This window comes from Populus alba, chromosome 1 (genome assembly GCF_005239225.2).
Source record: "Populus alba chromosome 1, ASM523922v2, whole genome shotgun sequence".
NCBI classification, from domain to species: Eukaryota; Viridiplantae; Streptophyta; class Magnoliopsida; order Malpighiales; family Salicaceae; genus Populus; species Populus alba.
The window spans coordinates 45351657-45423745 of NC_133284.1; the positions used below are offsets into that span (position 1 = coordinate 45351657).

The 72089-nt window shown below is 31.6% G+C and overlaps 3 protein-coding genes across 10 annotated transcripts; 1 reads left to right on the forward strand and 2 right to left on the reverse strand.

Moving 5' to 3' along the window:
* Window positions 1-14840: 14840 nt before the first annotated feature.
* On the forward strand, window positions 14841-20428 carry LOC118038160 (proton pump-interactor 1). The gene is made up of 8 exons (XM_035044469.2): window positions 14841-15047; window positions 15603-16014; window positions 17600-17785; window positions 17901-18080; window positions 18208-18402; window positions 19098-19196; window positions 19290-19805; window positions 19899-20428. The coding sequence occupies exons 2-8, from the start codon at window positions 15640-15642 to the stop codon at window positions 20196-20198; spliced, it is 1851 nt and encodes a 616-aa protein (XP_034900360.1). The 5' UTR covers window positions 14841-15047; window positions 15603-15639; the 3' UTR covers window positions 20199-20428.
* Window positions 20429-30203: 9775 nt separating this feature from the next.
* LOC118038163 (protein SPA1-RELATED 3) lies at window positions 30204-37465 on the reverse strand. 7 transcript variants are annotated; one of them, XM_073403735.1, is made up of 9 exons: window positions 37370-37465; window positions 36590-36622; window positions 35211-36318; window positions 34851-35008; window positions 33663-34638; window positions 33436-33582; window positions 32992-33303; window positions 32056-32115; window positions 30204-30765 (listed from the first exon to the last, which is right to left on the reverse strand). In XM_073403735.1, the coding sequence occupies exons 3-9, from the start codon at window positions 36078-36080 to the stop codon at window positions 30577-30579; spliced, it is 2712 nt and encodes a 903-aa protein (XP_073259836.1). In that variant the 5' UTR covers window positions 36081-36318; window positions 36590-36622; window positions 37370-37465; the 3' UTR covers window positions 30204-30576. The 7 variants fall into 7 exon arrangements, with proteins under 7 accessions (XP_073259836.1, XP_073259837.1, XP_034900365.1 ...); XM_073403736.1 differs by lacking the exon at window positions 37370-37465 and adding an exon at window positions 36791-37351; XM_035044474.2 differs by lacking the exon at window positions 37370-37465 and having other exon boundaries at window positions 35211-36298; window positions 36590-37351.
* A 4996-nt stretch (window positions 37466-42461) lies between these two features.
* Window positions 42462-51916, reverse strand: LOC118038157 (probable serine/threonine-protein kinase At1g54610). Of its 2 annotated transcripts, XM_035044467.2 has the most exons (9): window positions 51786-51916; window positions 50746-51683; window positions 48347-48631; window positions 47781-48098; window positions 46713-46940; window positions 44902-45002; window positions 44377-44491; window positions 43177-43653; window positions 42462-42914 (listed from the first exon to the last, which is right to left on the reverse strand). In XM_035044467.2, the coding sequence occupies exons 2-9, from the start codon at window positions 51154-51156 to the stop codon at window positions 42708-42710; spliced, it is 2142 nt and encodes a 713-aa protein (XP_034900358.1). In that variant the 5' UTR covers window positions 51157-51683; window positions 51786-51916; the 3' UTR covers window positions 42462-42707. The 2 variants fall into 2 exon arrangements, with proteins under 2 accessions (XP_034900358.1, XP_073268914.1); XM_073412813.1 differs by having other exon boundaries at window positions 50746-51913.
* Between the last annotated feature and the right edge of the window lie 20173 nt (window positions 51917-72089).

Below are 72089 nucleotides of genomic sequence, written 5' to 3' on the forward strand. Positions count from 1 at the left end.
AAATAATCTTAAATTTCTTTGGAAAAAAATTATATTGTCTACACAATTTACTTAAGGTTACATAATCTATTTATATCTATATCTATATCCGGTACTAGAAACTTCATATTTGAGGATGAATAAGAAAATAATTGATTCTTAGGGTGAAAGCATGTAAAATTGAAAGGTATTATCTTTCAAAATGTGAAGTCTAAAACATAAAATCTTCTAAAGCTCGGGGTGTCATGGTACCCTTAATCAACATAATTATATCTTGTTGCATATACTATGAAAACTAAAGATATAACAATAGGATGTCAATAATTTTAAACAAGTAAGATTACTAAAATTATATATTTGTGTGGTTGGACTTAATATCATCATGGTGGTTAAACATAGATGATTTTTTTAGATGTTCTTAAATTAATGCATGATATTTACTTTTTTATGATTAACTTGATATTTATTTACCTTACTAAAATTATAAATAGACTTTTTTTTTTTTTGGTTCTATAGCATGCCATCACAATGTCAAATTTTTCCTCTATATTTGTATAAACTCTCCCATTTCTTTCGACTACTTGATCTAATTTTTTTTTTATTGAATTATAAATTAGTCAAATCACTTCGTGCAAAAAAATAATCTTAGTTAAAATTAGTTTTAACTTCTTAATTCATACTAATTAAGAAGATGCATATTTATTATAGTTGAGATATTTTTCACCAAAACAATAGGATAAATGCTATTTTTAAAGTCAACTAAACAAATGAATGAAGCCTCATGATCAATCTTAATCCTTGTTTATGATTCTCATTACAATGGTCATGTCATTACCTGTTGGATGTTATAATTGATACAAAATACAATGAGAATTCAAAATTTATTTTGTTAAAATAGTTTAATAAAGACATCATAGCTAATTATTTTTCAAAGTAAATAAAAAAATATAGTACTATTTTTAAGTAAAATGAGTGAATAAAGAAGTTATCACACAAATTAGTAAAGAATTTGTTTTTTTTTACACCTATTCATAATTAAAGATTGAAGAGACTCCAGCACATACATTAAGACCAAAAGATTATATACAATAAGGAAATGTATGAATACCAACTTCCTAAAAACTTAGACAAAATTAACTTTTTTTACCATAACAAATCCTTTGAGGTAAAATAAAACTATTTTTTTTTTCACATATCTACATACTTTTGAAAAAAAAATATAATAAAATTTACAATCTTTTTATTTTTCATATGAACCAAACACCATACATAAATGATACCACTAATAGGTTTTTTTTTAAGATACTTATTAGAAAATGTACCTCAAATCTATTCTAAGACAATGTCTTGTCCAAAAGCTTCTTTTTTGGAACGAGACAATCAATAGTAAAATCAAATCCATTATGAATAATCATATATGTAAACTAGTGAATTTTCCTCCCAAAGTAAGCTATTAGGCCATAAGTAGATCTTTAAAAGAAAAATGAAAGCTTATGGCACTATTGATCTTTAGGCATATATTCATTTATGTCAAGAATAACTTTCATATGAACGTTAATAGTCATTGCATTTATTAATAAACTTGAAATACATCAAATGGATGTAAAAACAGCTTTCTTAAATGGTGACCTTGAAGAGGAGGTTTATATTAAACAACCTGAGGGGTTTATTGTCAATGGACAAGAAAAAAAAAAAGTCTATAAGTTTGTCAAATCATTATATGGTTTGAAACAAACACCTAAATAATGGTATAAAAATCTTGACAAGGTTATGTTTCCAAATTAATCCAAAATCAAAGAAGATGATAAAATGTGTTTATATGAAAAACATAGATAAAGACTATGTCATTGTATATCTCTATATGGACGATATGTTAATTCTAAGCAGTATTGTATTAATCACACGATCAAGTCTACTAAGAAAATATTTATTAATAAGTTGGACATAAAAGACTTAGGTGTTGCAAATATCATATTAGGAATACAAACTTTTAAGATATCTAATGTATTGATATTGTTTCAATCTTATTATGTTGAGAAAGTTCTCGAGAAAAATTATAATGATGACAATAACATTATCAAAACACCAATTGATATAAATATACACCTGTTCAAGAATACAAGTAAGAGAATAACCAATTGGAATATTCTCAAATAATTGGAAGCCTAATGTATGTTACGAACTGTACAAGGTCTGATATTGCTTACTCACTTAGTAAACTAAATAGATTTATATAAAAAAAATCCAAGTATGAATCATTGGAAGATAATATAAAGGGTACTAAAGTTTTGAGATACACCTTGGACCATGAGCTATACTATATTGATCACCTAGTAGTGCTAGAAAGGCATAATGATGCTAATTGAATATCTGACACTAAAGATTTGAAATCCACAAGTTGATGTATCTTTATACTTTGTGGAGTAGCTATGTCATGAAAATATTTCAAACAAACATGTATCGCTCGATCCATGATGGAATTAAAGTTTATTGCTCTTGATAAAGTTGAGAAGAAGCTAAATGGATTTGGAATTTCTTTATCTCTTCTATTATTCCCAATTAACTATTCAATGTTTTCGAAAGTTGTCACTACTTTGCCTTGAAGAATAAATTCTTACCCAATCCTAGCAATATGTTAAATGGGAAAGAAAGTGTCAAAGTTGATTGTTCATCTCCTATATGAATAACCATAAAAGATGACTTTATAACATAGTTTTATATACATTTGAAATTGTCTCCTAGTCCATGCAATCTAATCATCCATGGAGAAAGTAATTCTATGAATTGGAAAATATTTTGGTACCCCTAATTGCAAGATGAATTTCCTTAAATTTAGAACTAGGAATGGTCGTTGAGATGATGCTGGGCATGAAAATTAGGCTTTTAAGCATCTTATAATTTCTCATGTTCTTTCAATGTTTCACTTCAAAGATTTTAAAAACAAATATGAGATATAGTATTGTTTTTTTTTTTAAAGAAAATAAATTCATCTCATAATTGTTTTTAAGTTAGAAAATTGTCAATATTACATATTCATATTGATATTTATTTCAATATTTTGAGTATTATTATTCATGTTCTTAACCTTATATCTACATATATAAGTATTAGATAATTTATATTTATAGAAAACTTGTATTATGTTTTATCATAAATATATTCATAATTAAGAATATTTTTTTATAAATAATAATGAATGTTTTACCTTGTTATATATTAAATATAAAAATAAGTACAAGCACACAAATTATGTTAAATTAGATAATATGGTTGATTTTTTTATTAATGTAGTTACAAAAAGTATTATAATAAATTTATTTGCTTTATGATCATTTTAATTCAAATAGTATAACAACATGTTTATTAACAATGCTGTCATAACCCAATTCTGGGTTATTCTCCAAAAATTATTTACTTTTTTCAAAATAAAATAAAATAAAGGCTGGTAACGTGAAGAAAGTAGGCCAGGAAATCAAGCTGTAATTTTTAAAAACAATTCAAGGTCTATCTGTACCCCAATATGCGCATAAATGGAGAAAAAAAATACAAATTCAAGGTCAAATTAAATGATTATTGGATGAATTTGTATAAAAATTAAGTCCAAGGACATAATTAAATTTTCAATAGACCAATTTGATTTAATCATGAACCGAATTGAATTTTAATTATGTTTAAGAATTAATTTGGGTCCAATTAAAGAATTTAATTAAGTGCAATGACTTAATTATACTTTAAATGGGTCAAATTAGTTTTCTTTGGGGCTTAATTGGTGAAAATTTAAGTTTAGGAGCCTAATTTGGGTTTAATTAAGAAGATTGGAATTTTAAGAGACCAAATTTAACCAAGTTAATTGACTGAAATTATGGGCCAAATTACAAGAAAATTAAAGTGTTGGGGTTAATTAGAGGTTAAATTGACAAAATTCGCAACCAAGGACCAATCTGCAAAAGGCACTAAACTATAGGAGCTCAATTGACAAAAACCGGGTGTGAAATTAAAGAAATTAAAAGTTTAATGGTCAATTAGGGGTTAAATTGATAAAATACGAGACCAAGGATCAAATTGTAAATGGCATGTAACTTTGGGGTTCCAATTGAAGTTCAGTGGGGGCTTAATTGCATTAAATCAAAAGTTTAGGGTTAATTAGGAGTTCAATTGAAAGATAAAGGACTAAATTGAAAATCAGTTTAAATCCCTAATTAAACCTAAAATGGCGCTGTTTTGAGTATATATAAAAAAAAAAGAAAAAAAATGAGAGAAGAAGCAGACGACACATCGTCTGGTCACTGTTCATTATCTTTTTCTCTTACTCGAAAGAAACTGCCCAGATACCTACTTTGCAGGTGCATTTAATGCACCTAACGTCTACCAAATTTAATCAAACTTGCATGAAAATGATCCTTTGCATTTTCTCTATAGTCTCATGTGAATATTTTAGTATGAATGACAACCCATCAGCGCCAGCGCCAGCCTAAATATGCCAACTCAGGCAGTCTTTTCATGCAGATTTGATAACTTAGGGAGGCTACTTTGAACCAACAGTTGGGATCCTTCACAAGCAAATCAAGGCCTGAATTTTACCTCGACGTAGACGAGATTACTCTCTTCCACCGCCTGTAAATAACAGCTCTTTTTATAACATGAGGGAGGAGAAAATCAGGTCCAAAGTCGGGAAAAAACCAGCCCCCACTGCCCCGTTTCTGCAGTTTTTCTCTCCCTCTCTCTCTTTGTCGTTCCAGCCACCAGCTTCTCCACCACTAGCTATCCAAACGACAAGCCGACCACCCCCGCGCCTGAAACAACAACCATTTCTTCCTCTCTCTCTCATTGCTGCAAAAGTCTTCCTTTTCTCCCTGTGAACGACTCCGGCCACCATCCTTAACAGAAATGCTGCCAGAACAACCAACTAATCATCTTGATCACGGCCGATACTCCTGCATTAAGTAAGCCACTCCTTTGTCAACCTCTAGTTTTTGCAATCATTTCAGTTGCATGCAGAACATGAACCACTATTTACGTTTTGCAAATAATTAACATTGTCTTTGGGTCGGGCCAGTGTTGGCCCAACTTGGCCCTAAATTTTTTTTTTTTTTTTAAAAAGAAAACAAAAATATTCTGGGCTGAGATTGGCCCAACCGTTTTGGACCAATATCGGCCCACTGTGTTCTGGGTTTATGACTGGCCCAGTTATCTAGGCTGGCCCGGCCCACATGTTTTAATAATATTTAATTAATATATAATATTATATCATATATTTCTTTTAAAAAAACGAAAAATTCCAAAACATTTTCAAAAATCCTTTGAAAAACAATTGTGATTTTCTCACATATTTTTCTACGAATTTTGCATAATATCGGGTTGTATATTTACACTGTAAAATACAAATCCAGTATTAAAATATCCGGTTTTCTCTAAAATATGTTTTTTTAAGAAATTCAAAACATTTTGAAAAAAATCTTAAAAACTTTTAAATCAATTTCCCTTTTCAAAAACAAAAAAAAAAAATATTTTTTTTATGCATACGGCCAAATTCTAAAATTTTTCCAAGCATATTTTTCATAAAAAAAAAAATTGCATCTTTTTCAAGTTTTAAAAAAATCCGAAAATGGATATCGTAACCAGTTTATGATTATCCATTAGGATTTGGCTAACATGTCAAAAATGTTTTTCTAATTTGTATTTTTTAGGATCTAGATGTGGACTTTAGTATTTGTGGGGTGTAAAATTACACGATAAAGTACTCCCTCAGGTATTAAAGTATAAGATGTAAATAAATGCAATGCTAAAATTCAGACTTTAGAACAGTTTGGATTTAACCTGATAAGGCAGAGTCTCTCTCATGAAGAGAGATCTGCCTTGAACCTTAGAAAAGACTAACGAATAGAAACCCAACTTAGAAAAAAACAATCAAACAATAATGCAACTTACCTTAAGTAAGGTGCACTTGGGGTGATGCGTCTTCCCTTGCACAACCAGTCCCTTACTCAGACTCTCGCAGACCATATGTTCCTAGCGACCATAATACTAGGTGGCGACTCTTAAACATTAATCATAATTTTATGATTAAATCAAAAAACCCTTCCCAACGCACAACACCTCACAAAGGAGGCACAACACAAGCCTCCGTTGTCGCCAGACGAAGTCACCCCGCGACAAATGCAATACTATAATTTATTACTATTTAACTATCTTAACATAATCCAATATAATAAGTACTGTCATAACCCATTTCTAGGTTATTTCCAGAAATCATATTTTTTTTCTTTCCAAAATAAAAATAAAATAATAATAGCAAGAAGACTGACATTTTAGCAAAAGTAAGTTGAGGGAATTTCAAATTTAGAAAAAAAAAAATTAGCTATAATTTTAGAAGAAATCAAGAGCTTAATTATATCCCATTCTTACCTAAAACTGAAGAGACAATGCAGATTCAATGTCAAATTAAATCATTATTAGATGAATTTGTATAAAAATTAAGCTTTGTGACATAATTAGATTTTTAATAGGCCAATTTGATTTAATCATGAATCAAATTAAAGCTTAATTATGTTTAAGAATTGATTTGGGTCCAATTGAAGGATTTAATAAGGTGCAAGGACTTAATTATACTTTAAAATAGGTCAAATAAATTTTATTAGAGGCTTAATTGGTGAAAAATTAAATTTAGAAGCCTAATATGGGTTTAATTAAGAAGACTGGAATTTTAGGAGACCAAACTTAATTTTTACAAAGTCAATTGGTTCAAATCAGGAGTAAAATCACAAGAAAATCAAAGTTTTTGGACCAATTAAGGGTTAAATTGAAGAAATTTACAGTTAAAGATCATTTTGCAAAAGACATTGAACTATAGGGACTCAATTAATTGAAATCAGGGGTGAAATTAAAAATAATTAAAAGTTTAATGGTCAATTAGGTGCTAAATTGAAGAAATTCATGACCAAAATGAAAAAGATGCTGCAATCCGGGGCTGAAATTGAAGTTTGTTTGGAACTGTTCATCTTCTTTATCATTGGTTTGGCTCGAAAGTTGTTCGAGTGGCCGTCTTTTTAAGGCATGTAATGCTTCGTCTCTCCATCAAATTTGACAAAACTTTCACGCAAACAATGACCTGATGACACGACTAAAAGATTGATATTTTCTCCCAAGTGCAGGAGTGTCAAAGTAATAAATAACCCGGCAAGACCGGGGTTGAACCACAGAGAGGTTAATTGTATAAATTATAAATAACAACAACAACAACAACAATAATAGTAATAGTGATAGTAATAATAATAATAATAATAATAATAATAATAATAATAATAATAATACTCAGTACGTGGCGTTCTTATACCTGAGAATGATCTAAAAGATCAGGTCATAGGTTTCCAGCTTATATACTGAGTTTATGAAATGATCAAAGAGATATATTATATAATATAAACAGATTTCTGATGCGAATGAACAAGGCAAGACCAACAATGTCAGGATCCTTGATCAAACACATAGCATACTTAACGTACATAAAATATAACAAGAATGTAAATAGTAGTAGTAGTAAAGAAAAAAAAGAAGAAGAAGAAGAAATTAATGAGAACTTTGAGATGGAAGATTACTGTAAGGATTAAACAATGATAAAAACAAATGTCAAGGTTAGAAGATCCACTAATGGTATTTTAAACAAGTGTAGTATAAACTCTTATTACTCAATTTGAAAACCACACACGAAGGAGGTTCCAATCGGATGATTTGTCATTAATAGCTCATTATAAATTGTTAACATGATCATATTAATTATCTTATTTACGTAACACCAAACTTTTAAATATTGTCAGGAATTCTTGATGTTAACTTATATTAACAATAAATCAATTTCCTTTCATAGCACAGGTGTAGATAATACCATACGGTTGGGCTATGAGAGTGCCAAGCATTTATTGTACCAAGTATTATATAACACAAATCTAGATTAACCATTTAACAACCAAGGTATTAAGAATTAGTAAGATAAAAAGATAAGACATGTTAATATTAAACATTAAGGTCCATGTTGAGTTTACACTATACTTATTCTTATACCATTAGTGTAACCTTTTTCACTTTGACATAATAAACTTAGCTAAACATAATGAAGAAGAGAAACATAAATAAACAAAACAAGAACATAAATAAGATACAAGTTAACTAAGGAAAGGAAAGGAAATGAAAAACATAAACAAGATATTAATGAAAGCAAAACTTAAGAATTACAAAAAAAAAAAATATAAAGAGAGAAATAAAGAGCATGATCTTGATCTGAACAACCAAGCCCCCAAATTCATGGGAAATGCCTCCTTTTATAGGCCAAAATTCAGAATTATTGATTTGATTACTAATTGTTGAGTGGGTGGCCAACTCTTGACTTGGTGAAAATCCTTATCTTCTTGTCTGAATAAAACGAAATTGCTAGCATTAGAACTAGGACCATTTGAAAACATGAAAGTTGTAGGAAATTGTCTCAGCTCTCCAGGAAAAAAAAATAGAGTTCATTTGGACTTCTAAAACTCCAGCTATGGGTTAAACACTGAACAGTGTTCGGGCTGCAGAACATATTCGGACTTCTCCGTTGTTGCTATAATATGGACTTGCAAACGGCCTTCTTAGATCTTGGTGTACACATGAAAGTTATAGGTCTATGTCTTATTGAATCTGTGTAAAAATTTGAGATCATTTTGACATCTAGAACTCGATATATGACCCAATTACCGAACAGTGTTCCAGTTTGGACTGCACCAACATTTCTTTTCTAAGTTTGGCCATCTCTTTGTCCTTTCAATTTCCATACTTGAACTCATCAATCAATCCTTGAATTTATGTGATAGACCTGCATTTAAGATGAATATTTACCATATATTAAGGCATTTTATAGTATTAGACTTGTTATTATAAAACATGCTTTAGTTAATGAGTTATTGATACTTTAAGTGCAAAATGATGATATAAAACCTTGATAAATATGTACTTTTAAGTACTAATCACCTGACATCTTACTACACCCTAGTATGGTCCTTTATGATCGATAAACACCACAACAGCTTCGGCATTGCCCCAAAGTTGCTAACCCAACCAACCCTTCTACAACACTTTTTTCAGGCCATGATGGCAACTTTAAACCAACGGTTGGGATCTTTCCAGGTCGAATCAAGAGCCAAGATTTGACACAATTAAAGATAAAATATCCCTCTACCATCCTTTATAAATAATGGTGGATTTCATAGCTAGAAGAGGGAGATATCAGTGAGCAAAATTGGCAAAAAAATTATCTCTTCCCAGTTTGTTTTTACAATTTTACTCTCTCTCTCTCTCTCTCTTCTTTATGATCTCAACCATTTCCCTTTCTTCTTTGCTATGTCTTTAGCCTTTACAATCCCAGCACCACTGTGAGGTATCGACACGACCACCAATTGTCCACCCTTACATCAAGAGTGGCCACTACAAACTCCTTCCTCTCTGCCACAAACTTTCTTCCAGCAACTAGCTCTATCACTAATTGCCAGCATCTCTACCCATAATTCTACCACTAGTCGACAACAGGACCAACCAACCTCCTTTTCCATGCCAAGTAATCCCCTTTTCTCTTCTTCTTTTTCATTTTCTTTACCCCGCAAGCAACATTTATGCATGCAGAATGGGAATTCTTCCTCCATACAGGAGACAAATTAATTAACTCATAAGCTACGATGGACCCATTTTGGCCCACCCTAGATGGCTGGGCCAGGTCTAGCCTAGCCTATAAAAAAACCATGTTTTTTGGGTTGTTGTCGGCCCAACCCAACCAATTGGGTCTGGCCTAGATGGTTGGGCCAGCCCAGCACGTAAAAAAAAAAAGGTTAGCATGTTGGGTTGTTGTCGACCCAACCAAACCTAGTTAAGTCTTGCCCGGATGGTTGGGCCAGCCCATCCTATAAAAAGGGGGAGCAAGTTTATTGGGCCGCTATCGGCCTGACTCGACCCAATAAATTTAATAACATAATAATATTAAAAAAAAACCTTAAAATTTTTAAAAGGCATTTATGGATCCCTCGCATGTTTTTCCCAACAATTTTATATAATATCAAACTATAGACTTACACTATAGGATACAAATCTAGTATTAAAAACATGTTAAAAAAACAAAAAAACTTTTAAAAAATTTCATTTCCAAAAATGTTTTGTTTTCGTATATGGCCAAATCTTAAAGGTTTTCCAAATATATTTCCTAAAAGATAAAAATCACAATATTTTTATCATGTTTTGTTTTTTTTTTTTTTAAGATATCATAACCAATTTATGATTATCCATTAGGGTTTGGCTAAAATACAAAAAACCCACAACAATTATTTTGTTTGTAATGTTAGGAATAGTTATATTTAAGAAATAAATGTGATGCTATATTTTGGACTTTAAAACGGTTAAGATTTCACCAAATAATGTAAAGAGTCTCACGAGTGAAGATTTAGCTTGGACCTAAGAAAAAAACCAATGGATAGAAATACATCCAAGAAAAACAATTAATAACAATACAACTTACCTTAGGTAGGGTGTACTGAGGGTTATGCATTTCCCATTGCATAACTAATCTCTTACCCAGACTCTCGCAGACCATAGGTTTTATAGTAACTATAATATTAGGTGACGATTCCTGAACTTTATAATTATAACCTTATGATTATACCCAAAATCATTTTCTTTCCCAATACCTCTCAGGAGGTCAGCCCACCATTCAACATTGCCTAGCGACAAGTACATCACATTTAAAAATCAAAATATATAATAACACCTCACAATATAATATGTACCAAACAAACTCTAATTTGTAGTAATTGACTTGATAAATTAGGATTGTACTTATGTTTTGCCCATTAATTTGTGGTGTTTAAATTTTAGGTATAATAATGAGAAATAAAGTTATCATAAATATTGAGATTATAAATATGAAATTTTTTTTTATATAATTTTTCAAATCCTATGGTTTTTTATTTTATTTATTAACTAAGTTCTCATAAACTTAGTAAAATTGCACTAGAAAAAGAAACATGGTATTTTTTTATTTGTATTAAAAAAAGTTCTTTTTTTTTTTGAAGAGGAATTAACTCAATTAAGTCCACTTTATTCATCTAATAAATTGTCCAGTGTTTTATTACTATTTCAAGACAAAAATAGTATAAACATTGGAAACAAAAAATATATTTAGTTAAAGAGACATAGATAAAAACATAAACAATAAATGTCTCTGAGATAATTTTGAGTTGAATTTTTGTAATTTCAAAATAGAAGGTACAAATGAGACATATTTTTAGAGACAATATTTATTATTTTTGTATTCCTAAAATATTATTGTAAAAAACTTTAGTTTCAAAATTATTCAATTAAGACATGTAATGGTAAAAGTGGTTATTATTATAATTTTAAAACTCGATCTAATATTCAATCTGGGTAAGCTCTAAATCGCGAGTCGAAAGAGTCAACCCAAGTTAATCCTATTTTTTTTTAGAAAAGGATCAAAACAAAGTTGTTTTGACAAAAAAAAACCTCCATAAAAAGTCAATGGGTTTTTAAATAGATTTTACCACGAGTCGACTGGATCGTGGATCAAACTAGGTTTTTTATTGAGTTCGGCTGAGTTAATCCTTCTTTATTTTTTTTAAACCTGAACTAGTTCAAGTTCCAAGTTGACCTGCTGAGTTGGGTCGGTCCAAGTCTTACAACTATGACTAGTATACTATTATTAATTTTAACACTCAATATAAATTAAAGTAAAAAAATATATCTAATTATTTTTTTAAATAAGTAAGTTTTACAGTAAAATTATCATATTAAATGTAAAATTAAGTTTATTTATATTTTATTTATCATAAACCAACATGATAAATATATTGTTACTCTATCTTATTCAACTACATTCAGATATAATTTTATCTTATTTTCTTTATATTCACTATTTATGTATTATCTATCTTTGAATAATATCTATTTATATTTTATTTATCTCGGGATACTAATCAAATCTTGCCTAAATAATACACATTGTTTACATTTATCCTTTTTTTCTTCCCAAATCTCAACCAAACACAATCTATCTTTCGAGATTCCAAGCCCTAATTCTCATGACGAATCGGATATTAGCAAAAGAGGATAAACCTTTTGACCAAGCAAGAAAGGAATGGGAAATCTACCATAGAAGGAATGGGAACCTCCATTTTGGGGCCGATTCTTTACTTCCCACATCCCATCATAGCAAAATATCTAGTACTGCCAAAACATTAATTGCGTCAGACTTGACCTTGCACGTGTAAAAAACGTTAAAGTTAGTGGGGTAATTTGTCGTAAGTGTCAGGGGTACTGATGTACTTATCCAAATCTTAGAAGCAGCTCTTGTAATCATCGGCCAAGCGTGTGTAAGGTAAGGAAAATCCATGGAGGCATGCGCGTTCCTACCAGAAACATTGATACTTCCAGAGTGAGTTTTACTATTGACAGGTTAAACAAGGGCATTGAGGCAGGAAAATTGATGGAGGCAGGAAATTCGCTTTTACTCGACGGATTTTAAATTGCCTTTTTGCATCAGTTGTGGTTTAGCAGTAGTAAATGTCTCGGCATAATTAATAAAAATTCATAACAGTAATACTTTTTTTTTCCTTCAAAAACCCGAGTCATAAAAATAAAAACTAAAAAAAAAAATACATTTTAGAGGTTATATTTAAATAATATTATATTTAATAATAAATAAAACAAATATAATATATTCTTATTTAAGAAACTAGAAAGTATTACTGTTATGCATTTTTAGTTTTTTTTTTTTAATTTATACTAAGTTTAAAAAATACATTTTAGAGGTTTTTCATAATTTCTTTACAAGTTTTTTTCTTTCAAATAAAAAAATCATTAAAAAAATAAATTTTCTTATATATAATTATGTAAAGCCATTATAGCTGTCTAAATTGACTTTAACAACGATACAATCTTTGGTGATGTGAGTATGCAACACACTGTGACAAAATAAAGACTCTTTCACCTTGTGATGATGACGCGTAAGAGTTGGGGTTGGGGTTGGTGTAGTCTCGCGCACATTAAGCCTAAATTTTTTGTTATGGGGAGTTTGTGAACAAGAAGACTAAGTCTCAGAAGAAAATTGATGGAGATAGCCATGTTTATAGCTTAGGATACATTGATAGCTTGGATACGTTGTTGAGTGTTGGCTCATTTAGAGAGTTAGAGTATGATACCTAGTTGACATGTTGTTTTATGTAATTTCTTTCCAAATTAGAAATTATCTTTGTATATCTAGCAATGTGGATTGACTTTGTTTTTAGTTGTACTAAAAAGAGCAAAGTTGTTCATGTATAGTTAGAACAACATCGTTGAATAATTGTACTTATTGAGAGAGTTGTTGGATACCCAGGGAAGCTAGAGTCCATATAGTAAGGAGATTAATCACTCTTTTGTGCATTGGAGTCTTCTTAACCATAAAAAAAAAAAAAAAAGTTTTTGTAGAAATTGAAAAGGAATAAACAAGTTTAGGTCTTAACAAAGAATGCCACTGATGAAGACATGAAAAACTTCAAAGAAAAATATTAAATTTCCCTAGTTGATTAGTTATGGACTTAGGTTATACCTGTAAAATAAATCTCCTATGGAATAAGAGATACTCCGATGCTTAAGTTAGTTTTTAAACTTTTTTTTTTAAGTGATAAGCAGGTAAAAACTCAAGAAAATAAAAATAATAATTTTTGTGTATAGAGAAAAAATATATGTTCTTTGTCTTGTCAAATGTGTTCTCTATGTAAGGTAGTAATGTTAAGTGTAAGGTAGTGTGATTTAGATTAATCCTCTTTCTCTCTCTCTAAACCTTATAATATATAACTTACAAAAAATATGAAAATATCTAAAAACAATATCCGGTAAACTATAAGTGAAAAGTACTATTCATTAATAGCATTACACATATTAATATTCATGAATATTGCCATGCATATTACTATTTAAAACAGTAAAATAAGGAAATAACTCGGTTATATTAGAGCTCTAGCTCCGTTGAGCCTCAATCTAATTAAATTTTATAAAGCTTTGTTAAGTTTGGTAGGAGATAAGAGAAAAGAGAAAGAGAGAGATACGAGGATAATTCGGTGGGGTTGTGGTCCAATTGAACTTGAGGTGAAACTTGGTTGGGCTACTCAACCAATTTATTTGTTTGATTATAATAAAAGATATAAATTTTTGAAATTTTGTTTTAAGATGGGTTGTAGATGTTAGTTGTAAACAAAAATAAACCTGAATAAGATGAAAAAAAAAAAGAAGATAAAAACTATAATTAGTAAATATTAAAACATATATAACTTTGTGGTTCTATTTATTCAGAGCAAAAATATTGGTGCGAAGATCCTCAGGTCCTCTTCAATCCTTGCAGGCTTTCAAATCTTTCTCAGAAAGCGAGAAGGAGTGAAAAAAAGATGGAGCACGAATGAAATCTTTCTTTATTATATATATATATAACTCTTTGGAATGTAAAATAGATATGGCTGCTATTATTATAATTCATGCCAAATTTCAAAAAAAAATAAAAAATTATGGCAATTTATAAGGAAAAAAAGAAAGGGCGGTTTCTTTTTTTGTTTTTACACTGTTTGAAAGTGTTGAAATTGTTTTTTTTAAGTATTATTTATTTAAAAATATATTAAAATAATATTTTCTTTATTTATTTTTAATATCCACATATTAAAATAATTTAATTTTTTTTTAGAAAATTCATGAAAAATCAGTAATAGAACTTTTAAAAAATAAAATTATAGAAAGTAGAAATTAAAGATAACCGAGATATCCTTCACCTTTCTAAGTAATGCGTGTCTATTTAGCAGGGTGCCAGAGTCCCTTTTTAACTCTGCCTCTCTCTTGCTTAAGAAAGAGAATTGACTCCTGCTTTGTCTCAGAGACAGGGAGAAGGGGAGAAGGAGAAGAGAATTCGAGATCTAAGTCACGACCCACCCTGTTCGTTTAGTAAAAACTCGAAACTTGAGGGCCCTTTACTTGTCAAGAGGGTCGTCCTTTTCTGCTTCCATTTCTTTCTACTTCTGGTAACAATTCCCATTCTTGTTTTTTATTATCATATCCCAAGGTTCTTCTCCTTTTATTTTTTATTGGTTGATATGTATTGATCTCATTTCTTGCTTCTGTTGGGATTTCTTTTCTTTATTGCATGATTGGAATGGTGTGTTAAAGTTGAAAAAGATTTGATCTTTGTGAAGGACATGTTTTGTTTTTTAATGATTTGATGTGTTGTTTTTTATGATGGTTTTATCTATCGGATTTACTTGTTTATTCATATAGAAATGTGTGATTTTGATATCTTTATTTCATCCAAGTGTTCTTTAATTGTTGTTACTGTTGTGTTATGGATTTTGCGTTGTTTATGAGTGGTGATTTGATCTGGGTTTGCTTTGGTTTTTACTTGAATGATAAGTTTTTGGTTTTTACTTGAATGATAAGTTCGATATGATTCATATATTTAATTAATTTTGATCTTGTTTTTTAGTAAAACAAATGGATTTGGACTTGCTTGACGCCTTGATCTTGTTGTAAAATGGGTTTTCTTGATTCATATTCTCAACATGTGCTTGTTTGTACATCAGGATTGTTCATTTGTAAGGTTGATCTTTGTTAAGAGCAATGGGTGTTGAGGTTGTGGCACCTGAGAAGGTTCAGGCCCCTATTGATAGTGTAAGTGAAGTAGATGAAACAATTATGCATGAAAAGGAAAACTTGAAACTGGATGAGGTATCAGGGCTTGCCGAGCCCATACAATTTGGTTCACACGGGGAGGAGCCAGTTAGAGCAGAAGGAAATGATGTTACAGATGCCAACTTGCCAAAGGATGCCATTGACGAGTGGCCTGCTCCTAAGCAGATCCATTCCTTTTACTTTGTAACGTACCGGCAATATGATGATCCGAAAATAAAATCCAAAATTGATCAGGCTGATAAGGAGATTCAGAAGAGGAATCTGTCCCGGTTTGAGATTACAGAAAAATTAAAAGCTAAAAGGGTATGTTGGAAGCTTATTGTTTTTACTAGATATGCTATTTGTCACATCTCAGCTGTTCTAGAAATTATGAATTACTAGAAAGTTATGGGTTTTAAGAATGTTTGTGAATTATCATGATTGGTCCAAATAATTCCATAGCAGCATGCAGAAATAATGCAGGTAATCAGCTCTTTTTGTTCATTTTCATCACATTTATTATGGTCAACAGGGTATTTAAAATAATCCAACTGGAACTTTCTTTTAAAAGGAAAGAAATTGCAAGTTACTTATGAGCCCAAGACAAATATGATAAATCTTTTGTTGTGAAACTGGGGAAATCCTGATCTGAACATGTGTTTGGTGAGGGCAGTTTCTTCTTAGGATGAAAGACCCGTGCAGAACTTCCTTTTCATAGTGAACATTTGATTTTGGAAATAGCTTGATTTTGAAGAGAATTTCTTTATGAAAAGCAGGAATGATAGGTACAAGGCAAAATAAAAGTATAAGCAGGGATGATAGGTCTAGGGCAAAATAAAAGTATAAGAAGAAATAAATCTCCTGTCTTCCTTTTGAATTAGTCTCTCTTTGTGTTCCCGTTTAAATGAACTTAACAGAACATTTATATGTTTCTTTTCTAAAGAGAGGAAAGCTCATTTCTATCATAAGTTGTCTTAGTTTTTACTATTATTCACCTTTGAATGATGAAGTTTAGAAATGAGGATCTTAATACTACTGATTGGCCTTATTAGTGTTTCAGTTTTAAACCATGTATGTCAATGGATGGAACCAGGCACGTGTCTGATAAATGTGCATAGCAAAATTTTATGGTACATTGCAAATATTAGAATTATGTATTGATGTCTGTGAAAATACCATTGCAATAATGTTAATGACAAAGAAAGTCTTTCCTTTTACACCTGCTATGCCAATTCAATGGCACAGTATGTAAAACCTTTCTTTAAGTTTTTCACTAGTAATTACAAAACAGTTTTGGAATGGTGTTTGATAACTCTTTACAAAGATTTTTAGTTTTGAAATCACTAAATTTTGAGGGTCCCTATATTTAATATTTATATTTCTGCTTTCAGATTTATAATATATTCTTTTTCTCTCTCCTGATATTTTAACTATGAGCTTGGTTGTTATGCTGTAGCTATTGACCTTACTGGAAGCAATTACTCTCACTTTTATTCTCTTACTTTGTTTTCATTCTAGTTGCACACAAACTCCATTAACATAATCTCATGGTACTCTTTGAAACTAAGATTTCTGGTTATGAAGAACATTATCATATGATACAATTAGCTAGCAACCATTGTGATGAAAACTGAAGCATGGAGGTGTCCTAGCTCAAGTTCCAGAAATGACTATCTTCTATTGAGTTAAAGAAAGAAAAAAACTTTAGAATTATTTGCTCTAAAAATGTAGATTCCAAAGAGTCCATTATTTACAAAGCATGCTGTTTCCATTATATACTACCATATGCTTAGCACATTTCAGAGTTCACATTTTTCGAAAAACATTGCACCAATCTAGTCCCAATGAAATTCTACTTGTTTTTCACCTCCAATGAAATTCTAATTATTTTTTACTTGTTCTTCTGCAGGCGAAACGGGCAGAGTTGGTGAACCAGGTAAGGACCCTGAAGAATGAGGGTCGTCAGTATAAATCGATGTTTGATGAGAAAAAAAAGAAAATGGAGCCTCTGCAGCATGCACTGGGCAAGCTGCGTGACACAAATAGTGCTGGTCGTGGTGGTTTATGCTCATCCGAGGAAGAGCTTAATGATCTTGTATGTTCTTAGCTGCTAGCTTTGCATGCACATTGGGACTTGCCAGTTTCTTTTGGTACATTAGCAAGTGTGATATTGCATTTTTTAAGTTTTTGTATTGGTATGGTGATTTCAGATCTACAGTTTGCAATACCGCATACAACATGAGAGCATCCCATTGACAGAGGAGAAGCAAATACTTAGAGAAATCAAACAGTTTGAGGGGACAAGGGAAAAAGTAATTGCTAATGCTGCTATGAGAGCAAAGATTCAGGATTCAATGGGTCAGAAAGAAGCCATTCAAGACCAGGTCAAAGTAAGAGAACTGTTTCTGAAATATCATGTGTTGGAAGTTTGTAGTTTCACCAACTTTACTTTCTGTGCCTGTATGGTTGTTATTTTCATGTATGTAACAGTAATTTACTCTATTTTGATTATTGTAGCTTATAGGCGTTGACTTGGATGGTGTAAGGAAGGAACAACAAGTACTTTGGGGAAAAGTTGACGGCCTAGATGGGAAAGTGAAGGCACTGGATGCTGAAATTAAGACTTTACAGGATGAGTTGACAGCTGTGACCCTGAAGAGGGACAAAGCATATGAAACTATTCAGGAACTTCGGAAACAGCGTGATGAGGCAGTATGTTTATTAATTCCAATAATTATTTTTTTAAAAAGGAGCTGTCCGTGTGAGTGTGTAGGCATGCGCTAATCAAAAGCTTTGTACCACTTTTAGTCAATTTTTAACCCCAACAGATTCTACTTCCATCTACTACTTCAAGGTTAGTTTTGCCAGAAATCTGTTGTCTGAAAAAGCAAACTACAAAGAAAGCATGCTCTGATATGCTGTGAAAATGTTGAGGTCCGAAAGGATGGTGTTTCAGAGGTGTGGCTGGAGTCTAACTTGAAAAGCATTTTTTGACACCATAATTTAGTGAAATTGTTGGTTGCATGGGAGCCTGTATTGACAATCAATTCATAACCAAATTGATGTGGTAGACTTGACGGTTTTACTTTTGCACTGTGAGGCTGTTTTTGAATTTCATATTATTCCTTTGTGCATACCTTGCAGTGCCTCCTGGAGGACTGTATTTCTTACAAACCTCTCTTGAATCTTTGCTTTGGAGTGAGTAGTTTTAGAAAAGCTTAATCTAACAAGCTGTATCCTTCCCCTCTCCTTTCCTTTTGACATTGTTGAATTTGGCTTCTTTTTTTTATTATTGGCTGTAGAATAGTTATTCAATCATTTTACTAGCCTTTTCTATTACATTTTCGATTAAGCTTGTGAGTTGTTTTCTTGGACATAACTTTAATAATCTTTAATGACTTCATCAGAATGCCAACTTTTACCAATGCCGTAAGCTCTTGACCAAAGCCAAAGAACTTGCTGCTAGGAAAGATGTACCGGCTCTTGAAGAACTTGCACATGCTGAGGTTTGTTAGACAAATACTATCTGGTAATAGGAACAGCAATATTTTAATTATTGCTGCTACATTCTAATATTTTTCTTTAATATCCATAATTAGGTTGAAAATTTTATGTCCCTCTGGAGCCATAACAAGGCCTTTAGGGATGATTACGAGAAAAGAATTTTGCCCTCCCTTGACCGCCGACAAATGAGCAAGGATGGACGAATTAGGAACCCTGATGAGAAGCCATTGGTGATATTGGAGACGCCGATACTTTCTGAACCAGAGCCGGTGGTAAAAGCTATTGCAAAGCGACCGAAAGAAGATCCAAAACCCACTTCTCAAAAAGATGCTCTACCCCCCCAAAAGGTCCAGAAGGAAACTACTAAGACAGAATTGAAGACGACTTCGGAGCACTCTGACATCATTGACAAGGAGGTCTCTGGGTTGGAAAATCTGCAAAAGAATCCTTCTGAAGAAAAGGAAGTTGATGAAGCGAAATTGAAGGAGATGAAAAGAGAAGAGGAAATAGCAAAAGCTAAGCAAGCCATGGAAAGGAAGAAGAAGCTGGCTGAGAAAGCTGCTGCAAAAGCAGCTGCAAGAGCTCAAAAGGATGCTGAGAAAAAGCTCAAGGTTATGGTTTATTTATTTATTTTTTAATTTCTGCCTTTGCTTTAGTTTACTATTTGTATTTAGAAACTCAAAATACTCTTTGATGCACTTCAGGAACGAGAAAAGAAATTAAAGAAGAAGGCTGCAGCTACTGAGCCTGAGGAACCTGTGGAAGCAGTTGCAGAGGCAGAATCTGAAATGGTTGAAGTGAATGATGAGGTTCCTGTTCCAGTGAAGGAAAAAGTTTGGAAAGAGAATACTGTTAGGCCTAGGAATCGTTCAAGAGGCCCGGGTTCACTTCCCAAAGTCATCCCGAGGAGGAAAAAGTCAACAAACTATTGGATATGGGCTGCTCCTGCCGCTTTGGGAGTTCTTGTGTTTCTAGCGCTCGGGTACTACTACTATCTTCTCTGAAGAGTTAACACTAGGGTTAAGTAGAAGAGTTATGGACAGTTTTCTGCTTGATGAGCATGTGAGTGGCAAGGTCTGTTGTAGCAGAATTAATCCTTTTATGTTCTTTCATCCTGTCGATGGATGGACTCCAAACTCATAATGTTCTTGGTAGCTCAGTCAGTTTAAAGGTTTAGACAGAGAGCTAAATACATTTGTTTTGTTTTATGCTGTTATTATTATTTTTTCTCAAATTTTGGCTTCAGTTAAATTTCATAAATTTTGAAAGCGCTTGCTTGGGGAGGGGAGGATCATATTCAGCATATAGTTTTTGCTAAGCTCTTTTACTTTGATGGATAGAACTATTCATGGAAGGAAATGAAAAGGCTAGACTACTAGCCTGTGGACCTTAAACTGAAATTTCAGGTGAGAAGACTCGAAGTGATCATCAATCAGGACGCTGAGAGCTACTTGCTTGGTTCACAGATTTGAGTTCACAGCTCCAACATTGAGTTGGAAGCATTTGCAAGGTTCTAGGCCAAGTGTGTGTGTGTGTGTCTATATATATTTATTTTCTTTTGATGATTTTAAGCATTCAGTGGATTTTTGATCAGCACAGTAAAGGGAGGCTGTGGATTTTTGATAATTTCGAGCTTTCTAGTCAGAAGACATTCTCCGGGAGTGAATGCAAGTGTCACCTCGCCAAAGGCTTGCTTCACAGTCACTTTGTCAATTTAACTTCTGTGATTGGCATTCAACGTTTCCTCACAATTAAAAAAGGGAGTTATCTAAAAATAATTGTGTCAGTATCAGACTTCCGAACAAATATTTGTTCAAAACAGACTTGATATACAGATCATTGTACAAATTTTGTCCACAGAAGGAGCAACTAATAGTTGTATCGACTGATTTGCTCTATAGTGAGAAGGCATCAACTTTCTTATTCGAACAGAAAACTTGGTCTGTAATGCAGGAAGCAAGTTGTTTCATAAGTTGCCGGACCACGTAAATTTCATATGCACTCTTGTGCTTATCTTTTTTTCTCTACATAAACGATCGCTGATGGATGGGTTTTCTGTTTGCTGCTGTTCTCTAGAGGCACTGGTTAGATCTGCAGCCCTCTGAAGTTGCGCAACTTCAAGTTCTAAAGTGGTGGTAGCATCATCAAATCTCCCATAAATCTATGAACTATGAAGAGTTTACATGTCGATTATGAACAAGTCTTCTTTCTAAATAGTATTTAAGAGTATACCTCGCACAAATCCAGTGCATTCAGAAAAAAAATAAATTTTAGAAAATTACATACAAGTTCAATTTTAAAAGACAAATTACTAGTACGAAGATATTTGTAATTAAGAACAATAAGTCTTTCAAAAATATAGCTAATTGCGCTACCTATATTACCATTTTCGTACATTTTAAAAAATTACCACTTAATTGATTTCTTTCTTTTTTTAAAATAAAAAACTCACATAATATTTTATTTTTTGAATGTTCAACTTTCACGCTTGTAAAATGGTCTATAATCTGTTTTTTTCTTGTAAATGTTCCATTGTTGTAAATGTTGATTCTAATCAAATGAAATTATGATTGTAAAAGTAGAGAATATAATTCTTCATATTTGTAAATATTGTTTCTAAAAATAAAAAGAATATTGATCATTAGCTTATTAAGGTGCTCTATATGTTTTCTAATAACTATAGCTAGATTTATTTAAAAAATTCTAAAAAATGTATATATGAATAAACCATTCGTTCTTTGAGCACTAATTTGTCGACGAGAGAGATTGAGGGGATATTATCCAATCTGCTGATATACAATCGACACTCCAAATTCCAATCAACTAAATCATTCAGTGCAAGTTCCTTAGCAAAATCTGGCATGCTTTTCTCTCGAGTCCTTAGTTTTCTCATCTTCACGTCTCGAAGATACCCCTGCAGCAGGTTGCTTTTCTCTGGAGTTTATGTGATTTCTCCCAAGAACAACAGTCGGTATGTTATGAGTTCAAACCGTGCTCCTCGCCGGCCTTGGCAGAAATAATAATGCCATAGCGAGTCGTCTAGACACCAAATTTAGCCATCCAAACATGTCAGCTGGGGTGGTAGGTTTTTTATAATGGCTTGCTTTGTTTATTTTGTCGTAATTGTTAAACTAATTGAGATCAAACACAAAAAGGAGGCTAGAATTCTGAATAAACTGTATATTATGAATGCATAGTCTTAACCTAATTACAAATAAAGTATATATAGGTTAAACAGAAAGTACTATTCTACCCTTAATAAATAAGACAACATAAATATTATTTAACATCTCCCCTCAAACTCACGATGCGGCAGCTACAAGCATCGAGAGTTTGCCAACTAGAAAACGAAAACGAGATATGGAATGCGCCTTGGTAAAGAAATCTGCAATCTGCAATGAAGAAGGAACAAAGGGCAAAGTAATGGTTCCATGCTTGAGATGATGACGAGTAAGATGACAATCGATTTCAATGTGCTTAGTCCGCTCATGAAAAACCGAGTTGTGAGCAATCTGAATAGAACTCTGGTTGTCACAATACATAGGAGTAGGATGGGAAAAGGAAACTCCCATATCAGCAAGTAACCAACGTAACCAAATAATCTCTTTGGTAGTAGATGCCATGGCACGATATTCTGCTTCGGTGGATGATTGAGAAACAATAGATTGTTTCTTACTCTTCCAAGAAATAAGAGAATCACCTAAAAAGATACAAAACCCGGTAACAGACTTGCGATCTGTGGGATCACTACCATGATCAGCATCAGAGTATGCACGTAACTCCAAGGAAGAGGTGGATGAAAGTAAAAGACTTTGAAAAACTGTACCCCGAAGATATCGCAAAATACGAAGAACAGCTGCCCAATGAACAGTAGTAGGAGAAGCAACAAACTGACTAACAACATGAACAGCATATGCAATATCTGGACGAGTAATGGTGAGATATACCAAACTCCCAACAATAGTGCGGTATAAAGTGGGATCTATCAAAGGTAAACCATCAGAAGAAGAGTACCTTGCGTTAACCTCAATAGGAGTATCCACAGTCTTGTTATCAGTAAGTCTAGCCCGCTCAAGAATATCTGCAACATATTTCGACTGAGAAAGAAGGTAACCTCTAGGTGAGTACGCTACCTCAATACCCAGGAAATATCGAAGATAACCCAAATCCTTCATCTCAAATCGTCTAGCCAACTCTGTCTTCAAAACTGAAATACCATCAATGTCATCACCAGTAATAATCATGTCATCAACATATAAAGACAGAATGATACGACCTGCATCAGTGCACTTAATAAAAAGAGCAGAATCATGACTGCTAGAAACAAAGCCAAGTGACGAGATCACAATAGAGAATTTCTCAAACCAAGCACGGGGTGCTTGTTTGAGACCATATAATGCTTTCTTAAGCTTACAAACATATCCAGAGTCATGTGAAATACCAGGAGGGGGTGCCATATAAACTTCTTCTTGAAGATCTCCATTCAAGAAGGCATTTTTAACATCAAGTTGAGAAATATGCCATTGACGAATCGAAGCTACGGCAATAAGAGTACGAATAGTAGTCATTTTTGCAACCGGAGCAAATGTCTCCTCATAGTCCATACCATACTGTTGAGAGTATCCTTTGGCAACCAACCTAGCTTTATATCGCTCAATAGACCCATCAGAATTAGTCTTGATCTTATACACCCAACGACAACCAACAACACTCTTACCAGGAGGTAGAGGAACCAGATCCCAAGTATCTGTCTTATGCAATGCAGAAAGTTCCTCATCCATAGCTTGCTGCCAAAGCGGATCAAGAATTGCCTCTTTATAGGAAGAGGGCTCAACAAGACAATGAATAGAGGCTAAAAAGGAAGTAAATGATGAAGAATAACAAGAATAAGCAAAATCTGGTAGTTTTGTGGACTTACGAATACGGATGGACTGACGTGGAGGTGGATCCACAATCTCAGATGAAGCTTGAGGGGCTGTAGATGAGAATGGAGCTTCAGGTGTGCCAGAGAGTAAAGTACCAGTACCTGCAGAGTTATGAGTACAAATTGATCGAACATGGGAGAGCTATCATTACCAGAATCCTCAGAAAATGGATCTATACTAATAAGATCATATTTAGTCAGGTTATGAGTAGTGGATGGAATAGAAAAGAAAGGTATATGCTCAAGGAAGACAACATGACGAGACACATAAAGTTTCTGAGTGATTGGATCAAAACAACGATAACCCTTTTTACCTTCACCATAGCCCAAGAAGACACAAATAGCGGATCGAGAGGATAGCTTACTTCGTTCTACATGAGGACGAAGAACGAAACAAGTACAACCAAAGACTCTAAATGAGGAATAATCAGGGACATACCCATATAACTTTTCAAAAGGAGATAGACCCGAACTATGAGAAGATGGAATTGTATTAATCAAGCTTACAGCAGTAAGAAACAGCTTCTCCCCAAAACTCACTAGGAACAAAAGCAGACAACAAGAGAGAACGAGCAGTTTCGACAATGTGCCTATGTTTTCTTTCAGCAACACCATTTTGCTCAGGAGTATCTGTACATGAAGTTTGGTGGATGGTTCCATCTAGGGCAAGCAATTGGCAAAATTTATTAGAAGTGTATTCCCCACCTAAATCACACCTAAAGCATTTGATCACAGTAGAATATTGAGTTTTGATAAGAGCTCGAAAAGCTGCATATATCTCAAAGAATTCAGAACGATGTTTCATTAAATAAACCCAACAATAACGAGTATGATCATCAATAAAAGAGACATAATATCGAGACCCTCCTTTTGTGGCAACAGGAGAAGGTCCCCATACATCAGAATGAATCAAATCAAACGGTGAAGAAGAAACAGAAATACTTCGATTAAAAGGTAAGGCGGAAAATTTTGCCAATTTACATCCACTACAATCAGAAATGTCACAAGTTTTCAAATTTCCTAAAGCTCCTGTGGATGCCAAAAATCTCAAACGAGAAGACGAAACATGACCTAGACGGGAATGCCATAAATAAAAACTAGAAGATGAAATACTCAAACGAAAGGAAGACAAATCAACTGTAGTAGTAGCAGCGGCAGCAGCAGCAACTGGCACTTTTAACTCATCCAAAATATATAGTCCATTCTCCCTACGGCCTGTCCCAATCAGCTTCTGAGACTGCAGATCCTGTATACAACAAAAGGAACCAGAAAACATGACTAAATAATCACCAGAATCACATATTTGACCAACAGACGCAAGATTCAATTTGAGTTGTGGAATAAGATAAACATTAGGGAGAGACATGTGAGGTGTGACAACAGAACCAACACCTGCTAAGGGCATTTGAGTGCCATCAGCAGTCATAACAGGAATGGAGGATAAAGGGGATACAGAGGTAAAAGATGAGGAATCTGGAGACATATGATGAGAAGCACCAGAATCCAAGACCCATTCAGAATGTGACATACCTGAGGAACTATGAGGCAACTGACCTATGGAAGAAGAAGCGGACATTGCTTGTGGCTGCAAGGAGAGAAACTTCTGAAATTAGGTTAAGACTATGCATTCATAATATACAGTTTATTCAGAATTCTAGCCTCCTTTTTGTGTTTGATCTCAATTAGTTTAACAGTAATGATAATGAATTTTTATGCAATAGGAAATATTAAAAATTCCTATTATGAAATTTCCAAGAGCCAGGACTCTTAAAACCAAAGAGTTAGAGATCTACCGATGAAACAAAAGAGCTATAATGATTACCGTCTACCTCATTTTGATGAAGGCCTTCTTTAATTCTCTCGAGGATGTTTTGAATATCGAAGAATGTTCGAGGGCTACAAGTGTCAGGTAAATGGATTCCCCCCTCCTTTAAGACGTGAGATGTTCACTTTTTTTTTGGTAATTTCGTTGATAAGTTCTATCAGTATCATGTCATGATATATGCGCTCCTTGGATGGTAATTTTCTAATTTCAAGTCTCTCTTCAGTGTCTCCAAGTTTTAAATTCTGTTTATCCTTGTTAGAAATTATTTACCAGTTGAAATTAAGTGCGAGAGCTGTGTATGAAAGCTATATTTCTAGATGTGTATGCGCGTGTAGTACTGACCAATGCATGATCGATTTCGTTTATATTTTTAAGTTAGTCCTCGTATCAATCAATATCTTCGAGCTCCAGTCGCTACTGGATTTGAAACAATTAATCATGTTTGTGATAAGAAATCTCTCCTTACGTTGGGGGAATTGAGTGCATGGCTGGCAGTTATTATTGTTTTGTGTTTTATTGAATAAGTTAATTAATAATGTAATGGGGAATAGGAGTTGCTGAAAGCATTCCTAGTCTTCAGCTCTGGAATTCCTGTTAATTAGGATTATTGTTGCATTAAGGTGGCCTATTTAGGATCACGTTTTCTGTATTGAATTAAGCATTGAATAACAAAAATACTCTTCAACACCTCTGTTCTTCTTCCTTCTTTATCTTGCCCAAATTCTCTTTTTATCAGTGGTATCAGAGCCATTCCAGTTCATGGATAAAACTCATGCGAAGTTTCGCATTGAGGTCACTGAGGCCCTCGCCCGACACGAAACCAACTTCAATGACTTGAATCACAATTTTGGCCGAGTCAGTGATGCATTATAGGGAGTTATGGCTGAGTTGCAGGCAATGAGACTCGCCCATTCCAATCGCACACTTGACAAGGATGTCAACCTATTTGCAGCTGGAGATAATTCTCATGACAGGCCTTCCACTTCAAACACTTCTAATTTCGACAAGCATCACACTCACCTCAAGTTGAATTTTCCAACCTATGCTGGCGAGGGTGAGGACCCTACAGGATGGATTTTCAAAGCCGAGCAGTACTTTGAATTTCAAAATATTGAAGCTCCAAAACGAGTGCAATTGGCATCCTTCCATTTATCAATTGTGGCTCTTCAATGGTTTCGGTGGTATACCAAAAACAAGGGTCAGTTGCATTGAAATGAGTTTGTCAAAGCTCTCCTCCATCGTTTTGGTCCAACAGATTATAAAGACCCGTCCGAAGCATTATCACGACTCAAGCAAACCACGATTGTCAATGCGTACCAAGAGGCCTTCGAAAAATTGTCCCATAAGGTGGATGATCTTCCAGAAACTTTTTTGGTGGGGTGTTTCATTACAGGGCTGAATGATGAAATTTGTTTGGATGTACATGTTAAGTAACCAAAAACTCTTTCGGAATCCATTAGTGTAGCTCATCTAATAGAAGAACGCAACCAGTTCCAAAGGAAAACCAACAACCATTTATTGTTGATGAACAGTAGTTTGCCAATTATTATGGTCAATTTTTTGCTCCTCGATAGCATTATTGTATACTCTTTTAGGTTTTTCTCAACTTGATTAGACCTATATAGATTGTCTATTATTCTATTATTATAGCCTTTTTTTCATACTTTTTGGAATTTGGAATCACCATTTTTTTCAAATACCATCAGGATGATGTTTCATCAAACACTATATCTTGTTATGCGAGCACCTTCATGTAATGGGATCACAACATTTCCATCTTTTTTTTTTTGTTGTTGTAATATCCCATTAATATGCATTTAAAAACTTTCTTGTCAAACTTGTTGTATAGTTGATTAGGGACAAATACATAACAAAAACAACCAAATACTCGAAAATAGCCAATTGTAGGCTTTGTATTCTATAGTTTCTCATATGGTGATATAAACTCTAACTTATTCTGAGGGAGTATATTGATTAGATAAGCAGCAGTCCTCAACACTTCAGCCTAAAAATTTTATAGTACATTCTTAGCGTATAACATACTTTGATAGATTTTTATAAGACATCAATTTTTTCTCTCAACTACTTTATTTTGTTATGGTGTATTGGCACAAGTATGTTGGTGACATATCTAAACTTGTGAGTACTAAGAAAACTCATTTGAACTATATTATCCCTCATTGTCAATGAGCAAGCAACGAATTCTTCTTCATATTTCCCCTTCAACTAACTCTTTAAACTTTGTGAATATATTTAATTTTTCTTTCATAAAAAAACATATATAAACCTTGAAAATTCATCAATAAATGTCACCACCAAATTGGTAATCTTTAGTTTTTAGATGCCACCACCACACGACTTCTTTTGTATTGTGTTAGATGCTATAACTTTTGTTTATCACTTATTATGTGATTAGAACACCCGAAGCCAATGATCCAATCACATTCATAATTGATTTGATCTTTAATTTTAACATTTTTCATTATCAATATTAATCCCTCCTCTTTTATGACGAAGGATGCTTCATCATCCCATTCATCTTTAACCTATATTTCTAAACTTGAAATAGCATTATTGCTTTCTGTATGCTTTTGAACCAACAATCTTTCTTCATGTGACCACTCTTCCTATAATTATGATATTTTCCTTCGAACCTTCTATTGTTATTGTAATTTTTTGGAGCTCCCCTTTAACAAAAGCCTTTTTTTTCTTTGATAATTCTTCTTTTTTATCACCATCCTTACTAGATTCATCATCAATGTGACAGCTATGGATTATGTCCTTGTAATTATGATATTGTTTACTCCTACCATTGCTAGTGTGGAGTGCTTCCTCCCTACCCTTCAATGAGACTTATATAATCTATTTAACCATATTTTCTTAACCAACAAGTAGGTTCTCAAACTAAACTAGTGATGGTTGAGTAGGCTATTCTTATACTACAATAACAAACTCTTGCATTCAGGTCTTAAATTATAAATGATTATTATTTTCATCCTAGTTTTTCCATTAGATACATCGGTTCCAATTTGAAAATCTCATGACATGTTGATTTCACTTATTAAATAATTGAGGAATCATCATGTCTTGTCATTAATAAAAAACTCATTCTCGAGAAGTTACAATCCATTATCATTTTTCTTTGAGAAAAGACTAGAAAAGATGTTTCATGCTTCTTTTGTCATTGAAACATCCTGAACGTGCTCAAACATATCTTCTTCAATTATTGTCTTCAATACAAACATTGTTTTGTCATCTTTAATCTTTCACTTGCACGGAATTTTATTAGTGTCTTCTGCTGGTTGTGTCTTCATTGACATGAATTACCTTTCACATATCTTTGTCTTACATGTAAGATATCATGCATGGTGACCCTGCACTGTAATTTTGATTGTTAAGCTTCATAATCCCTCCAACAATTTGGATATCTTCAATGTTATTACAAGAACAGTTTAAACTACTATTGAACCTGAGATTGGTTACAAACTGTTAGTGTTACTCAATCAACTTGGAAGCTGTTCTTTAAGCTACTTCTAGCACGAGGAACGTGGCTGCTGGTGCTCAACGAGTTTTTATGACTATTTTGTTGTTGCAAAGTCTGCAAGCTTGTTGCTCCCAAACATATCTGCTTGCTAATGCTAGAGAAGTCTAATCATTGTTGCTGCTGCTGCTACAAGCTACTGCCACGAATGAGGAGGTTGTTGCGTCTGGTGTAAGCTGTTATTGCATCTGATGTAAATTGTTGTTGTGTGTGTGTTTTTTTTTTTTTTTTTTTTTTTTCCTCAAATATGATTAATCCTCTCCTTTTCATCCTAGGTAGATTTTACTTCAAAAAAAAAAAACATAACAACTACTACGTTTTTTCTCTTGTTCTTGTTCTTATTTTCTAAATATTCAAAGTAGTTTTAAATTACCTTACAAATCCAGACTTCTATCTTTTATTTAGAAACTAATCAACTATCTCCTAACTATAATATAACTCTAATAAATCATTGATATTAATATTACAGAATTGTAACAATATCAAAACATCCTACAAACTATTAACTCCTAATTGATGTTGAACTCTAATATAAAAAGCATTTGGAAACGCAAGCCAACCCACGTTTTTAAAAAATTTAATTTTTTTTTATTTTGCTAAAAAATAATTTTTGTTGTATATTTTAGATTGTTTTGATATGCAGATCTTAAAAATATCATTTTGATGTATTTCAACATGAAAAACATTTTAAAAAACAACTACAACCATATTCTCAAATATGTCATAATAACCCCATCAAGTAGAAGGTGAAGGATGAGGTTAACAACCATTATAATTATAAAAAATGATCAACTATAACCATTGCAAAATATACAAGACATAATTTTTGCTCATCCCTTCCCCTGAATTCTATCTACAATACAGTGAATCGAGACCATTATTTCTCGTGTTGACTATTTCTGCTATTATCTAATTCCAAAACTTGTTTATGTTTTTTTTTTTTAAGAAAAAAAAAAACATCCGGTTCCTATATCAGTAAGCCACACAATTTCCTTTGGTGAAAGATTATCGTCTTCGTTCCATTTTTCCTGTGCACTGAGACCATCTTTGGTCCTTTAAGCTAAAATCATGTTGTCTGGAGCGTAGACCAAATCAAACCATCTCCAAGATTTTGATATTCCCAGTAGAATTTGCAGCAACCAAAGTAGATGACTGGCCACGCCAACAGACAGAAGAAATAAATTGTGCAGCGTCATCCATTTCATGGCCAGAAAGCGGGTCCGTGTTGTTAAACTTGAAGGACAGCACTGGCATAGGGAAAGCCTTGTGATAGACAAAAACCTATTCCACAAAAAAATATTCAACTTAATGGATGAATGAAACTTGCATTGTACTATAATGTGTGCTGTAGAAGTCACTTCACTAGCATAGTTGCTTGAGTTTTGATGGGTGTTAAGAGTTGGGCAATAAAAAAAAAGGCACCATCACCATCACGAAAATAAAAGCAGCTTAAAGTTAATACAATATCATGATGCGAGTGAAAAGAGTGTGGCTATTGTGTTGTTTAACAACTTAATTATGACTTCCATTCAACTCAGTTTCGATTCCACCCTTTATACACTGATATAAGCTTGTTGAACAAAGTAACGGAAAGGGGATAGAAGTTTTGAGTCTTGTGTCACCCAAAAGTCAATACAACCAATGCAATTCGTGTTACATGGATTAAATTATGGAGCTCTAGGGAAAAGATCATGTGCTGCCAAAAAGAGCGCAGGTAAAGTGTTGGGATGTCTTGAACTAGTTCACTAGTTACTAGGCCCCTTTTCCTTTTTGCCCACTTGGTTTGCTATGTATATTAATTCTAGAACTAAAAGGGTTGGGGTTTAGAAAAAATCAAGTTGAGTTTCTTGTAAGGAATGGGTGTATCGGGGCCAGGGTTTGATAAGCACAATCCAATTTCATAGTGAAGCTTGACCTCAATTTAAAACGAACCGTATAAAGCTTGTTGTGTTCTTGTTTCCTCCTTTTCTTTCCTTTACTTCTTGCATAAAAAGTCCATCAAATTCAGTCATATATCTTGTTTCATAAACATTAGAGGTCAGAAAACTAAACTGAAGAAACAGATGCTACAGTCTTTTGACGTGTATAAGAGAAAGTAGCTTGTAGTGCTGTAATATGAAGAAAAGGTAAGAAAAGGTGAGAGAGTAGCTTGTATTGCTGTAATATGAGGATATTTGGTTTAAGAAATTGTTTCCTATTATGGATGCTGGTTATGTTTCTCCATTAAGGTAGGTCTTCTTAATTTTCAGTCAACTTTTCCAAGGCGGCAAATCTAATGAGTTAACCTAGTTAGATGTATGGAAAGCTCCACACAGTTATCCAAAAAGCAACTGAACATTTGACGAGGAAAAGTTGATTTTCTAAAGAAGTTCCTAAGTTCTTATGCAGCTCAAGTAACAAGGCTTGTCAAACAAGAAGAGAGAGGCCACGAGTTCTTGGATGGTTATGCCATCATAATAAAAGTAAGGGGATACAGTTAAGTTTGTTTTGCCACTGAAAAGAAACCATAATTTTATCCATTGAGGAAAGGCGAGGTACCTCTAAATACTAAAGAAGTAAGATATATAGTACCTCATTTGTTTCCGAGCCAGTTGCAATGTAACCATCTGATACAGACAAACCCACGAAGTTCTACAACATAAGCATACATAGACAAAAGATGTCAGGCATGGACAATTTTCCACCGCCAATAAAATACACTTATCACTTTGAATAGAACATCAAACAAATAATAAACTATGAATTTGAAGCAACTTAACATCAAATTTATATGCATGGTGAAGTACGTAAGCCAGAAAAAAAAAAAAAAAAACCTTAAATGTTTCCCTTTGTTAGTTCATTATTTTAGCAGGCATTTCAATTTCTAATAGTTAACATGATGACCAGTCATAATAGTTATGAGCACCCAATCCCTAACTCCAATGAGCATAAACAGACCATTCTAGAACTTTGTATTCAAATATAAATCCATGAGAATACTGCTATCAGAGCTTTTAGCGTAGCAGATAGAACTCAACAAATTTCACAGTAGATCAACACAAAGAAACGTGACGATACAGTAGTATATTAACTTGCAATAATGAATTTCAGTCACCTCATCTGCTGCCAGTAACCCCCATTTGCAATACTTAGCAGCCCTAGTTCTGCCAACTATATAATTAGCATACATGAAGATCAAGTGTGCAATTTTTTATTAAAACTTTCAGAGGGTCATATGCATTCTCCAAAACATTTACTTAATAAATCTTAAACTAACTTTCCAACCAAGCGAAACATGTTTTGAAAGAAAATCAACTTCGAAGGCACAGGCTTTCATGACTAGCAAAACCATAATGTTTTCTTTGTTGCAAATCCTGATTCTAGTGCAACTTTAAACTAACCACAACTGTGACAGACCAGGAAAATTAACAGCTAATCAAAATGAGGCCAATTCTCATCCAATATCCCTCGCAAAAAAGGTCAAAAATAGTACACAGATGCTAATTATTGTATGAGAACTGAACATACCTTTACATTCATGTGGCCTGTGAAGGATTGAAGGGGGCTATCAATAACCCTAGACGTGCCCATTGACAAATCCCAGAGCTTCAGCGTGTTATCCGTGGAAGCAGAAACAAGATTGGTTGTATCTACAAACTTCACATAACTCACAGTTTTATTGTGTCCAATCAATGTACACAGAGGAACTTTTGAGTTACGGAGATCATAGTAATAAATTCTATGATCTGCTGAACCAAATGCAATAGAACGACTAGAATCCATGGGAAACTGAACAGAGCAGACATTGGCTTTTGTTTTGATGGAACCAATACTCACTCCCTGCACAAGAAAATCAAGTATGAGGATCAGCTTATTATATGTCCAGAATTAAATTAGCACATTAAGAAATTCTATAACATTAGCACGTTCAGTTTCAAAGCTGGCATCCACCAAATGCAAAAGTAGCATTGCCTGATTGATACTCCATAGCTTGACTGAACCATCATCACTCCCACTAGCCAGCATTGTTGGATCTGCTGATGAAAAGTCAATGGACCACACACGCCTCTCATGCTCTCTCATTTCTGTTACCACTTGACTCCTTGTAACATCCCATACCTGAACATGTTGAGCAACTGATTTACAATTGAGTGAAATAAAGACAAAAGCCTCATCAAATATTAGGTTTGAGCCATTACCTGCACCACACCCTCAAAGTTACTTGAAGCAATTTGGCTTGTAATATATCTGTTCCAACATATGCTGCTTAGCTTTGACCTACTTACCATTTCAACAACAGGATAGTGGATATCACGAGCTTCATTTATAATTGTGTCACATTCAAATACTTTAATCTTTTTATTTACACCAGCTGTAGCGAAAAATTCTCCATCACGGTCAAAACTAAGAGAGCAGACTAGGTTTGAAGAGTTCAACAAATCCCCTTGCTTCAGGTCAGCCTTCACTTTTAACTTACTATAAGATAGATACTTGCACAAACCCTCCAGGAATGGACTTATCCATCCACTTTGTCTACCCTCAATAAACCGATCCTTCGGTGCTAAACTATTTATGGAGCTTCTTTCAGTCACAGCAATGGAACCTCTCCCATCACCACTTACTGGTGAATTTCTAACAAATGGTGGTTTCCCTGGTGGCCTGACTGGTTTGGATCTTGTCAAAAAATATGCTGACTCTAATTTCTTAAAGTTCTTCATCAATCGAGAACTTCTAAAAAGAGGACTTTCCTGTGATTCTACAAATGTATCTGAGTTCCGACCTTCATCGAGATTATCATCACATCCCTCTATGTTGAGAATTCGAAGACCTGAGCAAAATCGTTTTCGGGAACCCAAGCTAGAAGAATCGTCAATATCATAAATGTTAAGGGGAGGGAGATTTGATGCTAAATGATCACCCTCTCCTCTTTCTTTACATGTGCTTCCCTTTTTCTTAAGAAAAGTTTGATGCTTTGTGACTTCTTCAATATCAGCACATAGAAGAGAAACAGTATCTTGCAACTTATTAGCTGCATCCTGCTTTCTTTGTTGCATTGGTAAAAGGAATTCCAGCAACAATTCCTGCTCCTCTATTCTCTCTCTAAGTTGTATTGCTGCTTCACGCTCTTCCAAATAGTCTCTTGGTTCATTAAGAAACTCGCTTTGCAGCAATTCTCTGTCATACGATACATGAGAGTAAGACAATGAAAATTTGATTGAACAGAAATCAGATAAAATGTAAATCCAAAAAGGTACTTTGCTCAGGGTGCAGTAACCATAAGCACACGATGTACTTGTTTGAAGACCTCGAAAACACTCATCCACATATTAAACCAGATGCTACCATAAAATGTAAAGTAAACAAAGGTGCAGGAAATCAACATTCACCCCATTTTTGGCCGGCTACTTGGCTCAGGGTGCAGTAACCATAAGCAAAATGAAGCTTCTTTTGGCCACTTGAGCAGCAATTGAGGAGGAAGAACCCGATGTCTGAGACTAGACATAGTTCTGCTCTTGTCTTCCCTTGAAGTGAATGGGCTGAACAGCTGTTCACAAGTAGAACTATATCACATCAATGTAGACAGTAAACAGCAGAAGCTCTTAAGACATTATTACAGGCCATTTAGATAATGAAGAACTTTCTACTTGAAATAGAAGTCAAAAGTTCAAAACACATACAAGAAATGGTTTTGAATCCACTCTAATTTTGATCGTTAACATCATAAATGCAACATTATCATTACGAACCTCGAAAAGAAGAACTCCCAATTGGTAGATGTCTGAAGCACAAGAGCTTGGTGAGCCAGCAACCTCTTCAGGGCTGGTATACCAACTGGACTCCATCAGTAATATTTGCTTCATTGGAAATGGTTGTTTCCTTTCTTCTTCATGTTCAACGTTCCTCGTACCAAGGACTTTATTTTCTTCTGTTTCTTCCCCTAATGGTAAGTCTGCTGCATAAAGCGAGCTGGACTGCATGCAACTGGCTTCCGATAAAGCATTTGTTGGAGTAGATGCAGGTAGAGAATCTTCACTTTGTAACCTACTTGTCTGCTCGCACAAGTCATGGGGGAAAGAAGAAGATTTTTTAACCTCCACAGTTTGGCTATTCAATCCATCATCCAAAGAGTCAGACCCAGAATCCGAGTAAGAAGCGGACTCGATGAAGGAGACATGGTTAAATGATGATATGACAAAGCAAGAAGGCCGGACATTGTGAACAACAATTCCCTGTGAATGTGCCACATTTACTACTTCGACTATTTGCCTAAATATGTGCAAACATTCAAATTCATCAACAGACCGTTCTGGTTTGTTCAACCAATGCCTCAAGCTAACATCGTTCCACTCCATGTTTTGGACAAAATGGTCAACTGCAGCTTCATCCTCACAAACCCCAGATAAAGTACCTGCCTGGTTTTTTAGGTTTTGACGAGCCAGAACAACCCTATCAGTCTCCTTTCTAAACCCAGAATTGTAAGATGCGGATCTTAGATTCCTGTTGGTGACTACTGAAGTATTGAATCCCCTATAACTACCAGACTTCTGCCAAGCAGACTCAGATGAGCCCTCCATGGTTACCCCCCTTGGGCTGCATGTAAGCCAGAACAAACACATCCAAGAAATGGAGGAATTCGCCTGCTACTGCCACACTCGCTAACTTCCACCGTTACCATCTTCAATCAATACCTTATTTCACAGAAATTGCAAAAAGAACCTTGCTTCTGATCAAGCCAAAGCTCAATAACTCAGCTCCTCAAATAAAAATACTAACCCTTGCAGGGCAGCAGACACTAAGGAAAATAAGATGAAATCTTTTAGCAAGCACACTTCTCCTGAGACAACCGCAACCAGCCTAACATCAATAAACCAATAAGAAAATTTTTAAAAAGTAGAGAAAAATCAACAATTACATTATACTAAAAAATCAAAGACAGGTACAATAATATCCAGAAAAGGAGAAAAACTGAAGATACCATTTTTACAATATAGAATTAGAAACACGTACCCAGAGGTTTCATCAAAAAAACAACACATGCATCAGAACCAACAAAAGCCCACACACAATAATATTATATACCGCCATTTAAAAGAAGAGCTAGAGAGAAGGAGGGAGGGATAAGTACCTGTAGCAGCACCAAGAATGGATATTTCTGATCCTGCTAGACCAAAAGAGAACCACACAACACAACAAGACTTTAGTTACTACACTACAGCCTCATAAATTCCCTCATTTTTCCCTCACAACTTCAAAAATAAAATCAAACAAAACCCCTCCACAAAAGAAAAAATCAACATGTTTCAAATACAAAAAAGGAAAAAAATACCTCTCTCTCTCTCTCTCTCATGCCCTGTTTCACTCTATATATTATATAGTTCTTCATGAAATTATTATGATATTCTTTCTTTTTTAAGCCACAAGCTCATGGTTCGCTCTTGGGCTCATCTCCCCGCTTTATTCCATTTGAGTTACGTGGCACCACCATAGCCTCAACCTTGTTTGTTTATTTGTTTGCAAAGAAGCCAAAAGGGATGGTAATTTTGAAAATTGTGGGCCATCAGTGCCAAAAAAAAAAAAAAACAGCCCTTGATGAAAATAAAGATCTTGGCTTTCTAGAATTGGAAACTCAAGATGAGAACAGGGAAAGCAAATAAGAGCATGGGTTACAGGTGTGAATCATTAAACTAATCTGATGATGTGATTCCTGTTAGAACAGCACGTAAGGAACAATTAAAGAATGCTAAAGTGGGCAGTTATTGTTTCTTTAATCCGATTAGTGACACTAAAAATAATATTTTACAAGAAACACGCATCACATGATAGAAAAGAAGCTAATAAACTATTGATTAATGTAATGAAGCACAAGCAATGAAGCTAAAAAAGAAATAATAGTGATAAAATCAACCTTAAAATGTGGGTTTGAGTTTTGTGGGTCTCTCTCTCTCTCTCTCTCTCCCCCATTCTTTCTGTGATCCCTAATGTTGGTAAAAGAAGGCACAAGAGTGTCCAAGGAAGGAGGGAAGGAAAGAGGACGAGGTGGGTTTGATTTAAGGTAATTAAATTTTTTTGTTTGTTGTAATTACTAATTAGTACTATAATAATAATAATAATTAAGGATTGATATGAGAGGATGTGGACTGGGGTCAGGTAAGAGGATGTTCGGCTCAGTTTTTGTTTTTAAATGTTTTTAAAAAAAAAAATTTTATTCAAAAAATAATAATTAATATTTTTTAATGTGTTAATAAAAAAAAATATTTTAATAAATTTTCAAAATAAATTTATTTTATAAAAAACTTTGCATCCCCATCTCAGTTTGATGTAAAATTAGGAGCATGCTATCCTTCCTCGTAACAGTGGTAATGTTTGTGGTCCCTACATCTGGCGGCTATTAGCAATTTAACACGATACTCAATGCTATGCTCGTGCGATATTGGTATATTTATATATTATTTTAGATTCGTAAAAAAATAAAAAAAATATATATGTATATAAAAATTATTGCAATCCACAATACTTTCAAGAAAAAAACTACAAAATTAGATTTTTAACCAGATTAATATTTAAAAAATAAAATGAACAAAGAAAATTTTGAAAAAAATCATAACAAAAAAACAAAAGGAAAAAAAATAATATACGAAAATACTGTAGCAATCTATAATGTTTCATAAGAAAATCTATAGTTGTAATTGTCAACCAGCTCAATATTAAAAATAATAAAATTGACAAAAATAATTTTGAAAAAAAATCATGTGTGGGAACATTGTAGCAATCCACGGTGTTTTAAAGAAAAAAACTATGAAGCTAAATTCTCAACCAGCTCAATATGAAGAAAAAAAAAATTGATAAAGATAATTATAGAAAAAAACAAAACAAATCATTAAAAAAAACCCCATATGGAAAAACACTGTTGCAATCCATAGTGTTTTAAAGGAAAAACCTACAAAGCTAAATTTTCAACCAGTTCCATATTAAAAAAAATTAACAAAAACAATTCTGAAAAAAAAATTGAAAAAAAAAGAAGAAGAAGAAGAAGACAATTTTGGGGGAGGGGGGAAAATTGAAAAAAAATGAAAAAAAAAAACATGTGGAAGTTAAAATTGAATTCTCAACCAACTCAATATTAAAAAAAATCGACAAAGATAATTTTGAAAAAAAAACATGTGAAGAAACACTATAGCAGAACATATACAATGTGGAGAAACATTGTAATAATTCATAGTGTTTTTTAAAAAAAACTACAAAGCAAAATCAACAAAGACCATTTTGGAAAACAAAGAAGAAATAAATTCATAAAAAAAAAAAAAAAACATGTAGGGAAACATTGTAGTAATTCATAATGTTTTAAAGAAAAAAACTACAGAATTAAATTTTCAGCCAGTTTAATATTAAAAAATCGACAAAGATAATTTAAAAAAAAACAAAAAAAAATAAAAAAAAATAAAAAAGAAGAAGAAGAGAACCTTGGGGGGGGGGGAACATATAAAACCCAAAAAATGGGGGGGGGGGAATATGGGGGAAAAATAGAAAAATAAACAAACAGAAAAAAAAATAAACAAAACAAAATAAAAATAAAGTCATGTAACGTGGAGAAAGTTACAGTACTTTTTTCGCGCCCTTTAAAGTATTAGTTAATCAGTCAAGTGCTCGTAATTTGTTTTTGGGAGGATTCCATTTCAATTCATAATATTCTAAAATGCACGGGAAAAGTACTTTAGTTTTCACTATATATTATTTTTTTCTTTTTGCTTTTTGCTTTTTTTCCCATCACCACATGCCTTTTTCTTTTCTTTTCTTTTCATTTTTTTCCCTAAAAATATCTTCTTCTTCTTCTTTTTTCATATTTTTATATTTTTTTAAAACAATTATCTTTATCAATTTTATTTTTTTTACTATTAAACTGGTTGAGAATTTAGTTTTATAGTTTTTTTCTTTAAAACATTGTCAATGCTACAGTGTTTCTTCACATAGTTTATGCTTTGATACAGTGTTTTTTCATATGTTTTTTTTCTAAAATTATCTTTTTTGAATTTATTTTTTTAATATTGAGATGGTTAAGAATTTAGTTTTGTAGTTCTTTTCTTTAAAACATTTTGGATTGTTACAGTGTTTTCTCACATGATTTTTATGTTTTTTTTTATGATTTTTTTCAAAATTATTTTTGCTAATTTTATTTTTTTAATATTGATTTAGTTGGGAATTAAAACTATAATTTTCCTCACAAAAATTTTTTTTATGATTTTTTTTATATAATTTTTTTTTAAATTATCTTTGTTACTTCTATTTTTTTAATATTAAGCTGGTTTAGAGTTTTGCTTTGTACTTTTTTTCCTTAAAATATTATAGGTTGTTACAATAATTCCCCATATATTTTTTTTGTTATGAATTTTTTTCAAATTATCTTTGTCAGTTTTATTTTTTTTTAATATTGAGCTGGTTGATAATTACAACTGTATATTTCCTTATGAAACACTATAGATCGCTACAGTGTTTCCTTGTATGTTTTTTTTTTCCCTTTTATTTAATTTTTTTTTTCTAAAATTATTTTTGTAGTTTTTTCTTGAAAATATTTTAGATTGCAACAATATTTCTCTATATAAGGTTTTTTATATGTTTTTTTTTATATATATAAATCCACAACAACACACAAGCATGCTACAAGCCCGTAACAACACGCAAGCAGGCATCTAGTAACATGCAAACATTGTGAATGCATTTTCTTAGAATAATAGAAAAAAAAACGTTAATAAGAAATTAAAAAGTTAATATATGTTATAAATCAAATTTTTATCAGTGTATTTTTATTAAAAAAATATTAAATAAAAAAAATTATATATAAAAACTTTTTAGAAAAAAACAAGCATGCTGATAAAAATATTAAAAAAAATATTTTTGAAAACAAATATTAAAAAAAACGTTAATGAAGCACGCTGCACTTGACATAAATAAATTTAGAAAAAAAAGTTATAAATGTGAAATAAAATTAAGAAGAAAAGTTAGAATTATATTGTTAATATAAATTCATATTTGTGTTTCTTTATTAATGCATTTTTAAAACAAAATATATTTTAAGAAATTGCAAGCAATTAAATTCAATATTTTAAAAAAAATTAATGATTTTAAAAAATAAGTATAAAAAAATATATTTTTAATCAAAACCTCTTTAAATTAAAAGATTTAATGATTAAAAAAAAGACTTTCTTTTACAAATATTTGTATAAGAAGCAATGTTTTTTAAATAAGAACTTATTATAATCTTAATAATAAGTGTTAATAAAAAAAAATTATAATTTTGACATGAATGTATCAAAAAAATAAAATAAAAATGATAATAACAAACTTGAAAAAAATTATATAAAAAAATAGATATTTTATTCATATTTAGAAAATCATGCACATTAAATTTAAATATGATTATTCTAAAATAAATTGTTAATATTATCATAAAATACGCTAATATTATTTTACAATAATGGTATGATTAGATAATTATTTAAACATAATTTAAATAAATTTATTGTAAGATAATCTAATTATAAAATGCAAAAAAAGATTAAAAAAAAAATACAAGGCTAAGTGAGCATGGGCTGTAAGAATGAGGCTACATGTCTGGCCCATATGAAAACCTATGGGCTCTGTACCTAACATGTTAGGCGTACCTAACATTATATAATTTTATCTGTAGATGTTTGGCCTGCACATAAAATAAATTAATGATTAAAAACAATTTTATTTTTATTTTTTATCTGTCAAGCAACTAGGTTTCATCCTCTTTGTCGTCTCGTTCGTTCACCAAACGCCTCCATGGTTATTTCCTTGATCAATAATCCATTCTCATTTAAACAACTATTAATTCTATTTGTGGTGGGCAGTTACTGCAAAACATTCAGTGAACTTGAAATGTGTTTTCAAGTTCAATGAAACCTAGAGACAGAGAAATCTGTGAAATGATGAGATTTGTTTATGAATACGAAGATGATAGTTAGGCCGTCTCTGGACCACCGGTCCACCTTCCTAAATATAGACCAAATTAATATAATGTGAAGAACCGATCCCATTGAATGTGAACTCTTTGGAAGATGAAAATCAAATCCACTTTGAAGGTCCCCCTCAAAGTTTTGTGATTTTCGATAAGATTGCCAGTAGATGCACAGAAACCCACATACATTTCATCAAGAAATACCTTAGAAAGGTCTAGAGGAGCATTAATCAGCGGCCTCACTGTGTGTGTGAGAAGGAGCCATGGTTACGCTCAACTCTTGGAAAGACCAATTAGTCTTGCTTTGATCGTTCTTTGCATAAGACCAATATCCGGCTTCCTTGGCAACCAAAGAAGAGAGTGCGCGTTCATGACATGTTCATCATTAATATCATTGAATTCTTGATTTTGAAACACGTCGAAATCAATGCCAAAAACATGGTTGTTGGGGGTAACCATCATTGGTGCTGTTCTAGAAACCAAGATGCCGTTGTGAAGAGGCACCTTCAGTACCCAGAGAAGGCACGAGAATGAATGCAAAACCATGACCAGGTGGAGAATTGTTGTAAGGGGCGATGGAGAAGGTGAAAGAGGACGAGAATGGCAGGAGCTTTGAGGAGTTCGGGCATCTTGTCGAATCCACCGCCAGAAAATGTGGTGTCTCCGGTGAGGGAATGCGCACCAGATTGTACCTCTGCAGTGCCATAAAGTAACAAGCTCGAAGAGCTGAAACTGCAACTCGACTGCTACTGTAAACTGGAGAAATGAGTTATTTAAGAAGAATAGTAGCACATGGTGGAGCCAGAAGCTTCAAGAACTGGGTTCGTTACTGTCAAGTGCCATCCATCACGGGTCTTGTAATTGCAACTTAGTGCATGCACCACCTTGTTTTGGAAGGATAATAACGCACTCAGCAGATACTCTACGTCTTGGGTATGGTGGATGCAACATTTGTCTTTCCACACCTTGGAATAATTTCACATCAGCCAGATACTCTACATCTTATGGCTAATACAAATGCTCTCCAAGAATGGTCAATGATTTTGAGATTGCAGTGATAGTGGAAACTAAATACATGTGATAAATTGCAGAGGGGAGATTTATCAGTGAGCTATAATCTTGTAGCTAAAATGGCCACTAGCTATCTTTCTAAGAACATATACAAAAACCCCAACCAACGGTTTTTAACTCATATTTCACAGAAGGAAACCACCGATCAAATTACTCTTTTAAGAGTCCCAGCAATACTTCTCATTTGGGGCTTACCTCATCGACCTGAAACAAATAATGAATTGGCTGATATTTGGTAGCTTTCAGCCTGGACTTTTCTAACCCTTGCCTTGTCAAGGCGTGCTCGTCTAACAGCTTCTTGGATCTGGCGATCATGATCCTTCAGCATCTGATCCATGTTCCCCGATGGAACTATCAATGGACCAGAATAGTGGATTTTGTGAGCCTTCGACCCATAGCCAAGCTGGATCCAAATTAACAAGAACCATGAATCAGGAAACACAAAAAAAAAAAAAAAAAAAAGGCTCCACAGAATTCAGGAAACATGAAATTGTAAATCAATCAACTTAGAAAAGACAGTTTATAAACAACTTGCATGATATGATGCAAACCAAGACAAGGCAGCCAAGTAGTTAAAAAATTCACTGAAAGGTTTAGCAAAAAGGCAAAAAAAAAAAAAAAGCAAACAAGGAAAGAAAAGAAAAATTAAGTGTGAAGTGACTTACAAGCACAGGATCTTTACTGTTATTTCTTACACCTTCCTTTTGGAGGGAACCTGCAACACCCTGTGACAGATGCTTTGGATCCTGTTGGGCAAAGGATTCCAAGGTTTCCTTGAAGGATCCTGGAAACCTTGCCATTAGTTTTGGAACTTCTGGTTGTGATAGGCCAGACCTTTCTCTGTGATCTTCAGATAATAAACTCCTCCGCACTGCCTCTAAGCTTGAAATTGTTGACAGGTCAGCCCCCGTGTAAATCTTGGGAGCATCATCAGGGTTTCTGCCAGCCTTTGCCCATGCAGCACGGTGAGACAGTGGCCCAGAATGTGAGGCTCTCTTATGCTGATGACCCTGAGGATCCATGTTTGATTCTGCAGCTTGTGATGGTCTAGGAGGATCAATTGGAAAGCCAGAAGCAACTTCCTCAGGATGGGGATTAAACTTCTCACTCCGGCTCTTGGAATTTGGACGACCATGTCTTTTCTGTAATTAAAGCACAATCCATTGATATAAATTTCATTAGTAAAATCAAATTAAATCAAATGGAGTACCAAAAAATAAAGGGATAAAGGGAATCAACAGTAAAAGAGATAATTCATGAAAATAGAACAGCAAGAAACAATCAATTATTTAGGTAATAATGCTTAAAAGAGGGCTGGAGCAGCTCAAAAGGACAGAAGTCAGAAGAAGTTTGACAAAATAAAAAGTATGACTTGCTGCTTTCAAGGCATAAGGAAGATGGAGAGTGTGAGAGAGAGGACAAAAGAAAGAATCTAGATAAGATTTCGTGTCTCACAAAGTGCCTTTTATACAAAGCTGTTTTCTGTAGTGGAGAATAGCAATTTCCATGTGATCAGAATGGCAAGATGGCACATTACTTTATAATTCATTGTTCTGAGAAGAGTGCAGTAAGAAATGTTCAAAGACTTCATGTTATGACTAGCTTGTTTACTAGTTTCAGCAGTAAGAAGTGTTCTAAGACTTCGTGTTATGACTGGCTTGTTTACTAGTTTCATCTATAACAGAGCTAGCTTTAAAAAAAACTTCCTTTCTCTTCTGACCAATCTTTCAACTCAACAATTCTCTGAACTTCACCACATGGCCTAGCAAGCCTACATACCCATCTCCTAATCACAATCCTTCCCCAACTGTACATACATGCAAAAAAGTTTCCTGAGAAAGCTAAGGTTATCGTAAAGAAATCACCTGTATTGATAAAACTAGCTCAGCATTGGCATCAGGTGCTGGGACAGCTCGAGATTCTCTTTGCCCTCTTCTTTCCATGTCAGGTTTCTGGCCCTTGCTTCCTGCTGCTCCTTGTCTGTTTGTGTGAACAAAAAATGGGATTGTAAGCAAACTACACTACAGTTACAAGTGAAGGATCCATCAGTGATAGAAGTGCATAGGATAGTTTAGTGGATCAGTAAGAAACACACAATAAGCAATATGAGCAAGGGCACTAAGGCAACTGTCACAACCAAAATACAAAATTATAATAGACACTGCATTCATCTGATTCAAATTGATTCCTACTTCAACTATTTTTTCTCTTTTCTCAACTAGTACAATCAAACTTCTATATTTTAACAATGCCATTAACTGTGGCCAACATGCCTAAAAAGAAATCTTTTAAAGCCCTTTTCTGGACCTTTGCCAGCAGCCTTGCAACAAAAGATTAAATGAACAAGTAATAGGAGAAAAAGTTGTTTTCTGTTCTTTTACAATGTTTACCTTCTAGCTTCTTCATCTCGCATTTTTGCATCAAACTCTTTGCTAGGAGGATAATCAGGCAAACTTGAAGGATCACAAGGAAGCGGCTTGGTCGTAAAGAACTTTAAACAAAACTAAACAAGTCAAATACAAATAAACAGAAAGCAAGAGAGAAAATTGTAAAATAGAACTATAAATACTAGAGCCAACCTCAGACAGCCATGAAGATTATACTCATCTTATGATTTATTTATTTGTCAAAAAAAAATAATAAAAAAAAAAAACAAGTTAAATGAACACTTGCTATCAAGTGTTTTGGACCAATATGTTACATTAAATGGATGGTATTTCTCCAAAATTATGTTAAGATTACAAAAAAATTTAGCTGTGCTGCATAAGAAGCTATAATATCAAATAAGGAACTCAAAAATAAAAATATAAGATCAGTTAACAGAGCTACATCAAAAAGGTTGACAAATTGCACAGTGAAAAGAAAACACAAAAAGAACATACACACTCTTGTACAAGATGCAATTTTTTTTTTCAAAGAACATGTTACATAGAAGGAAGCGTAGGGAAATGAAGGACGGTTCTCTTTTAATTGATCACAGAAAAAAGAAGAAATACACAAAAAGAAGAAATAACATATATAAGAAAACATACACAGCAAGAAACCATCACAGAAAAAATAAATATAAAGATCAGTTAACAGAGCTGCATCAAAAAGGTTGACAAATAGCAAGGTGAAAATAAAACACAAAAAGAACATGCACACTCTTGTATAAGATGCAATTTTTTTTTTTTTCCAAAGAGCATGTTCCATAGAAGGAAGCATAGGGGAATGAAGGACAGTTCTGTTTTAATTGATCACAGAAAAAAAAGAAAGCACTCATCAACCACCAACTAAAATTCAAAACTGTTCATGGTTGTCAAAAATTCACAAACTAAATGTGATACACTAAAATATACAAAGTGCATAAAAGAGTGAAATTGTCGGAGTCTTCGAGTGAGATCAAGGGACAGAAAATAAATCCTAAAAGCAACATATCATTCAGCAACAGATCATTGACGAAAACTCAACCCCGTATTGTTGCAGGTTAGCAGTGACAAAATGTGATTAACAGAAACACAATCACCATTGAGAAAACTGGGCTTGGGTGCTTTTGTGAAGAAACAAAGTGGAATGAACAAAGGAGTAGCCGCAAAAGTTTGGTAAAGTTCATTAGTTGTGGAACAATACAATGAAGGGAGATAATAGAGAGATCTGAAACCTAATATATGCAATGAGATGGCTAAAGACCTGTCCAACCTCATTAAGCACAATCTAAACCCCTTATGATACAACTTCAGAGTGGTGTGAATCGCCTGCTATTTTGTCTTTACTGATGGCACCAGATGAACTTGAATGTTTAACAGGATTTACCTCCATCCAATTACATAAACACAGAAACTCTTCCAGTGACTTTTAGATTGCAACAACATTGTATCACATGAGTTGGAAGGAAAACAGACTTCAGTCTCAAAATGTATTTCAGTGACAATAATAACAAAAATCCTAGACAATTATTAGAAAGATCGAATTAAAAATGAAAGAAATGTTAATAAGAGTGATTTACTTATTAGGTAAAAAGAATTGAAATATATGCACTATCATGTGTAGCAATATAGATCTTCTAACTGAAGCCACTATGTATCTCCGAACCAAAAAATACCAAGAACACCCTAAACCACTTTCCAATAACACCAAATCCCCCCACCCCCAAAGGGGAAAAAAAAACACTCACAAAAAGGGAAGGGGAATTTGAGATACATAGTTCATGGATACTTCATACCTCACTCCTCAGAGCAGAAGCTGCAGATCCACGATCTGCAGGATCAATGGCGAGCAGGGTCTCCATAAGTGCTAAAGCTGGTGCTGGGAATTCCTTAAATGTTTCTGCAACACAGCGTCTATAAGGCTGCTGAGGCTTAAAGATAGTCGCATGAGGCAACTTTGATTTTCTCCAATAATCTTCAGAAGGTGAGCCACACAGCTTGAAAATTTTATGCAGCTGCTCCACCTACAAGGCAGAGGCATGCAAATTAATCATCAACATTTTATGTAGCTGCACTGATGTTTTTTATGACACTTATATAGATTATAAGAAAGCAGAAAAGGGATACAGCATCTTGTGATAATTATTCTCTCTTTCAATCTTTTCTTTTTGATAAAACCTTTTTCTTTTTCATATTATAAGATTTTTGCAAAAGGATAAAGAAATTCAGACAAACCAGACTGTGTTAGGTCTTTGCTTGCGGTCTCTTTTTAAATAAACTTTTACAATAGCTTGCAACACTGCTAAAACCTATTCTTACTCGAGTTCCCTTATTTTTACCTTTGACCAAATTTATAGAAAAAATAAGGTACCCTCCAAGGTTAAGGTAAACATCAAGACAATGGTTACCTATGATCAACACCCATGATTTGTCAGAGGTGAGAACTCATAAGGTATTATCACCTAGTGTTTGTGTTAAGTGTCTAAGTAGTGGAAAGTGCATGACTATGTTTCTTGCATTGCCCAACAGCTTGGAATGTGGAGTTGAGTTTCTAAATGCTGAAGAGAATTAGGCACTTCTGTGTAGGGTGGAGAAGATGTTAATGATCCATCTAGTGGGCTTTTTGCTGACGGGATGTAATTCGACAATCTTCAAAGCAATAACTATCTAGAAATTAGCATGGAATAAAATTTGTATCTGGCAATAATTAGTTCAACATTGTACTCGGAATGATGGCCCATGAAAATTAATCTGCATTGCAGTATATTATAACATGAAATAGCAAGCATCTAAGAGAAACACTCTGTTTGGTGGAGAACCCTAAAAGACTCTTTTTTTCCCTCAAGAATAGAAAAGGAGAGCACCTCAGTTCTCCCTGGCATAATAGGCTTGCCAGCATACAATTCTGCAAGTATGCAACCTGTACTCCATAAATCAACAGCTATCCCATAGTAGGTAGCTCCAAGTAGAAGCTCCGGAGGACGGTACCAAAGAGTCACTACTCGGCTTGTCAGTGGCTGAACCTGGGCAGGATCATAAAAACTTGCTAGTCCAAAGTCTGCAATTTTCAAGATACCATTGTTGTCAATTAATAGGTTGGAACCCTTTATATCACGGTGTAGAACACCACGGCTGTGACAGTGATCAAGTCCTCGTAAAAGTTGTTGCATGTAACATTTCACCTGCCAGCATATACGTATTAGACCATAACATCCAAAGCATACAAGCATGAGTCAAATATCAAACCGTTCTACCTTTTAAGATTGACAATTTACACATGGATGATCTTGGAGGATAAGGAGCATGTAAACTAGCAGATGTTAACAATAAAATTTGTACGAATTTCATAGTTAGCAGCTGATAGCCTGTCGCGGCAAAATGCAAACACCCATTGAATTAGAATCTATTAGAACCAAACTGCCAAAATTACCTGGGCTTCTGTAAAATTCAGACCAGGGTGTGAGGCAAGCCCAGCCAAATCATGCTCCATGTACTCAAACACAAGGTACAAGCTGCATGACATTCTTGATGTAACTAGGCCTTCTAACTTTATTACATTAGGATGGTCAAGTCTGCGCAAGATGTGAATTTCCCTGGCCATGAAGCGAACGCTCTCAGGTTCCAGATTATCAAACCTTACTTTCTTCAAAGCAACAATCTTATTTTGATCAAGGTCACGAGCCCTATAAACATTACTGTAGGTTCCCTGGCCAATCTGCATTACAATAGAAATCATCAGATGAGGGAACCAAATCCCAAAAGCAGGTCATTTCAGTTCAAAGAGGACAGCAGCAGATAAAAATAACAGGGCAAACCATTCTACAAGAGCTTGTGGGACCTGAATAGAATGATCTGCAATTATACACAAAAAAGTGCAAATAGAAGTCCATGATATCCAAACAAGAAATGCTCAACAGCAAACCTGGCCCCTTGGCCCTAGCTTAAAGAGTAAGAAAATAGAATGGTCCGGGACGCAGGATACAGATTTGCACATTCAGACCAGCCTATTCATGCAAATCGCTTCATCCTTCAAGACTAGAAGTTTGAAAAAATTCAGCCAAATTAACCAAAACAGAATACCAAAAGCGGGGAGCAGGAAATTCCAGCTACTGAAGTTGTTAACAAGATCCATTTCTTGAATTATGCTGTAAAATTAACAATACATGTTCAACTAAAAGTTAAAAGCTATCTGTCCATATTATAGCAGCTCCCTCACACATCTTTAAACATTATTGTAAAATTTAAGTTTTTTTCTTTAGGTGAGAGGGGCAAGACATGAAACTCGAGATCCTGCCGCCTCTCCCCTGATTTTTATGGATTAGTGCATTTGGGCTAAACTATCTCATCAAAATTGAAAAAGACCTGTTACAAACAGTGTTGATACATAGCACTCATCTTCATGGACCCAACTACAATTCAGATATCACATAAACACAATGCAAGTAGAAGATTATACCACACTTTTAATATTCTGCACTTTGTTTACTGTTCTTCCCCCACCATATTTGTTTCAAAGTTCCCTCCTTCCTCAGCACACTAACACTAATTGACTGGCAGCCTATCAAAATTGGATTCATTTTAGGCCCATTGTATCTATTTTGATGGATAATTATCTAAATGTTATGGGTATTCCACTAACTATAATAAACAGAGCACATTATCAAAGAATGGTGCTTCTCGAATATTCCCCAATACTTAATAGCTCTTAAATTCTCTTAATAGCCTCTTACATTTTCTTAAAGCTCTTGGACTCAAACATGGAGACTTCCTATTTTCTGATATGGCAATCTCTCTAGCCAAATAAAAAAGTCTAACTACAAGAAAATCATTCAAACCTTTAAAGCATCACTAATTCCTACACTGTGATTGCAGAAGGATCTTTCTCTGGTGTAATCAGTATAAGCCATTCAAATTCAAACTCTTTCATATCCATACTGTCTCCAGCATCTCAAAACTCTATGCTTCCCAAGCCTCCAGGCTCTGACAAATAAACTGAACTTCTAGCTAACATTTTTTAGAAGTTATCAGGTTCAAAGAATCCATCATTACTCTTAGCATGTTAAAAATGAGTTATGCAGAGCTCTTATGCATGTTATAAATGAGCCTTCCTAAATGTATTTTTCACCATCTTGCTTATTTATAAATATAAATATAACAAGCATACATACAACACAAATCCCAAGGAAATGTCACTTAATAGCACCAAAAAAAAGTTTCATAATTTTGCTAACTGAATTCAAGCTAAAGCTATAAAATTTGACAACACACCATATCCAATGCGTGCACAAATGAAAATGCTAAAAAATGTAACATTCCAAAAAGGTTCTAATTCTAATTAGCAATCGTCACTTTGTTCATTGCACTATGAACCAAATGAGGTGTCATAAGCATGTTCTTCAACCATTAAGTTTGAATTGCTAAATTTTGAAAATCATAAACAGAATCTTGCTTGCAATGGAGCAGAGCTTACAAAAACACATGTCAACGATGAGCTTAGAGATTAAGCATGTTCTTCAACCATTAAGTTTGAATTGCTAAATTTTGAAAATCATAAACAGAATCTTGCTTGCAATGGAGCAGAGCTTACAAAAACACATGTCAACGATGAGCTTAGAGATTTTTTATGAAGTTACTTTAAAAATGGAAAAAAGGATCATCAGTAATTGGAGGACGTCTTCTAAACAAAAACACATGTCAACGTTGAGCTTAGAGATTTTTTATAAAGTTACTTTAAAAAATGGAAAAAAGGATCATCAGTAATTGCAGGACGTGTTCTAATGATTAAAAATGAGATATAACAACAAAAACAAAACGAAGAAAAGGTTATACCTTGTCCAGCTTCTCAAATGAATCCGCACGCCGTGGCAACCAACCTTTGATTGCCTCTCCAGCCACAGCAGCTAGCCAGGAAGGCCACCCAGCTGCAACCTGCTCCCCTTCAGTGGCTCTCGGTATGCTGCCCATACCTGGGTGGTGAAGAACTGCATGCTCTGACTTGTCCCTCTTCCTATCAACATGCTCACCCCCATGCACTCTAAGAGACCCATTCACTTGCTTATCAATCAACATTGTCCTACCATCATTACTATCATATTGATCTTTCGCTCTATATGCTTCCTCTCTCCTTGAAGACGTAGCCCTTGATACCCTCAAGTCAGACGAGGGCTTACTTGAAAGTCTCTCTCTTGGGCTCTCCTTGCTATCCTCAATTGCAGAGGGTTTACAACACATGCAACCCATTATGCACCTAAACCACCTCCAAAAACACCCTTCTCCTTTAGAATCAATAATTACCCTTCAAAAATCTCATCTTTACACTTCTATCCTCTTCTTCCATTCCCATTTTCACACAACCAAACTATACTTCATCGAAAATAAGCAATTAAACTATATATCTCAAAATCAAGCACCAGAAGAGCATAAGCAATTCTCAAGATTGACACTTTAAAATAACCGAACACTAGAACCACACAATTCTGCACAATAACTTAACTGTGACTCAATGACTGCTCTTTTACTGTGAAACGTCCATTTCCTTATCAAACCCACCGACTCCTAATCCAAAAAAGGAAACCAATTTCCTCAACCTACAACGCTAAAAATGAAAAAACTAACAACAACAACCACCACCTTTACTACAACAACAAATTAAGAATCACAACCTGAAAACTAAATACCTTTAAAATGTCATGCCTAATCTTTTCAGCTATCGAATCAGGTGATTGAAAACCCTCCACCAAACTCACAATTCCACTACAAAACAAACCCTACAAACCCAATAAAAAAATATAGAACCCAAATTACCAAAACAAACAAACAAAATCTAATGAAAGTAAAGAACTGGAAACACTTCAATATAAAGCATGCACCTTGAAAATGGAAACCATAATGGTAATAAACAATATTGGGAAATGAGAATTGAAGGACCTCCTAGAGAAGGAGGAGATCTAGGGAAAGAGAGAGAGAGAGAGAGAGAGTGGAGTGGTGTAGAGAAGATGACAAAAAATGAAAATTGAGAATAAATATGTAATAAAATAAATAAATAAATGTGAAAGTTATTACTATATATTAATATTATTAAATTAATTAATTAATTAATGAGATGGCGCGTAAGAACAGACAGGCTTTTAGAGAAGACTGAGAACTGAAGAGTGAGTGAAGACCCCAATGCGTAAAGACATTCTTGGTTTGTGTCTTCTTCTATTCCCACGCGCTCTTGTTATATTGACACATGTACTATTTTTACTTTTCCTTCGTTTTTCTTTTAAAAAAAAAAACATTATTTATCATAAATAATCTCTATTTAGATTTAAAATTATGATAATGATTATTTTTTAAAATATTTTTTAAATTAAAATATATTAAAATAATATTTTTTTATTTTTAAAAAATTATTTTTAAAATTAACGTATAAAAACGATCAAAAACATATAAAAAATTTAATCTTTAACCAAATAAAATTCATTTTTTTAGAAACATGGGTACAAATGTGTTTCTAAATACTCTTTAAAATAAAAATAAAAACTAAATAGAATAATTTTAAAAAAAGTAAAATATACTTCATTAATTTATTTAACTTGTAGTTTAACCGAATAAAAAAATAAATGTTACTGTATTATTTTCAATAAAAAAAACTGGTGTATATCATTAAATTTTCTCAACATTATATAATATTATGATAACACATAATTATATAATATATGTGTCAAATATACAACATTAATGTTGTTTTATGATTTAAACCCTAGTCAATATTCATAATAAAAACATATCTTATAATGGTATTATAGCTTCACAGGATCCATTTTCATCTATGGTAAAATTATTGTAAATTATTTTAGTAAAATTATTCTTTTACTTTAAATTGAAAAAACTTAAAGTCTTGAAGTTAGGGTTTTTTCTGCTTACCCATTAGTTATTAAAAACCTTATTCGGGGGTATATGTGTTTTTTTAAAAAATATTTATACAGTAAAATATGCTTTTATTTAGAGTCAACAATATTTATAAATATTGACCAAAGGCTTTCTTGATTTTTCTCAAATTTCTTAGCAGTAAAAATATTTTTTTGCTCCTGATATCAAAAATTTATGGAGCAACTGGGTAAAGGTGTTTATGGTTTTTTCATGATCTATATATACTGAAAGCATGTTTTTTACCTTACAAAAGACAAAAAAAAAAAAAAAAAACTTTTTCTCTGAGAGTGTTTTGATATTTTCACATGAGTATTATGTGTAATTAACACATTTATAAGGGTGTTTTGGTATTTTTTTTATATTTTTGTTTCAATTTTTATTCTAAAATTTGTTGATGCGTGTTCCAAACATGTCGAAGAGTAGATGATATTCATGCCATTCAGGTGATGATGATAATTGTGATAGTGATATTTATAATAATAATAATGATGTTGATGATGATGATGATGATAATAATAATAATCATCATCATAATAATAATAATAATAATAATAATAATAGTTTATTATGATAGTTAATGATATTAATAATTGCGGTGATAATGATAATAACAGTAATAATTATTATAATAATGATATTGGTGATGTGGTGGTGATACTAATAGTATTAATGTTATTAATACTAATAGTAATAGTATTGCAATAGTAATAATAATAATTGTGATTGTGATTGTGACAGTGACATTGATAATAATAATAATTATTATAATTATAATAGTAATAAGAATAAAAATGATAAGAATAAAAATAATAGTAATATTAATTGTGATGGTGGTGGTGGTGGTGATAATAATAATAATAATAATAAAAACAACAACAACAACGATGGAATACTAATGGTGATAATTCATCATTCGATATTAGATTTGTTAGGAATTGAGTTTTACTATTTTTCCATGTATGGTATTTTTGGTCCAATAACCTGGGTTACTAGTTTGAAAAGTTTAATTGAAAACTCGTGTCTAGCAAAGATCCAAGATAAGAGATTCCAAGATTCATCTTATTGTCAGGGTTTATAGCATTGCAAAAAATTCTCTATGCTCTTGATAATTTTTTTCTACATTTTTAAAAACATGGTTTGGCTTATGGTGGAGCACAAACAAATAAACAAGTACACTTTATATGTATTGTTGTTTATCGTTGTTTAGAGAGCACTTTTTTTTTTTATCTATTGTTATTGAATTATTTTTAAATTAATATGGATCAAGCACCTTTATTCAAATTTACTAAATTGATGCAACGATCACTTTCTTTATTTGATCAAAATTTCTAAAAACCAACAAATCTTAATATTTAGAAATTTTCCTAAATAAATATATACCAAATGTATTTGTGATTTGAGTATTTTTTAAAACATAGAAATTCACGAAGTCATGAAATCTTCATATTGGATTATGCTTTCCACGAGCTACGATTTTAGACTAGAGAAGTGACCAGCTTCACCACTGGTTAATAAGATTTTCCTACAAAACAAGTCTCATGTCAAAACAAGAGGTCCTTTAATACTTAAGTTAATAAAATACATGAGGGAAATAATGTACATGAAAGTAAAGAATGTAGAAGAGTATATTTGTGAATGTTGGATTGGGTGTTTTGTGTAAACTTGTTGAATGGTTGTTAGTGGTTTCTAAAATTGTTGTCTGGTTGCTTGTGTGTTTCTAAAAGTGTTGGGTAGTTGCTCATGGTTATTGGAAGTGTTGGATAGTTTCTTATGATTACTAGATCAAGACCTAAATATTTTTTCAGGGTAGAGCCAACCAAAATAAACTGAAAAGCAATTTGTTTGGGTTGTAGCCTAAAGGGATTGAAGATAGTTGTTTTGGTTTGCTAGCCTAAACAGGTTATTTAATTATTATTATTTTAAATTTTAACAAATTTATTGTGCCATCATGTGTCCCCCAAGTCTTTAAAAAACATGTTTGGAAGACTTTACCGAAAAAAGTAGGAGATATAAAATAATTATTGTTTTTATACTAGTGACGTTACTTGATTTTGTTAATGTACATGCATGAGAATTCTTTTAATTGATTTTCATCATTTTTGCAAAAAGAAGAGAATTTAATCAATTTCATGTGTTCCTCCTAGAATAAAGAACATTATTACTTAAAAATGTAGAATATTTCATGTGAAAACAACTTTAAAGTATTGTGTAGGGAGATATTAGAGAAGTGGAGATTTCATCAGAGATCTCGCGCAGAGATCTTTATTGGAGACATTGGAAATACATTTAGAGACATAAAGACTTCACTTGGAGATGTGAAGATTTCAATAGAGATATGAAGATCTCATCATGAAGATTTTTCATTGAAGACATGAAGATACGTTTTGAAGATATGAAGATCTTACTTTGGAGATTTTTATTAAAGACATAAAAACGTGGAGAAATATTACTACTTTAATTCAATAGTTCAAAAAATAATGGAGATACAATTTATAAAAATTATTTCATCGCGGATAGTCCATCACAGGAATTTTTTTTAGTTTCTTCAGATTCTATTTTTTATCTTCATAAATTATTAGAGGTATCCTTTAAAGATCAATTTTCCCTCTTCTTTTTCAAGTGATGACATTCCTTAATGTCGTGACCGTGGTCATGATAAAAGTGAGAAAATTTATTAGGGTTCTTTGTATTTGTGCCGCTCTTCTTAGGGTTAGGTAGCATTTCCTTGATTGGTAGCCAACACTTTAGTATATGTAGTGATAAAAGGTGTCGTCAGGAGCTTGAAGAATGTTAGGCGATCAGGAACTAATCTCTCGGTGCTCTTTTTGGATGCCCTTGCAGGAGATCGATATCACTACATAGATTTTGCTCTCTCTAAAAAACAACGGTGTCCCTATTTGGCAACATTTGCTTCTTAAACAATAATAATAATAGACACACACATTAAATTGATTGAATAAAATAAAAAGGAAAAACATATTATGCTATGTTGCACATATTAGAAATATTATATAATAATAATAATAAAAAACTTATTTTAAAAAATAAAATTTATCTATACAAAAGATTAAAAAAAAATTATAGATAAATAAGAAAAACCTCGTAAAAAATTAAATGCATAACAAAAAAAATCATCAATTAAAAGAGGCTCTCTAAACAAAATAAAAGAAAGAAGGGGTATTAATCTAAATATAAATATTTTAAAAATATATAAAAGAAGCATTAATTTAAAAAAAAATTAGAAAAAAGGCCAGGTGCAGTAGCTAACCCATCTAGTTTTTTTGTCAGGGCTCGTGCGACTAGGCCCTTTTTTGTTTTTGCATTTAGGGTAGTGTTGCCTCAAATTTTTTTGAAAAAAAAAAAATCAGACGACATGTTTGTTTTTGCCCAGATTCTGGCTATTGCAGTGGTAAACAAAATCAACGATTACAGTTTTTTACCCAAAAACAAATTTTTCAATCTATTTTTGACCCTAAACACCTAGAAAATATTTTAGAAATCGTGATAAACATATTTATGGCCTCAAAAACCAATAAAACCATCTCAAAAATCAAAATCAACCAAAAATAAAAAATCAACCCGAACTCATACATGTTTTTCCATGAATTTTAACGATAAAAAAATCTAGTATGAACCCCCCTCATCAAATATAATCATTTAACACAAATATCGGTCGTTTTAATGGTCTAAATTGGTATTAACGGCATCTCTCTCTCTACCGCTAGAATTTAATGACCTTTCTCTCTCATCTCTCAACCAGAAACTAAAAAATAACAAAAATGAATTTTTATACCAAAATTGAATTGGAAAAATATTGAGTTACCAAAATTGTATAATTTGTTTTATTTTTAAAGTGTTAGGACCAAAGTGTATATTTCCAAAACTTCTGGCACGTCACCCATATTTGATATCTTTTTTCATTTTAGTCCTTGTTCTTTCAATTCTCTCATTGACTAAAAAATCAAAAGTAATTGGTCTTTAATTAGGATTAAACTGCTCAAAATTAAACTTTGAGGACCAAAATTAAGTTTTGGTTTGGGTCGGTTTTTTCGGTTTCATGCTTATAAAACTAAACCGAACCGGTTGATTTTTTTAAAATTTTAATCAGTTTAATTGGGTTTTTTTATGATTCAGTTTTTCAGCTATTTTTTTTCCGGTTTTCTCGGTTTAATCGGTTTTTTAGATTTTTTTTTTCTCACCCCTAATATAAATAGTGCCGGCTCTACAACTAAAATCACATGCATTCTTAGGTTTTTACTTTAATTAGTTTTATTGTTTTGAAAGAGTACTAGTTTTGTGTATGAATCCAAAAAATAAATACTCTAGTTTTGTTAACGAATCACATCATGTGCTAGGACACGGCATCAATTGCAGGGAAAACTTGATGATGAAGGTTGGATTGATTTGCTGAATGAAGAAGGTTGTTGGCTCTTCTTTTCCTTTTGCCTTTTTAGCAGTCTCTTTATAACTTGATAATAAATATCATTAGGTGGGTGAATTGGATGGAAACTTTTGCCCCTCATTTGATGACCCCACTCAGAATAATTATGATCCTCATCTTAGGCCCTTATTTTTTTTATTACAAAAATATATTTTTTAAAATTTAAAATAATTTATATGTTTTTTTACTTTAAAATAATATATTTTTAAATAAAAAAATATTTTAAAAAACAACTCCAATTAAAATAATCATGTCCACCGTAAGTTGAATAATCATGCGGCTGTTCAATGATTAATTTCTTTTTGGGTAATGCTGATTTTAATATCATTTTCATCTATCAATTTTATTAGGTGGGTCCTTGTCGCTGACATTTTTCTTTGGATGATTGGAGACTTTTTTGACATTCATTCATGTAAGTATGGGTTTTAACCAGCAGTGAGAAAAATAGTTGACATTCTTACTGCTCTTGACATTAAATATAAAGTTGAAAGGTACTAGAATACACTATTTTTATATATCCATTAACATTATGGATAGGAATAGTAATTTACAGTATTGGTTGTTGTTTTTTTTTTTTTTTTTGACATTTTGACCTTTTTTTTTCTCTTTAGGTATTGACTTTTTTTAAAAAAAATTATTTCTTGCATGATGTGTTTATAGAGATTTAGAGTTAATAATTTATTTTAATTTATTTTTTATATAGTTATCGTATTACTAAAAAAAATATCATAATATTGAGTTTGTATAAAAAAATCTCAGTATTCTATTTTTAAAAAAGTTTAGTGAGACAAAAAATGATTTAGAAAAAAAACTAGGTTATTAAATATTGTGGAATCAATGACCATGTTTGCGAGTTTAACGAACTAATCCTGATTGCCCTGGTTCACGGGTTTTGTGGGGTACCTTTTTTTTTTTTTTTTTCTAATTGAACTCGATTATATGATCATATATTTTTATTTTTATCATATAATTAAAAAATAGTTTCGAAAAAAAAAACATGTTACTAAATTTTAGAAAGTCCATAGGCCTGTTGACGAGTTTAACTTTTTTATTTTTATTTAAAAAAATTATTTTTTTAATTTCATTATTTGATATTAAGTTGATTGAGAATTGAGTTTCATAATTTATTTCGTTTTGCTTTTTAAGAGGTTATCATATTCTTAAAAAAAGTCTTAGAATTGGTTTGATGCTTAATTTTACGATTGTCTATTTTTGTTATCATATAATTAAATAAACAATAATTCAGAAAATAAACAAGTTATTAATTCCAATGAAGTTCATTACCAGGTTTGCGAGTTTGAAATGTTGATCCGGGTTACCCGATTCACGGGTTTAGCAAGTTTACCCATCAAACTTGATATTTTTTTTAGTTTTTGGTCCTTTAATTTTTCTAATTGTCTTTTTTTATTTCACTCTTCTTTAATATTAAATTGGTTGGGAAATAGAATTCATGGTTTTTTTTTTTTACTTTTTATAAGGTTATCACAATCTCAAATAAATGTTTTTTTTAGGGTTAATGCTCGATTTTACAAGTAAAAAATATTTGTGACACGAGTCATAGACCCAACTGGGTTAAATAAAGAATGAAGAAAAATTTGTGACATGATGCATAGACCCAATTGGGTTAAATAAATTGATTTTATTTTAATTATATGATAAAACAAATAGGCAATGACAACAGATGGACCAAAAAACATTATTACGATAACTTGAAGATTTTTTTTTTTTTTAAAAGGTGAAAAATGAAGTTGCTCAGTTATCAACCAATTAAATACAAAATAAAGAAAATTGGCCTAAGTCAACTCAAGTTAGCATAACAAACCTATAACCTGGGTAATATAGACCAAGTCAATACGGATTAACCCGCCAAACTATTAGTATAAGTTATGAGATTATAATAACTTAATAGAAAATAAAATGAAGAAAAATTACAATGCCTATTTTTTTTAAGAGGAAAACAATGTCGAATAATGAAATTAAAAAAAAAAATGTCAACCCATTTTAACTTCTCAAACCTGTGATCTGGATCATTAGATTAAAAGCACCCTATCTTAAAAAAACAATGATGTCTGATTCCTAACCAATCAAATATTAAAGGATGAAATTGTAAAAAAAAAAAATCAAATATACAAAAGAATCCAAAATAGAAAATAACAATTACAACAATGAAGAACAAGATTGAAATAAAAATAAATTATAAAACAACTACAATTTTTTTTTTATTAATGGGTAAACTTATAAAGATAAATCAATTTAACAAAAGGACCAAAAAACAATTAAAAGAATGAGAATCAAATTGAAAAAAATAGCATATCACAAATTAGGATTGAAGAATGAAATTGAAAACAAATCAAAATTTTACAAAAAGACAAAGAACAAAAATCAAAAATCAAAAGAATTCAAACCAAAGTTGAAATCTCAATAAGTAAGAGGACAACTCTAAAATTTTGAATGTTTAACATGAATTTCAAAAGGAGGGAGAAAAGATAAAAATAGAAAGAAAGCATTGTTGTTAACAAACCACCCCACTACTGCTGCCTTATGCGGCCCTAATAGGGAGAAGATATCACAATGATTAAATAAACATTATAGAAGGAAATTTTTTGTTATTAGGAGACGTCATATGCGTTGCTAAAACACTGTGGGAACCTTCTATATATCAATCACTTTTTATATATTTTATATTTATTAAAATACCAAATTACCCCCCAATCAACTTGGTTATAACTAAAAAAACCAGGTTGAAAATTCAAAAAGGCCCTCAAATGCTAGTTTTAGAATTTATGCTTTTAAAGGTATTGCAGTCATTTTACTGTACTTTAAAAATATGAAATGACCAAGTTATCTCTGATCAATTTGATAATGACTAATAGACCTTGTGAAAAGACTGCACTACCTCTAATAGTCAGTTTAAAGATTTTTGGTGAGAAAGGCAAAATTATCATTGCACTGTTGTAATTAACAATGTTTTTCCCTTCTAAATTAGCTTTTGTTAATTTTTATTTTAATTTAATTATAATTTTCCATAGCAGTTGACTCTTGACCTACAACAAGTCAACTCGTTATCATTTGTGGCAAAGGATAATCAAATCCTAAGCGGAAAAAATAAAAAAGTTCAATTGAGTCCTTGCTATTACTCTTTTTTTAATTTTCTAGTTTAAAAATAACAAAACGAGGACTTATATATCTTAAAATGGTATTTGTTTTGGCATGAGTTTTAATAGTGGACTTAAAACGAGGACTTAATTGGATAACATTTGATAGATAAAAATCCAATTGAGAGTTGTTTTTTTGGTTTGATGACCTAGTTGAGAATCATATAATTATAATAGGCACAAATATGTCATATTCCCTTATATTTATTATTGTACATTTCCCTTATATTTATTATTGGATAATGTCATTATCATTTAGTGTAAAGCTTAAAGTATACAATGAAACTATTCAAGTTCTCTTGTTTTATGTTATGAAATCTCCTCACTTTGATTTCAACTAGATAGATGGCTTGCATTTTACCGTGGGTTGATTTCTTTAGTAGTTTAAAATATAATATTAAAGCATTACAATTGTATTTTAAAATAAAAGAAAATTATTTGACTCAAGTTATAGACCTTAAAGTTAAAGGATGAAGACAAAAAGAAATTGAAAAAAAAAAAAAAAAACCTTGATCCAATTTAAGTTAGCATAATAAACTTGTGATCTGGATCATGAGGTTGTGATATCTTCATAGAAAGAATATAGAAACAAAAATAAAGAAACTCAATATTTAATAAACTCAAAGTCTGAGGCTAAAATCAAGAAAGAAAATATGTGTAACAATTTTTTTTTTATAAAAAAAAACTAATATCAACCTGAGCTAACATCTCATACCTATGAACTACGTCATAAAATGGGGTTAACCACATAAAAAACAATAATGAAACTCAATCCTTAACAATCCAATGCTAAAAATAATAAAAAAAAGATTTTTTTTAAATGATAAAAAAATAAGGAACAAATTTGACATATAAAAATAAAATGATGTAAAAGCCTTAGACAAATTTGAGCTAACATGGCAAATGTGTGGCCTAGACTACAAGGTCGAGTTATCGTCGTAGGAAGAAATTGAAAAAAAAATAAAAATGCTTAATATTCAATAAATTCAATGTTGAATGATAAAATTAATGAAAAAAATAGCATAAAAAAGAACGATATCAATATGTTTTAAAATTTTATACTATGACTCAAATCATATGACTGAGATCACAACACTAAATTAATGAAAACCCAATTATAAACAAATCAAATATTGAATGATGAAATTGAAAAGAAAATAAAATAACCAAGGCATAAAAAAACAATTAAAAGAAACAAGAGTCAAATCTGACATAAAAATTAAATTAAATCAAATGATAAGGAATAAAATTGAAAAATAATTAAAAGAATGATGATAAAATTTGATATATATACTAAATAAGACAAAATGCTAAAGGATAGAATTGAAAAGAAAAATTATAAAAAAAGGATAAATGGCAATATAAAGAATAAGAGCCAAAACTTAAATAACAAGAAAAAGAAGGACAATTTTTAATTTTGGTTGGGTTGGCATGTTTTTTTTTTTGGAAGAGAGAGAAAAGGAGGGGAGAGAAAAAAAATAAATTGCAACCTAATCATCTCGAAAAACCTTACATGTGTTACCCCCGTTGATGCACCTTCATGTGTACTATCAACAAAGACGATGCTTGCCCGTTCTTGGCTACTAAAAAGCACCACACACATCACTCAAATGATATAGATGTTTTCTACACATTGATGCATATATAACACACATTAATAACTTTTCTCTAAAAAAATAATAATTTATCAAAAGATCTAAGTGCCCTAACCCTATATAATATTAATACGAAAACCATAACAAAAGACAAAAATACCTCTTGATCTAAGATATAGAATTTTTACTTCTAAGGATATCTTAATAATTACACTGAGATAAAAAAGATAAAAAATAAAAAATGTTCTTGCCTCAAAAGTTAATGAAATTTAACTTTTAAAGTTATTCTAAACATCACACTATGTAAATAAAAATATTAAAAGATAATTCTACTCCATTTAATTTTATAATGCTAAATAAATCCTGTAAAAAAGATAATTTTGCTTTATATGGTTTAAATTGTGGAGGGAGAAATAATAATGTTATTGTGAGGATCCACAGTAAATTATTAGCGTGTGTGCATAATGTATTCTTGTTTTTTGTTTTTTTTTAGCTTTTAGTTTAATGGGTTTAAGTTTTAAACTTTCATTTATAAGTCTCCCAATCATGCAATTTGAAATTCCTACAATTCAAATTGTTAGATTAATTTAATTTCAGCATGAATTTATCCCGTTAAGAATATATTGGTTGGGACTTTGATTTGCTTTGATGTTACCATGATGTTACATGGAATCAAAGATTTCTAAACACATTTTTTCTTTCCCTCTCATTAATTATAACTTATAAGTGAATGGTTAAAAATACCTGTTTCATAAAAAAAAAATGACAAAAAGAATTGAAAAGGGATTATGCAAGAAGGTCCTCTTGTCCTATATGCCAAAGATTTTATGATGTTTTATCAAAATATGAAACATAGATTATATAGGAAAGTTAGGGTAAATATTTTTAGTTTGGTTTAGATTTTAGTTAAAATAATAATCAAATCAAAATATTTTTTTTTTTAAAAAACTCAAGATCAGCTCATAAAAAAAAACAGGAGAAAAAAACAGGAGGATATTGAACGTTGGATTATAATAAAAATTCCAACTTGATTTAATGTTATTAAACCGGTTTAATTTGGTCAAATTCAATTGATTTTAAACTTTTAAAATCAAAATCAAATCAAAATAATTTTCTTTATTTTTTCTAATTAGTTAATTCAGTTCTTTTAGTTAATTTTTTTTATTATTATTTTCTTGATTTTTGGGTTCTGCCTCTAAAGAAAGTAATAGAACATAATGAAATTACCATGATGCAAGTCTTGGTCGGTCCACTGAACAGTACCATCTCACCTGTTAGCGAACAATAGCTGTCAATGTCCAATAAATAATGAACAGTTTATCCATTTGATAAGGAATTCGTGAAATTTATGGCAGTGTCTTCTGAAATCAAGACAGAGAAACAAGTCAATGGGACCCCTTCAAGCTCAGGCATGGTTTCTAGTATGGTCCCATGTTTTTGGCCTCTCAGTTCTTCATGTCTCCACGTAGTTCAACACTTTGTATTCTAGTGTTTGGTAATTAACTGTAAGTTAATTTTTAAACTGTATATGTGTTTGGTAATTAAGTGTAAGTTAATTTTTTAAGTTATATATATATATATATTAACACATCAAAACTATTGAAAAATATTTAAAAAACATCAATCTAATTATTTTTAAAAATAAAGAAAAATCTAGAAAATATTCTAAAAAATAAATTGAATTGCGTTACCAAATATACCAAAAATTTCATGTTGTTCCGAGTATCATTAGTAGCTAATTTGATTGTAAAAAGGTAAAATCAAAACTTCTTTTAAATCTTAGGGTACCATTGAAAACATTTAAAATATAAGGATAGACGTGAAACATTTATGAATCTCTAGGAGCAAAATTGAAATTTACCCTTTTTTTTTTTCTACCGGGAAAACCTCAATTTAATCCTTATATTTACTTCAACATCAATTGAACTCCAATCCTTATGATTTTATTAAATTTACCCTAGGCATAATTTTAACATCAAATCATTACAAATTTTACTTTATACAAATAAGTTATTCTCGAAAACATGAAAGCAAAGGAAAAGAACAAGGACTAAAAGCAAAATCAATAAAATCAGCCAAGAGAAAACAGACCTAAAAACAATGTTATGAAAACATATCCCACAAACCTCAGTATTATTGAAGACTTATAAAATCTTTAATTTCAAAGCTCATAAAATTAATCGAGATACATACAAACTGATTCAAACACCTATATTAATCAATATATATATGCTACATATCTTGCAAGATATATTTATATTATAATACATACAAGTATTCAAAGTCATATTTTATTTCTTTTAATATAAATGTTTTAATATAAGAGTAAGAGAAAATAAAATATAAAATCTAGAAAATATATATTTTTATTGCTTGTATCCTTGTATCATTTAATTTTCTATGAAATACCATACAAAAAGTAACAATCGTATAAGGGATCAGGTATAATAAAATTCATAAAATTCTTCTAATGTGTATTCCTACATAAACGATCCTTTTTATTTGACCTCCAAAAGCAACAAATAATTAATACAGCAAATACTAAAAACAAATAATAAATGATAAAAGTAAAGAGCATGCTCTTATTTTATTCAAAACGCCTTACTATCTTCAACCAATTTTGACATAACAATTTGACAAATGACTAGTTGGCCCAAAAGCTTGATCAGGTCACTCTTCGAGCTAGATCTTGCCTTGGATGAAGCACTTAACTATAACATGCATTTAAATGATGGGTGGAGGTGTAATACTGTCTAATATAAATTACATTTGGGACATGATTAATAAAATCAAATGGTTTAAAACTTAATTAAAATGGAGTATATATTAAAACAAAAGCTAAAATAGCTTAACTTGTACACTATGAATATAAAACCCAGCCCGGCCAGACAGGTTGACTTAGAATCTTGGTCGTGCTTTAAATGGTCTAAACTCGGACTTGCAATTAGCTCGAAAAAACTCGGGGGACCTGCTGGGTCAACCCAAAACCTGGGTGATCCGACATAACTCGGGTGAGACCCGATCTATTTTTTAAAAAATTATTTTAATAAACCTAAAAAATATAAAGTTAATGTGTGAATATTTTGCCTTACATATTTTTGTATAGCCTACATCCCTATGAAATGTTTCTTAACCTTTTCATGTGGGATAATTATATTTATAATCCATATCCCCATTAAATGTTTCTTAACCTTTTCATATGGGATAACTATATATAGCCTAAAACTACATAAAATGTTTCTGAACTTTTTCATGTGGGATATTAAAACCTCAAAATATTTTTTAAATTTCTATCGGGCTGACCTGTTTTAATATGGATATCAACTCGTATGACTTGGGACCTAGCCCGTTGGCCGGGTCTACCCCTGGGCTAGGTTTAATAGCTATGGTGTACACACTCACATTTTAATGTGGATTTACATAGTGAAATGATAATTTTTTCATTATTAAAAAAATCATTTCACTTGTTATTGGAGGCAAAACGATCTTTTTCATGGATCCATCTATCAATGTCATAATGATTTGGGAGAACTCGATCTTTTTACATTTTAAATGCATAATAAAATGACTTAAATACTATTAAAAGAAACAAAATAAATAAAACCTGGAACATGGAGCTTTGAGGTTTTTTAATGTTTTGAGTGCACGATGAAATGACAATATTTTTCTTAAAAGCAAAAAAAATAAAACTAATATCTAATAACTAAAGGTATTTTAGTTGCTTTATTATGACTTTTAAGTCATTATCAATTTCAATAAGAGGCAATTAATCTTTCAACAAATATAAAAATAATAAAAAATTAAAAAGTGGTTAGCGTGTGCTACGTACACACTAGAGAGAGAAGGGCACCAATGCTCTTTGAATTGTATGTGGCACCTCTTAGTGATAAAATGCCGCTAAAATTTTTCTTTTCCTCCCTTCTCTTTCTCCTCGTCTTAGATTTCACGCCAATCCTTTCAAAAATTAAACGTGTCTTGTTAGTTGTATTTGTATTAATTTCAGTATTTATTTGTTTTATTCCTATTTGCTTTGCTTTTACGACTTTTTGAAGTTGATTTTTTTTTTTTTAATGTTGTTTGGTCTTTATTCTTATGATTGCTATTTATTTTTTGTTTTTAATCCTTTTCTTGATTTAGTTTTTTCTTTTTTCAATTTTATTCCTTAACATTTTATTTCATTTAATTTTTGTATCTTATTTGATCATCATTCTTTTGATTGCTATTTTTTGCTTCTAATCCTTTTCTTGATTATTTTTTTCAATTTTGTCTCCTAACATTATATTTCATTTAATTCTTGTATTTAACTTGGTCCTCTTGTTTTTTATTGCTATTTGTTTTTTTTTTAATGCATGATTAGGAATTTTGCTTCATAATTGTTTTTTGTTTGCCTTCTAAAGGGTAATTATGGTCTCGTGACATGGGTCACGGATTTTAAAAATTAGCTCGGTTAACTTTGGTCTTTTATAGGTCATTGATTTCTTTTATGTTCGGTTGTCCCGACCTTAGATTTCAGATCGCGGGTTGGTCGAGTTAACCCAAGTTGACCCAAGTTTTTTTTTAAATTGATTTTTTTAGATTAGTTTTTCATCATTTAGTTTGCTTGAGAGTTGATCTTCATCGTTTTATTCAATTTCTTATGTGTGAGCTTATCTATATCTCATGACCAAGTCGTGAATTTGGTATGTTAACTCGAGTTTTTTTTTGTTCTTTTTAAAATTGATTTTCTTTCTCGTTCATCCTTCAATGTTTGCTTTGCTGGTAATTAAGCTTCGTATTTCTTTCATTTTTTGTTTATGAGTTTATCCCGTTCTCATTCCATTTTTTTTGTTATCGCATAATATTATTAAGACTTTTTAATAATATTTAGAAGGTCTATTTTTGTAATATTTATAAGCATTTATTTTTTATTACTCATTGTCTTTTTTTTTTTATTGTCTTTTGATTTTTTTAATAATCACATTATTAAATTAAAAACTTTACTGAACCCACTCAAATCATTGACTCAAGTTTCAAAATTTTCTTACTCTTTTAAAAACACTATTATCGTTTGAACATTCTTTTTGTTTTTAACAATAAAAAAAAAAAAAAAAAAATTGACTCGCGCCATAGGGTGGGTTACCTTTTCTATTTTCTTAAAAGATATTCATAAAAGGGGGCTAGTATTTGGAAATTGATGTTAGCTCATGTAGAGTTTTTGTATATATATATATATATATGTTTATTTATTTATTGGAAATGTAGTTTATGTGAAGTTGTAAATGTTTTGATCCTGAGGCTATTTATCCTAAACCAAAGCATAATTTTTTTACATGTAAGGTTAAAGTGTGATTATAAACCCTTTTGAGTTGTACTAGATTTTTTTACCTGCGCTACGTTGTGAAATGGGTCAATTTTTTTCTAACATAAAAAAAGATATTCAACTAATGATAACATGAGTGAATTTGGATTAACTTAACTAACCTGCGATTCGAGATAACCCCAAATAAAAAAAAAGGGAAAACATAGGAAGCTTAAGGCCCAACAAAACTAATTTCAAAGGATAAAATTGAAAAATTAAAATAAAAAAAAAACATGAAAGAAAAACAAATCTGAGTCAACTCAAGTTTATTCTATTAACCTACCACCCATGACATGAGATGGGGATAACAAATTTATTTTTTTAAAAAAATGACCTAGAAAAAAGGATAAAGCTAAATAAATAAATAAACATTGAAAAAAATCCGACTCACAATAGGTTAACCTAATGAATCTGTAACTCGGGATAACCCTATAGAAAGAAAAAACATAAAAAATAAAAAAAATCTCAAGACCTAATAGCCCAACGAAAAAGGATGAAATTAAAAAAAAAAATTCAATTCAACCTGTGTTAACTTGACTAACCCACGACTTAGAATAATCTCAGATAAGGAAAGAAAAAAAAAACAGAAATCAAGACTCAATACTCTAATGTCAAAGGATGAAATTAAAAAAAAAAAATCTAAGTTAAAATCGGGCCATTCTTCAAAACCATAAACTCTTGTCATGAGATCGAGATAAGCCTACAAAAGACAAAAACAAATTTTGAACAAAACTCTTCAACATAAATGTTTTTTTTAAATAGTAATACAAATAATAAGAACCTATTTTGATATAAAAACTAATGAAAAAAAATAATAAGTGACTTAATAAAAAAATAAAAAATAAAAGGATAAAAACAAGCAATAAAAAGAACAAGGGCCAAAACTAGATAAAAAATAAAATAAAATAAAATGTTGAAGGACAAATTGACAAAAAACAAATTAAGGATAAAAAAAGCAATTATAAGAATAAAGACCAAAATTTGATTAAAAAAATAAAATGTTAAGGGAATAATTGAAAGAAAAAAGAAATTATGAAAAAGGATAAAAAAAAAAAAGAAATTAAAAGAATGAGGAATCAATTTGAAAAAAAAAAGTGAAATAAAATGTTGAGAGATAAAATTGAAAGAAAAAAAACAAGCCAAGAAAAGGATAAAAAAAAAAAAAAAACAATAGTCAAGAGAATGAGTAATATATTTGATATAAAACAAAACAAAATCAAATGAAAAAAGGATGAAATTAAAAAAAATCTAAAAAAAATTCAAAACAATGAAAGACCAATCAAAATAAAGAGGATTATAATTGAAAGACAAAATAAATTAGAGGACAACCTTGATTTTTGGCTGACCTAACACAAATTTCAAGGAGTGAAAAGAAAAAAATAAGAGGAGGAAAAGAAAAGTCAATTGTCGACAAATCACCATGATTTGAGCAACACTCGTCGCCCCATAAGCTTCGCCTCCACCAGACACTTTAGACAAAACATTGGTTGGGAAATTTTGGTCACTACTTGAAGGGTGCAGATGACGTCCACTTGCTGACGGGTACTCCTCATGCGCCAGCAGCCTTTTTTTTTTTTTTATATAAAAATAATAATTTTCTCTAATCCAAATAGAGTATAACAGAAAAACCATAATAAAAATAGTAAAATACCCTTTCACCCATACCCCCCTTTTTGTTTTTGTTTTTTTCTTTTTCTTTTTTTTTTGTTTTTACTTTAAAGTCAATGAGGTAATTGTATTATTTGTAAAAAAAAGAAAATTATACAAAAGGTCTCTTAGCCTTTCATTTGTTTTTGTCTTTTAAATGCACTTATGTAATTCAATTATACTAAAACAATGTAAACTACTAAAATTTCCTGAATAAAATTGCAAACGATCTTTGGGTTCTATGGAAAATACCATTCTAGCGCCACAAGTAAGGCAAAAACTTTATATAGAGAAGGGCAAAATTGTAATTACACTATGCAAATTCATACCTAATTACCTCATCATTAACAACGAAACAATGATAAGTTTTAGAGTCTTTTATAATATTTATAAGATAATATATTTTATGACCCTACATAGAATTCAAATGCTTAATGATAACTCAAAGGAAAAAACTCAATTGCCGACAAACTAAGCTTGTAATAATGTAATTCTTTTGTTTCCTAAATTAAGTATAAAGGATAATTTTGTCCTCAATCTATTACCCTGCTTTAAATATAATCCTTAAAAACAAAAACAAAAAAATCCTACTAGGTCCCTCATCTATGAGATATTTACTTATCAATTCCCAATTTAATTGTTTTCTCTTTAAAATCATAAAAAAAACTCGGTCATTTTTTTTTTAATACAATTGGACCAAATAGTCTTTTTTTCTCATCTCTATTTTTTTTCCGGTCACTATTTTTCATCTCTCATACATAGAGACTAAAATGTTGATAAACAATATCAAATGACTAAATCAAGTCGATATTTGTTTAAGAGTGCAATAACTCAATGGTAATTAAATTGATACAAATTATAAAACTCAATCTTTAATAAACACAATGTCAAAAGATTAAATAAAAAAATCAAATTAAAAAAATAAAGAAAAAAAAAATCAAGAGCCACTCTAGATTCCTTCTTAATGTTTGCCTTTTATAGTATGTTATTCCCACTAAAATGGATTTTATAAAATTTATTATGTTTTGACATGTAAATGCCTGAATTGAAGTTTGATAATCAGATTAATATATTATACATAAAAAACAACTTACTCATAATAATATTGGTATGATAAACTCTTTTGGTAAGTGAATGGTTATAGATGATAAGTCATGACTTCGTCATAGTAGAGGATCTGTAGCTTTTTTTAAAAGAAAAAAACAAGGGACCCTATAATATTTATGTTTGTTGATGCGTCTAACATATACCACCAATCGATCTTGAATCTGTGTTTATAGTCGTAGTTAAAATTATATTTTTTTTATATACATAAAAAATCAATTCTTTTTATGTTTTTGAATTGTTTTGATATATTGATATCAAAAATAATTTTTTTAAAATAAAATAAAATATATTATTTTGATATATTTGTTAGTAAATTTTTTTTTAATAAACAACCACTAATAAACTTTTAAACATCATCTTAACCATACATTTGAATGGTCATTCAATATTTCTTAGTGTTCTTCCTCATTGGTAAAGTGATGATGCACATGTTATCGTCAATGTTTGTAATTTTGAAATCACTTTTGTTGTTTCTAAAAATAAAACCAATAAACCAATAAGGTTTTTTTTTTTTTTTTTATCATAATTGTTTTTTTTTCTTATTTAGACTTTTTTATGATAAGTGTTTTTATTTATTTATTCAGTTTACATTTTAATTAAGATTAAATTTTTCTTCTAAAATTTTTTAAAGATACACTTCAATATCCGGATCATTAAAAAATAAATCAATCTTAAAAAATAATTTGTTCGCATGCATAAAATGTAACTCATTAATTGTTTTTTTCAATTTTGATTTAGTATCTAATACGAAAACTTAAAAAGTTATTTATTATACTATATTAAATAAGTTTTTTTTGTCATATTTGATAACCCATTTTGACCCCAGGTTTTTTCCATGTATTTTCAAACATATAATTGTTTTAAAGAATATATTTTCAATGAAATTCAGTCAATTCCCATTGTTTTATATTTTTGTCATTTTCATTTATTTTATTTTATGTGACAAAGAAAAATAAAAAAATAAAAAACAATATATAGTAAAAAGAAAAATAAAACATTTAGGGAGTGAAATGAGAGGCAAGGAAGAAAAATGGAAAACTATGAAATGAAAAAAAAAAAAAAAGAGAATAAAGAGGGGATTGAAAAAACTGTAAAAAAAAAAAAAAACCTAATTTAATAAAGAGATAAAATAGAATCTTCCAATAATATTATTTTTTTTGTTTTAACAAAAACCCCTAACAATATAAATAAATATAAAAAAAACCTAGACGGAGAGGACAAAAAAGAAAAAACCTCAGAGGAGTCAACTTTAGAAACATATAAACCAAGAGAGAGATAGAAAAAAGGAGAAAAGATTCAAAAAATGAAGAAAGAAAAAGAAATCCTTGCCACTTCTTTTTCATCTTCTCCCCCGTCTCACTCACAATTGCCAACCATTGTTCTTTTCTCCCTCTTCACCAACAATACTTCCAAAAACATCAACCATAATAGTTTCTCTCTCTACCACATCTTTATCTCTCTAGCCAATCACAAGACATCTTTTGTCAATGACCATAAGTCTATTACCTTAGAAATTATAGCCACCACATGAGCTAAAATCACAATCATCTCTCTTATCATCATAAAACACTCTATGGTAGCAACCCTATGGCATTATATAACCATGATCATAACCAATAAAGAGAAAACTAACAAATAAAATTCATCTTTTTACATCAACCTCCTTTTTCAAATCACGACAAGCTTCATCATTATCGTAGAAAGGAAAAGAAGGAGCATGAGAACTTGATCTATTGGGTTTAAGGTTTTCAACCTTGTCATTTTATACAGTTTATGTGTTACTTCCTTTACATGCTTGTCTAGCTCCTGGACATGACTCCCATGTGCCATGAGGCCCATTACTTTTTTTTTTTAGTTTCTTTTGTTCTATTCTAGTCGCTCCTAAAGGTCAAATTCAAATCCTAATACATTGATTCACTTGTTTTATCAATTTGCAATACGTGGTTGATTTCTTATTCGTAGGTGTTGTAATTGCC

Excerpts from the sequence above, each read along its gene's own strand:
- LOC118038160 (XM_035044469.2), top strand. The coding sequence starts at position 15,640 with ATGGGTGTTGAGGTTGTGGCACCTGAGAAGGTTCAGGCCCCTATTGAT. Across the intron at positions 17,786-17,900 it reads AGGAAGAGCTTAATGATCTT|ATCTACAGTTTGCAATACCG; the intron begins GTATGTTCTTAG and ends TGGTGATTTCAG. Across the intron at positions 18,081-18,207 it reads CCATTCAAGACCAGGTCAAA|CTTATAGGCGTTGACTTGGA; the intron begins GTAAGAGAACTG and ends TGATTATTGTAG.
- LOC118038163 (XM_073403735.1), bottom strand. The coding sequence starts at position 36,080 with ATGTGTTTGTTCTGGCTTACATGCAGCCCAAGGGGGGTAACCATGGAG. Across the intron at positions 34,639-34,850 it reads AGTAGCCGGCCAAAAATGGG|AGAATTGCTGCAAAGCGAGT; the intron begins GTGAATGTTGAT and ends ATCGTATGACAG. Across the intron at positions 33,583-33,662 it reads ACTTTGAGGGTGTGGTGCAG|GTATGGGATGTTACAAGGAG; the intron begins GTAATGGCTCAA and ends CAACATGTTCAG.
- LOC118038157 (XM_035044467.2), bottom strand. The coding sequence starts at position 51,156 with ATGGGTTGCATGTGTTGTAAACCCTCTGCAATTGAGGATAGCAAGGAG. Across the intron at positions 48,632-50,745 it reads CATTTGAGAAGCTGGACAAG|ATTGGCCAGGGAACCTACAG; the intron begins GTATAACCTTTT and ends ATTGTAATGCAG. Across the intron at positions 42,915-43,176 it reads ACAGTAAAGATCCTGTGCTT|CTTGGCTATGGGTCGAAGGC; the intron begins GTAAGTCACTTC and ends ATTTGGATCCAG.